Source organism: Ictidomys tridecemlineatus, chromosome 6 (genome assembly GCF_052094955.1).
Source record: "Ictidomys tridecemlineatus isolate mIctTri1 chromosome 6, mIctTri1.hap1, whole genome shotgun sequence".
Taxonomy (NCBI): Eukaryota; Metazoa; Chordata; class Mammalia; order Rodentia; family Sciuridae; genus Ictidomys; species Ictidomys tridecemlineatus.
The window spans coordinates 94,386,680-94,451,974 of record NC_135482.1 but is presented as its reverse complement, the minus strand read 5'-3'; the positions used below and the strand labels follow the sequence as shown (position 1 = coordinate 94,451,974).

Here is a 65,295-nt window from a genome sequence, read left to right as displayed (position 1 = left end):
TTTTAGAAGTGAGTGATTTTATGGTAACTCTAAGATTCATAGATTTCCAAGAAATTTGGGACTGCAAGTCTGTAAGAGAGTCTGGCTTGGGGAGTGACAGGCTTAAAAAAGCAAGTGAAACTTTAAAAAACAATTATATTCCTTATCCTTCCTTTATATCTCCTTTTTACCTATTTCTTTTATTTATTCTATTTTACCTCCGCGAAGGCTCCCCTTTTTTCCACCTCTGGTTGTTAAAATTAGGTGACAGCAAATGGAGAGTTCAGATTTGCTTTACATTCCTGAGTAGGCGAAGAACATACCCCTGCTTGAACTGGGCAGCTGTCTAAAGTGCAGGACTGATGCCCGAGAGACTTTGAAGCAATTGGGACAAGGATAAGGGATATTCTGCTCAGAACCACAGGGGATGGCAGAAAACAAAAGTCCTCTTTAGACTGATGACATGACTGTCCTACATGTGGGTTTCGTCATTCTGGGTATGTAAGCTCTCTGTACAGCTATACTTGTCTTTATTGTAAGGATTAAATGAATGAGTTAATTCATTTACTAATAGTAGACAATAAGTGCCAACTATGAAGATGAAGTAAATGATGATGATGATAATTTCTGGTTTTGGATCCTGAGATGGTTCTCAAGTGCACCTTGACATCTGCTCTTTGGACCATTCAACCCTGAAGATAAGTGCTCATAATCAGAACCAAATTTTTATTTGGTTTTATCCTACTTCTTTTCATCTGCTCATATCATTCTCCCATCTCTGTATGCTGCTTTGGTTATTAAAATAAATATGTGTAGTTACAGACCAGCGCCTGAGGAATTAATCAGATAACCCATGTTTAGATTTAGCAGCATGTTAGATGATGAGATTTCTAACGGTTTTTGTTTGAAGGAGAGTTCAGCCTTTAAAGCTAAAATTAATAAGTGCACAATCAAAGAATAATTAAAGAAAATTAAAATGAAATGTTGATTATATGGATAAATAATTAAAGAATAAATTGATAGATAATGTGGGGGCTGGGGTTGTGGCTCAGTGGTAGAGCACACTCCTTGCACGTGTGAGGCACTGGGTTCGATCCTCAGCATCACATAAAAATAAGTGAAGGTATTGTGTCCATCTACAACAAAAAAAATTTTAAAAATTGATAGATAATGTATTGCTGAAGATATAATTTTAAAATAGTAACAGCTAATATTTCTGAGCCTGTGCTGTGTATCAAATGCTTTGCTCCATGTTTTATATCCATGATTTATTGAATTTAATCTGCATAAACGTTCTCTAAAGTAACTATTGTAAATATCCCCTTTTCTGAAGAGGAAGCTGAGAGAGTTGGGAATATAGCTCAGTGGTACTTGCCTATAATATACAAGGCCCTGGGTTAAAAAAAAAAATCCAGAAGAAAGCTAAAGGAAGTTTAAACTTAAGATAGTTCTCTTGTTCAAGGTACATTGATTTATAGCTGGTAAATCAAGGAAAGAGAGACACAAGGTAATACAGAGTAAATGAGTTTGGGAAAGACAATTGTCACATCAGTCTAAATAGAACTTTACCACCATTTCTTGTCTTTTTTGTACCTAATAGGTGGAATAAACATGGTTTATTCCTTGTCATATTACCTCCTTTCAAAGACAAACCAACCACCAATTTACCACCCAGATACTTCAGTATCTTCCCATTGCTCTTTGGAGGAAAGGTTAAGACAAAATTCCTTAGTCTGGCCTAGATAACTCTGCATGTACTGGCCCCTCTAGCTCAGTCTCACCTGCCTTTCTTCCTATTTGTCTTCTTTCAAACTCTTAGCTTCTGTCTTCCACAGGACCTTTTCACATGCTGTTTTTCCTACCTCCTGTGCCCTTCTTTCCTTCTCACTTACTCAACTTCTACTCATCCTTAAGCTCCAGTATACTCTTTTCCAAGGAAACCATGCCTGACATCCCTCAGTAGGTCAGATCCTCCTATCAGAAGCTATCAGTATATCCTGCATCTCTGCTTTATCACACTTGTCACAGTATTTCATTTGTCTGGGTATTTGATTTAAATATCAATTTCTCTCACCAGATTATAAGCCCCATGAAGAATGTTTTTATTCAACTTTGTATTTTAAGCAGCAAGCAAAGTACCTAGCACAGAATAAGCACTAAAATGAAAATCAGTGCCAGGCATGGTGGTGCACATCTGTAATGCCAGCAGCTGGGGAGGCTGAGGCAGGAAGATCACAAGTTTGAGGACAGCCTGGGCAACTTAGACCCTTTCTCCAAAATAAAATAAAAGGGTTAGGGATACAGCTCAGTGTTAGATTTCCCCTGGGTTCAATCCCTAGTACTGAAAAAAAAAATTGGGAATGATTTGAAGAATAAGTAAAGACAATTCTACAGATATCAAGGACATTGTGGGACTCAAAAGATAGGGAAGGTGTAGAGTTGAAAGGAGTGTTTAGGGGAGGGAAACTAATAAGGCAACTTGCAAGTGATCTTGAAGTGTTAATGAGCTGAAAATAAACAAACAAAAACCCCAAAGTGGTGGTCCAAAGACCCACAGAATTGGTATGGATGCCTCTTGGGTTGCTGTTCCCATCCCACACTGTTGGAGTTACATTCATTGCTAAAAGCACCACATATAGAAAACTGCTCATTAAACTAGCCTTTGCTCAGGTTTGCTCAAATTGTTTTCCCCTACTTCTTCTAAAATGTATGGTCAACTCCTTAACGAAAACCTGGAGGCTAGTTTCAACATTCAAAATGTTCTGCTTCCATTTCTTCTTCTTATTTTTTTCTCCCTCTCCTCCCCCTCCTCTCTCTCCTCTTCCTCCTCTTCTTCCTCTTTCTCCTCTTCTCACTTTCTCCTCCTCCTCTCCTCTTCCTCCTCCTTCTCCTTCTTCTCCCCTCCCAATTTTGGGTATTGGGGACTGAATCTAGGGCCTCACAAATGCTAAATGTGTGATCTACCACTGAGCCATACCTCTAGCCCCAACTTAATAATACACATAGGAAATAGAAGGACAATCTAGTGTTCTGAGGAGGGTAGAATTGTGCTCCTGCTAAAGAAATATCCAAGTCCTAATGCCTTGAACCTGTGAATGTGACCTTATTTGGAAATGGGTCTCTGCAGATTTAATTATGATGGAATCTTGTTGGAGTAGGTTGGGCCTTAATCCAATGACTGCTGTTCTTAGAAAAGAGAAATTTGGACACAGAGACAGAAGACACATAGGGAGAAAGCCATGCTATGACGGGGGGAGAGAGGGATGGTGGCTATACAAGCCAGTAAGTACCTAGGCTTGTGACAAACAGAAGCTAGGAAGAGAGGAAGGAAATTACTCCATAGAGGCTTCAGAGAGACCTTAGTCCTGCTGACAACTTGATTTTTTGACTCCTAACCTGTGAAAGGAAGTTTCTGTCTTTTAAGCCATCTAAATCTATGGTAATTTATTATGGGAATCCCAAGAAATGAATAAAATGCTCTCTGAATGCAAAGCTGCCCTCAGAGCTCTGATATGAAAGATCACCTAGGATACCAATTAGGAGACCAGGACTTCATTCACCAAGTTTGCACCAGAACACAGCAAACAAACCTTTTGAAGTGCAGTAAAAAACAGAACTCTAGAAATTAGAAGACATTCTTGACATTGGAGTAAGGCACATCACTACATATAGATACTGAGAAATTTAGATTAAATAAGATATACTCAAGGACATGTAGGAGAGGTTTAGGTTGCGATTGTATCTAGCTTGATAAAGCATGTAGGTGGAATTGTAAGGATGAAACCACTTGGAATCACTGAGGAGAACCAGGAAATTCAGGCATCTGTCTTCAGACTCTAAGATTGCTGTCAGGCAGGGTGAACTTGGGTATCTAAGTCCCCACCCACTTCTGGTCAAAGACAGAACCCTGATACAAAATCTTGCCAAGAATAACCTTTGTTTTTGGAGTAGGAAGAAAAAGAGTACATGCTTATTCTTTGCTCCATATAGAATATTTTAAATCATATGTGGGCACTATGCTAGTTATCAATTTATGGCTTCTAGCTCCAAATTCATCCTTCGTTACCTGCTCTGTGATAATGGACTGGATGCAAAGCATTTCTTTTCTATGGTGAGAAAGATGTTATGCTGTGTTAGTGGAGGCCAATGGAGAGAAATTACAGGCTTCTCTTCTAGTTCTCATGCATTGTGGGTTTCCTCCCTTTTTATTACTCTTGCATAGCTGAGTAATAAAAACACAGACCACTGGGTGCGGGTCTGTGAGGATATCTAATGGTGCTCTAACCTCATTGTGTACCCCAAATTTGCAGTCTCTAAGTGACTTTGCAGCCCCTATCCAATCCTTTCCCATGTGGATGCTCTAGGTTCCAGACTTTGTACCTGCCAGAGTATCCTGACTCCTTTGCTCACCTGCCCATCAATGTCAGCTCACCTGCACCCTGGAAGGTTGTTCCCTTCAGGACCAGTTTTCTGCCATCCAGTGGATTGCAACTATACCTTCTCCATTGAAATCTGACTCCTAGGGCCTTCCAAGCTTGTTGTTCTTGGATACTCTCCCTCAGTCCTAGAGTTCTCTCTGTAGCTCACAGTGACTCACCTACTATGGCCTCATAATTCTTTGTATTAAGCTCCACTTGTTTAAATTACTATGTAGGTTCTACCTCCTGATTGTACACAGACTAATGTAGGTTTATTCCCTCTTCAACAGGAAGCAAAAATGTAGACACTTCTTTTTTCTCAAAAGTGGTCTTTGCGTAATTCTCCCGACACCTGGCTTGATCTCCCTGATGGAGATTCCTTATTCCTTTCATTCATGAATTGCAAACACTCAGCAATGGGTTTGAGGGGATCTACTTGTGTGACCCTCATTCTGCTCCAGTTCTAGACAGTTATCTTAACTGTATTTCCTCCATCAGTTTATTGAAATTTTCAAAGTTTGTTCATATATTTATCTAATGTTTGGAAGATAAACATTGTGTGGTAAGCAAGTCTTCCCTCTGGCTGTAAATCAAGACATACTTTTTTCCTTTTTGAAAAATATCATCCTTGTGTCTCTGTTTACCAAGGTTCTGAACACTAGAGAATGATTTCAGTCAGAAAGAACCATATTATGTACATAATAGGGTGATAATGAGAAGTAAAGGAGAAATTCTGGGTGAATTCTGAGCCTTGTACTGGCACAGCTTATGTGCTCAGCTATTGTAAGTTCTTCATTCATCTCAAATATCCTAAGCAGCCACTATAAACCAGGAGCTATCAACATGGGGATATGAGGATGAACAAGACTCATTTCCTGCTCTTAAACAGTGGCTAGTCCAGTGTCTTTTGTTTAGTATAAGCCAACCTTCCCCTTCATTCTCTTCCAAAGATATGGACTTTCAAATGGAATATAATTAATGACAGTCATAAAATTTATTCCACAGAGATAAGTTCACTATCTAGAGGGATATGTTTTCATTGTGTAAGTTTGATGTAAGTTTGATAGGCCCAGCTTATTGTTGGACCAGATCCTTTTTTTATAACTAGTTATAAATATGTTTATTTTAATGTTATGTGATAAACATTACAAACAATACTTCACTTAATCCTTATAACTACCCACTAAGCATTATTTTATTTTAATTTTTTTGCAATGCTGGGAATCAAACCCAAAGCTTTGGTCATATTAGGCAAGCTCTGAGTTATAACCTGTCCTAAACTAAGCATTATGGTCCTAATTATATAGATAATGAAGGTTCTGCTGTCAGATTTTGAGAAAATTTCCTCCAGTCACTTAATAAGTAAGAACAGGGATCCAAACCAGAAGCCTTTGCTTTTATTGAGGAAGCAAAGCTTTATGACAGCTCCTTTTTGCGAAGGAGCTTTCTTTGGTTGATTTTTCAGTTCAGTTATACTAAGGACTGCACTATCATTCTCTAACCCTTCCCCCACCACACTCATTCCACTGTGCTGCAGTTTTCTGTTTGCTGGACTATCTTTGACATAAGTCTTCCTTGACAGTAGGTACAGCCTACTGTTCACCACTGTATCCTCGGTTGTTCTGGTTATCCATCTTACTGCAGAGTAACCCACCCTAGAGACTAGAGATATAAAATGACCATTTATTAGGAAATATCACAGTTCTGTGGATTGAAACTGGGCTCAGTTAGCTATGTGACTCTCGTGTTCTCTCAGATGGTTCCCTCAGTCAGGTGGTGGCTGGTGCTGGTGTTACCTGAAGGTTCACCCAAGCTGGACAACCCCAGATGGCTTCTTAATCACTTATGTGGTGCTTGGCCTTGGACAGCTGGGACAGCTGAGGACTGCCTGGGCATCTCTCCAGCTCCACGTAGCTTTTCCACATGGCTAGCTTGGCTTCCTCACAGGGTGAACTACTTACACAATGTCTGATTTGCCCCAGAGTGATTATCCTGGGAGACTTGGGTGGAAGCTGCAAGACTTTTTATGACCTAGCCCCAGAAGTTACTCAGCATCATATCCACCTTACTTCACTGTGAGTCACAGGGTCAAAGGAGATGAAATATGTGAGGTCACTGCATAAGGGTATAGAGATCAACCTTACTTGTGTAGGGGGGGTGCATGTTTTGGGATTAACTGCTGTTTAGGGGAAGCAGTGGAAAGAAAGCTTCTCAGAGGAGGAGATACATACATAGGGACTACCAGATAAGGAATAGTAGTGAACCTAGCCAAAAGAAAAAAAAAAAAAAAGGTAGGGAAGAAAAAGAAGAAAAGAAAGCGTCTTTTGGCCAGAGGAAAGCCTGTACAAAGATTCAGAGAAGGAAGAGTGAGGAGTTGATAAGCATGGTGTATTCAGGTACTAGCATGTGCTTGCTGGTTGACATCAATGGTAATATACCCTTCCTGTGTCTCAGTTTTCTCATATAAAATGGAGATAATCTTAGATGCTATAGTTTGGACCTTAAGTATCCCCTAAAGGCTGTGGTGCTATTGCAAAATTGTGGAAACTTTAAGAGTAGGGCCTAGTGGGAAGTCTTGCCACCATTGAAACTGTGCCCTTGAAGGGCAAAACTGTTAACCCAAATAAACCTTATTCTTTTCATAAACTGATTATCTCAGGCATTTATGTAGCGGCAGAAAGATGATGACAGTGGTAGTTAGTATCTAATATAGTTATAAGGATTAAATTAGTTGATACATAAAGAGTTCAGGGCCTCCCAAGGGTAAGCATGCATTCTACCACTGAGCTACTTCCCCAGCCGTATTTTCTTTTCTTTTTTTAGGTACTAGAGATTGAATCCAGGGTACTCTATCACTGAGCTACATCCTCAGACCTTTTAATTTTTTTTTTAAGATAGGATCTCATTAAGTTTCCCAAGCTGGCTTCAAACTTGTTATCCTTCTGCCTCAGTCTCCTGAATTGCTGGGATTATAGGCATGCACCACTGTACCTGTCAAAAGAGTTCTTTAAACCAATGCCTGATAACATAGAAAACAACAATGCTGGTGTTGTTGCTGTTACTAGTATTATACAAAGAACCATGGGCATATGTAAATATGGCTGTTACACAGAACTCTAGGTAGGGAATGATGAGATATGAATGTGGAGGGCTGAGCAGGGGCCAGAACATGAATGACTTTGTAAGTTATCTATATCCACAGGTGTTTGAATTTTATCCTAGACTAAATGAAGAGGGGTTATGAATTTTAAGCAGGGAGCGTTTACTAGATTTGAGGTCTTAGGAGGATCTTTATACTAAAAATAAATCTAGAATGAGGGTGCTCAGAGGTGATGGGGTAGGGACGAGAGACAGATCCATTAGAAGTTGTGGTGTGGTCCAGGAGAGAGAGGTAGTGGCCTGGTATAAGGTCATGTTAAAGGGGATGGAGAGAGGTGGGCCTGCTAAAGGTCACAGTGCTGGTTAGCGACAGAGCAGAGACTGGAGCTGCTGATTAATTACACAAGAATTTCCTGCCAGGAAATTAACCTTTTTTACTTGTTTATTTAGGCATGAGTTTAATATGTGCCATTTGATAGAGAAAGATAAGTAGCTACGAGTAACTGGGCAGAGATGGTTTAGCTTGGAGGTATGGCTTTCATTTCCATTGCTTATGCCTGCAGTACTAATAATAGATGTGATTTGGGAGTCGCTGTACCTAAGGGGAAGTTGAACAAGGTGAGCCATTCTCTTCAGTTCTCCTGGTTTTTGTTTATGGGGTCACACCCCATCTTCTAACTGCCTCATCTGTTCTCCTTTGGGTCAGACTGGGAGGGTTTATTTGCTTTTTCTGGCTTAATTGGCATATAAAACACTGTAAGATGTGATTGGCTACTTTGTTGATGACAACATAGCCTTTTAAGCTGTGTTTCTCAAACAATCTCTGTGGACACAGGTTGGTCATGAAAGCCTGTGCTTAGAAGGTCCAGGCCTGGATTCAGGCTGATGGGTAGAAGCGAACTGAGAGGAGCCTGATGAAATGAGGGCACCTGGCAACAGGTGATCCCAATGGCTACTGCTTTGGGGAGGAGATTTCTGAGAAAATGTATCTGAGACAGCAAGATGGTGGCTGGGACTGTGGGCAAAGAATGAGCCCGGCAGTATTCTCCATCACTGAATTAGGTGACCCTGAAAGTCTAAGATTATATTCCCAAATGATCCCTTCCTTGACCATGGACACCTAATTCCATATGGGGATTTAGTTGACAGAATCCCACATATTCTTCAAGGTACAGCTCTGTAGGAAGCCTCCTCTCACTGATAATGGGCCTTGGAGGCCACCTCTCTACTCACCCTCTTTCATATTTAAAGAACCAGAGAAGCAGGACAGGTACCATATAACTCAACAGTTATATGCTGCCCTTAATATGGCCTAACTTTACTGGAACTCTTCTGAAGGCTTTTCATTCCTTCTGTGTCTCTGAAACACTTCTCTGAGTTTTTCAGGCAAGCTCTGTTGATTGACAGACCCAGAAGTTTAGAAGATGTATTAGCTCTCATGTTCACATTGAGAAGCTGAGAAGGAAGGCATATGTAAATATGGCCAGCCCAAGACTGTGAAGGCTGGCATTTACTCAGGAGCTAGCCAAGGACACTCTCAGAGTGAAATATTTTACATACATTTGTTGCTTAATCAAACCCTAAGAGCCAGTCATGGTGGTGCATGTCTATAATCCCAGCAACTCTAGAGGCTGAGGCAGGAGGATTTCAAATTTGAGGCTGGCTGGGGCAACTTAATGAGGCCCTATTTCAAAAATAAAAAGTGCCAAGGGTATAGCTCAGTGGTAGTATGCCCCTGGGTTCAATTCCCAGCACTAAAACCAAAACAAACGAAAAAAAACAAAAAACAAACAAAAAAAAAAACTAAAAACAAACTTAAGGTTGTACCTCTAAGAGGTCCATCCTAGTCTGATTTTATGGTTGAGAAAAACTGAAGCTTATAGTTTTAAAATGACCCCATCCCACTTATGTGTCAAACCCAGAATTAAAATCCAGATGATCTTATTCATTGCTGCTTCTTATTTTCAGCACTCCCTACATGATATTACATGTTCACTTACAAATTAGACATTAGAGGGGACATTCACATGTCCCCTCTACAAATTAGACTATTGCCTTTCCTAAAGGAAGGAGCTATGCTTCTGTTTTTATTTTCATCAGGACCTAGCACAGAGCCTCATGCATAGTTAATGTCTGATAAACTCTACTTAACCACACATTAAAATGAATGAAGAGCCAACAATAAAGCTTGCTTCTAGTCCAGGTAAGCACTGCCTCCTGTGAAGACTAGGTTGGCCTGTCCTCTTTCAGGGTGGGCTCTTGCAGAAGCCTCTTCTCCCCTCAGAGTGGCAGCAGCAGACACCATGTGTCGGGAGCAATCTCACTTGCTGGGTTCCTTTAAAAGTTACTGTGGTGAGTGAGCAGCTCCTTTGGGGACCCCTTCAGGCCTGCATGGTGGCCCCCTTTTGTTTTATCTATGTGACACAGAGATCTAGATTGAACCCACAGAAACTCTCAGAGAGAGTGACCATGAGCCTTTACCTACAGTATGGCCACAGGCTCAATCTTTTTTTTTTAAATTTTTAATTCTTTTTTTTTTTTTTTAAAGAGAGAGTAAGAGAGGAGAGAGAGAGAGGGAGAGAGAGAGAGAGAGAGAGAGAGAATTTTTTAATATTTATTTTTTATATTTTAGTTCTTGGTGGACACAACATCTTTGTTGGTATGTGGTGCTGAGGATCGAACCCGGGCCGCACGCATGCCAGGCAAGCGCGCTACTGCTTGAGCCACATCCCCAGCCCCATAATTTTTAATTCTTTAAATTTTTAATTGCTTTTATTTCTTAAATACATGACAGCAGAATGTATCACAATTCTTATTACACATATAGAACAATTTTTCATATCTCTGTTTATAAAGTATATTCACACCAATTCATGTCTTCATACATGTACTTTGGATAACAGTGTCCATCACATTCCACCATCATTGCTAACCCACTGCCCCTTCTCTTCCCCTCCCACCCCTCTGCCCTATCTAGAGTTTGTCTATTCCTCCCATGCTCCCTCTCCCTACCCCACTATGAGTCAGTCACCTTATGTCAGAGAAAACATTCGCCATTTGTTTTTTTGGGATTGGCTAACTTCACTTAGCATCATCTTCTCCAACTGCACCCATTTACCTGAAAATGCCATGATTTTATTCTCTTATTGCTGAGTAATAGTCCATTATACATATGCCACTTTTTTTTATCCATTCATCTATTGAAGGGCATCTAGGTTGGTTCCACAGTTTAGCTATTGTGAATTGTACTGCTCTAAACATTGATGTGGCTGTGTCCCTGTAGTAGGCTGTTTTTAAGACCTTTGGGTAGAGACCTAGAGAGGGATAGCTGGGTCAAATGGTGGTTCCATTCCCAATTTCCAAGGAATCTCCATACTGCTTTCCATATTGGCTGCACCAATTTGCAGTCCCATCAGCAATGTATGAGTGTACCTTTTCCCCCACATCCTCGCCAACACTTATTATTGTTTGTCTTCATAATAGCTGCACAGGCTCAATCTTTTGCCAGTGAGATGTGAGGTGGATCGATCTCTCTCTCTCTCTCTCTCTCTCTCTCTCTCTCTCTCTCTCTGGCTGGATTTGTGACTTTGGGCCATTACTTAACTTTAGTAAGCCCCAGATTCCTCCCTGTAAGGTGGGGATACAAATTATGCCTACTTCGCCTGGTTGTAGGACTGAATGAGAAAATGTGGTGTGGCCGTCATCACAGTGCACAGTGACTGGAAGCTGTGGCTAATGGCTGTTTAAAGGTCTATGACAGAAATCTAGAAGAGGAACAGTGGTACTATGAGGCACCACTATCAGTCCCTCTTCACATGCTGCATCTCAAAGCAACACTAACAGTTGGAGTTTATTTTCCAGGCTGTTCATTCTTCCTTCCTCTGCTTACCTGTGTAGTGTCCCCTGCATTCACTTATACCTGTGTGATATCTGGCTTCCCAACAGAGTGTAGGAAGCTGGACCAGGGAGGAGAGAAAGCCAGGTCAGAGTGCCCAGGCCAAGCCCCTCCGAGGACAGCTCCACTTGATTTCCTGGAGTGCGAGTTGGGGGAAGCAGAGCTATCCTCACCTGGAAACTTCCATAATTCTGTCCCTGGGCAAGCAGGTGTTCTGTTAACAACCTTGGAGGGGCAAAAATTCCAGAAACTGCTGGCTTTTCACAGATATAGGCAAAGGGGCCTCAATGGAGGGTGATATCTGGCAACTATCAGAAGAGAATTGGGTTATGATTTATGCAAAGTTGAATAACTAATAATATAATGACCAGATTAACAGGGAGTGTTAGTATTTCAAAACAAGTCTCTTATTAATACTCATGGTTGACCCTCAGGCTAAAGACTGGATTCGGGCAGGAAATTTAGGGTTTGGAGGGGCCTTGCCTACATAGCTCATGCCAAAGGTTGGCTTTTGCTACAGATGAGAGCAGGCTAATTTTTCTTATAAAGTGCTTGAATTCATGAACCCCAGTTCTTTAAGTGTCCTTCATCCCAGCCAGGATGTTTGCAAGACAAATGATCTTTCTGAATTCTGAAGAAAGGAGCAGAGGCACACCCCAGTGGTGATTTGACTATGTATTATGGCAATCACAAGGTGGAAGGCTGGGAAGTCAGTGTGGAGCTGCACAGGTGCTGGATTGGCATTTGTTGAGTCAATGCATTCAGGGATGAAGGGCAGCCCTCGTGGAGGAAAAAGCTCTAAAAATTGTCCATATTATCTCTGGCTTAATGTATTCTTCAGTTCATGGAACTCTTTCTACTGTAAAGTCTCTCCTGCCTTCTCTTTCCCTCCAGGAGCAATTGGCCCCTTTCTTTTGAATTCCCAATTGATTTACTTCTCTGCACTTAACTCACTGTATAGTAATCATGTGCTTATGTGTCTATCTCAGTAGATTGAGGGCCTTAAAGACAAGGGACACTTATGTCCTTAGTTCCAGAGCATAGATCCTGGTAGGAGAATGAATGCTGACTGAGTGCATGCATGAATGAGCCAGGTGGCTAAGCCAGATGCCTGTTATCCTAAATTACATATATGCATATATGCATGTATGTGTATGGTTAAAATTGTTTATCTTGATAATTTTCTTCACTTAAGGCAAATCCAGCCAAGGAAACAAACTACATAGTTGACTTTTAAGGAGTAACACTAAGTGAACACCAAATGGACAAGGTGAAACCAGAGATTGGTTATTTCCTGGAGCTTTTTATTTAGCCAAGTACTTAGTGCCAACCACTCCCAGGTGAATGGCCAGATGGGACCAGAGGAAAAAGTAAAGGTGATAGGGGTTTCCTTCTTTTCCAAACCAACTTGGCATGCCTCTCTGGTAGATCGTAACAGAAAGAGAGAGCTTTTTTTTTTTTTTTTGCATGCGTTTATAAATTAGGTTTTTTTTTTTGCATGCATTTATAAATTAGGTTTTTATGTTCATTTGTTTTTTCTTTTTCTTTCTTTTTTTTGTACCAGGGATTGAATCAGGGGTACTTAACCACTGAGCCATATCCCTAGTCCCTTCTATTTTTTATTTTGAGACAGGTTCTTGCTAAGTTGCTTAGGGCCTTTCTGAGTTGATGGGGCTGGCTTTGAACTTGCAATCCTCCTGCCTCAGCCTTCTGAGTTGCTGGGATTATAGGCATGTGCCATGCTGGGTTTATGTTCATTCTTTTTCTTTTTTTTTTAATTTTTTTTTTAGAGAGAGAGAGAGGAGAGAGAGAGAGAGAGAGAGAGAGAGAGAGAGAGAGAGAGAGAGAGAGAGAGAGAGAGATAATTTTTTTAATATTTATTTTTTATTTCTTGGCAGACGCAACATCTTTGTTTGTATGTGGTGCTGAGGATTGAACCCGGGCCGCACGCATGCCAGGCGAGCGCACTACCACTTGAGCCAAATCTCCAGCCTCATGTTCATTCTTTTTCAAAGTGTCTTTAACATCTGTGGACTTAAAACTTAAATTTGTAAAGTGATCATTCTGAACCTCTAGTCAGTTGAAGTAACATTGAACATCTCATATATGCAGTTTCTCTTCTGAAAAATGTCAAGACATTAACTTTGCATGGTTTTAGGAGTCCAGGAGGCTTTATGGTGCAGAGACCTTTGCATTGTCAGATTAGCACAATGCCCTGCACTCACAGTTGCTTAATACACACAACTGCATGGAACGAAACCAAATAATGAGGCTTCTGGAACAGAAGTCTTACAGGAGTAGAGCAGGTGAACACCTGACAGCATAATTCAAGGTCCCACAGGAAGACAACTTTAGTGTACCTGAACTAAGCCAAACCACACCTTTTCTTCTGCCATCTGTCTTTCTAATACTTTTATATTGACAGTGAAGTAGGTCTTCGGTTTCCATGAGAATTCCTGGGGTGAAGCTATTAAACCTTGTCTGTCTTATAAGCCTTGCCATGGCCTCTATGCTTGCCTAGCATGTGTGAAGCTCTGGGTCTAATCCCCAGTGCCTCAAAGGAAAACAAAGGAACAAACAAAAACTTCCCATGAATATGTTATCACTTTTTTCCTGCCAGGGGAAGATTTATTCAGATAATGAATCTAAAGCAAGTAACATGGCTGGGCACTGTGACACATGCCTATAATCCCAGTGACTTGGGAGGCTGAGTCAGGAAGATGGCAAGTTCGAGGTCAGCCTTGGCAATTTAGCAAGACCCTAAGCAATTTAGTGAAACCCTGTCTTGAAATAAAATACTAAAATCTCTAGGATGTAGCTACAGGGTGAAGCACCCCTGAGTTTATTCCCCAGTAGCTCTGTGCTGGGATCTGAAGATGCTCAATAGGAGTTATTAGCATGAAAAAGAAAATCACAAAGAAGCACATTATAACAGTCGTAGAGTTAGTGGACCAGGAGGTGGAGGGGGCCAGAGGTCCAGCACCCAGAGATATTCCTTCCCAGCTTGTTTTAGACTGCAGAGGTCTTGCCTGCTAGAAGCCCTTGAGAATTACATGTGAGCTGGAACCTCAGAAATGAGACCAAGTCATTCATCAATATTCAGTAAAGATGCACCATTTTTTAAAATTAGAGCTTTATGATTATACATAGTAGTAGTTGGGTTCATCCTGACAAACTCATATGCATGCAAATTGATTTAAGTTCATGATCCTCCCCTTTTTCTTCTCCTGTTTCCCCTCCCATCTTCCCTCCCCTCTACCATTCTCCTTCCTCTACTCAACTTCCTTTCATCTGTCTATTAGTATATATTTGTTTTGTTCTTTATATTATTCTATCTTTCCCGTTCCATTTCCTTTATTTCACTCTAGCTTCTGCATAGGAGAGAAAACATTTGACCTTTGAGTTTCTGAGTTTGACTTATTTCACTTAGCATAATGGTCTCCATTTTAAAAAGACTTAAAAAAAAAAGATGTGCTGTTTGATAGTTTTGTTCTGCATGCTTAGCATATGCAGAAATACAATAATAACACCAAACTCCAATGATGGAAAACAAGCCATGAGTGGAGACATTCCCTAAGAGATGCCAGTCTGGAACCAGAGAAGTCAATTTGGCAATGATTTTCACTTGAGAAAGAAAGGAAGGGAGGAGCTGCAGCCTCTGCCAAACCTAACAGTTGAAAAGCAGACTGTGTGACTAGAGAGGCCTCAAGGCAACACCAGCTGCAGATGAGCTCAGCAGGGCGAGGCCTGAAGGGAGGCTACAGAGTCCTCTGGGGAAAAGGTGGCAGAGGGCACATCCTCTAATGTCACAGCATAGTCAGCCACATGCACAACCAGAGAACCTCAAAGAGTGCCGAGGATGGATCAGGTTTGGGTCTGGAGGTAGGGGCTGTGCTGTGCTGGGCTGGGAGGATACCGCACCTCTTTCTAATGGTTATTTACCTCTTGAAGTCTCAGTTTCCTTGTCTGTAAAAATAAATTGAGTAACAACTACTTCTCTAAAGATGAAAGATAAAAAATTAAGTAAAGTGATTAAAAAGAAAATATTCCTTTTGATGATCATTCCATGCTGTATTTTAGTGTGAGAAAAAAAAACAACACCATCTAAAGGTGTAGATTTATTTTTGTTTAGTAAGCAAAGAGACTTCAAATACAATACCACAATCGAGGGCTATCTATTCCCTGGACCAACACTGTCTTTCTTAGCCCTTTATTGGTGTATGACCACCATACCCCTTTTGTTACTCGTGGGGCATCCTTTTATTTTTAGGAGCCAAGTATGACTCTTAAGGGAAACTTCAGTACACTGGCAAGTACAGATGTGAAGGGTGATAGGTTAACAGTGGTTCTAACCTTTGTTCCCTCCGTGGATTCCTTTGAGAACATGATGAAAGCTGAGGACACGTTTTCTAAAGAAAATTGCACCCACATTCCTGAAAGCAATGGAAAGGGTTTCTCAACTTGAGGCTCGTCTTTGGATTCTAGTTTTTGTGTGTGTATGTTGGGGTGGTGGACTCCAGATGTCTTAGTCTGCGGGAGCTGCAATAACAAAATACCATGAATTGAGTGAGATTTATTTTCTCACTGTTCTGAGGACTATAAGTTCTAGATCAGAGTGCCAGTGTGGTTGGGTTCTGGAGACGATGCTTCCTGGCCTGTAGACAGCTGCTGCCTTGCTGTGTATGCACAGGGCCTTTTTGTGAGAGGGAAGACAGAAGGAGCAAGTTTCCCAGGGTGTCTTCCTAAAAGGACACTAATGCCATGGTGAGGATCCTGCTGTTGTGACCTCTTCTGACCCTCATCACCTCCCAGAGGCCCCACCTTCCAATATCACCATAGGGAGACTTGGGGCTTCAACATAGGAATTTTAGTAGGGACACAGTCCAGCTCATAGCCCAGGTTAGGAGACCCTATACTACAGGGTCTCTGAGAACATCCACAAAGATTTTTCCTATTTTGGTGGACAGGAGAAAATAATACAGAATAAAATAAAAAGGAGAACAAGAGTTTGCAATGTCAAATGTGATCCTTAGATAGGTAATAAAGTGAGGATATAGGATGCTAGAATGGCTGGATGCCTGGAACAGGAATCTGGAGACCTGGGTTCTAGTCTTGGCTTCCCAGTGAAGCAGAACTGAAACCTAAGACACGTTACTTGGTCTTTCTGAACTTGAGTTCTCCCACTGGTTAGCTTATTCCTGCCTGATGCTACTGTTCATTGACATCATATAATGGGTCAGACCCTATGCTAAGTGTTCCCTTCAGCCTCTTCTCCTCAATATATTTACCAATCTGTTTAAAAAGCAAGGCAGGAATTATTGTTTCTATTTTATAGATAAAGAAATTGAGTCATAGGAGGTTAGGTAGGTGGTCTAAGGTCACCTAGCCAGCTAAAGAATGCACAGTGATTGCTGTTCATGCTTAGCCAAGTCCAGGGTTTTGCTATACACAGTTGTATTGACAATGTAGTTGTTGTAAGAATTACACAGGACAAAATGTAGAGAAGTCTTTTGAATACTATGAAGCGCGTGCGCGCGCGCACGCGCACACACACACACACACACACACACACAGTGTTATTATTTTGTGGGAAGACAGCCATCCTTCTCTGTACTGGGAAAATAAAATTCCCACAGGTCTCAATTCTGAAGTTCTTTCTCAGAGGTTGTAGGACATTCCTAAGTTATGGGAAACCAAATAATCATGCCTAGAAATACTTGGGGCCTTCATCTTTAGCAAGAGAAGGCAGCTTGGTCTCCTGCTTCCCCTCCCGATGTCTTCTTTTGTCAATACTCACCTTTGTTGGTGCCTATTTACACGGATCACTCCCAAAGCCACACCTATCGTCTTCTTGAAAAGATGTTTCCAGCAGTTGTGGTTTAGAGTAGTATAAAAGAAACAAGGAAATGACTAGCAGGTGAGTGAGAGCCCTGTAGCAGCCTTGTCTGCTGCCCACCTGCCACAGGCTGGGGGGCGGGGTTTAGGCACTGCCCCTGGGCTGGGTGTCCCTGATGTCCAGGACCTTGGACATTAGCTCACAGTCTCCATAGGAGTTTCACTTTGGTTTGGGTCTGTGTTTTCCTTGAAATTATCCAGTTAATCTGACAGTATCCAATGTCCTTTGATGCCACTGGGCCATCTCTGGGACAAGGACAGAACCAGACTCATGTGGCCTAGAGACTGAAAAACAGATTAAAGGCTCTCATCCCACACCCTGTGGGAGCCAGCACACAGTAGGGCTTCAGTTGATATTTGGTTCTCATCTCTTTATTCTTCTGGTGCCTTTTTTTTTTTAACTTCTCTTGATAACTCAAGAAATCATGATGAAGCCTATATTGAAGAACACGTTATATTTAACAACCTCAGGACAGTCTGTATTGGAGAGTCAAATATTTCAGGAGAGAATTAACTGAACTTCTTATAGCAGGAATCCTTTTCTAGGTTGTACTATAAATTTTGGACAAGTTTCTTTTCTTCCAAAGATTGGCTTCATCCTTTTAGGGATCTGGGAAGATCTGGGTGCTTGGGAAGCAGTTTTATTGGAAAGCAGTTTTAGAAGTAAAGGTGTTCCCTGACTTTTTGAGACTCTGAAGCTTGCTAGTCCTTGTAAGTAGAAATGTCCCATTCTAATCACCTTATTTTATTTGCTTGAAGGCAGGGGAAGGAATTTGTAATTCTAGATGAGGATCTAAATGGATCATTATCTGTGGAAAATTGTGGGGGAAAAACCTCTTTCTTCAAACATGTAGAAGATGGTGCTGCAGAAAATAAATATAGATAGAGAACATCATTTGTACTCTTCTGGAATATTTCCTCTTTGAATAAATGATGATTTATTCCAAAATTCTCTAGTGACTGGTATATTCATGTTACTTTTTATACCTTAGTCTGGCATGGTGGCGCACACCGTAATCCCAGCAACAGGAGGCCCAGGTAGGAGGATTGTAAGTTTGAGGCCAGGATGGGCAACTTAGAGAGACCCTCTCTCAAAATTAAAAAATAAATAAATAAAGAAAAAAGAAAAAGAAAAACAATTTCTACACCTTAATATATGATGTGCCACCAAACTCTTGCTTCACCAATAAAGGACTCCAATTTACCCGTGTAGTCATGCTGGTTCCAGTGACTTGACTGTAAATAAGAAGGAAAACCTGTGATAAAGCACTTCTATAATTCTTTTGGAAAAGTAGCAGGTGATAATATTTTATGAGATCATCCCAGGTTCAAACAGTCTCCCCACAACCAATTCCCATAGCCTTTAATATGTTCCAGAAATTTTATGTTTAGGTCTTTCTGTCTTTAAAACTGCATCTTGCACTTTGTTTTGGTGGCATCAAAGCTGGTAGTCCATCTCTCTCTTTTTTTTTAATTTAAAAAATAGATTAATTTAAAGAAGAATTTGTAGAGTTTTGACAAATGCAAACAGCTGTGTAACAGCCACCCCAATGAAGATTTAGAATACATCCATCACCTTGAGGAGGTTCCTTGTGTCTCTTTGCAGAAAGTCCTCAGCCCCCACCACTGCCCCCGCCCCACAACCACTGACCTGCTTTCTGTCATCATAGATTAGTTTTGCCTGCTCAATAACTAGAAGCCTACAGTATGTACTTTTGTATTCTGTTGTTCAGTCCTTTTTGAGAGTAATCCTTATTACTGTGTGCATCTATAGTTCATTGCTATAATACTGCTCAGTAGAATCAGTTGGCTCTTTTTTTTTTCTTTTTTGTATTGAGGATTGAACCCTCGGGCACTTAATCACGGAGCCACATCCCCAGTCCTTTAATTTATTTATTTTTTATTTTGAGACAGGGTCTTGCTAAGTTGCTGAGGTTGGCTTTGAACTTGTGATCCTTCTGCCTAAGTCTCCTGACTTGCTGGGATTATAGGTGTGTGCCACCGTGCCAGGCTGGCTCTTCTTTTAATAGAAAATAGAAAATATTCCCAGGAGGGGCAACCAGCAATTCTTTCAGTCTTTTAGTGCTTCTGGATTTAGTGTGAATGAGATGAATAGGTTTGTTTATTTATTTTTTTAGCTGAGCCACATCATGGTCTAGGGTTGTTTGGGTATAGACATGAGGGAGAGGCCTTGACAAGAGTAGGGCACTGAAAGGCAATTTTGCCAGTTCCATGGCTTGTCTTTTGCAAACAGACTCAAAAAGATACCTTCCTTAGTGAGACCCTGTCTCAAAAAAAAAAAAAAAAAGGCTGAGGATGTGGCTCAGTGGTTAAGCACCCTGGGTTCAACCCCCAGTACACACCCCACACCCCATTAAAAGCTACCTTCCTGCCTTCAGTTCCAGAAATTCAAGAATAAGCAAGTGAATATTTCTGAAGATTCCCTATGGGCTAGATATAATTGTTCTTTATGCCCCACAACCCTGTGAATTGAGTATTATGAATGCCCCCTTTTTTTTTGGATAAAGAAACAGGCCATTGACTGAGTCATTAAGTAGGATCCAGGACCGTTCTTCCTAACCCCAAGGCTCAAATTCATTTGAGAATAGGCTGGTTTGTGGGGACTGACCAGGAATGAGGCGGAGATGAAGCCGAGCACAGCCTCAGAGAGATGGAGAGAGAAGAAGTCGGGTTGATAATTGGGTGCGTTATTTTGTCTTGAGGAGTGGGAAGAGGAGAATCCTGCAGCTGCATTGGGTTTCATGTCACTGAACCTGTCTGAGCACTTTATGGGATTCTCTGACCCAGCCTTGGGCTGGCTGGAGTTCCTCTTGGAACCAAAACCATGGAGGTTTTGGTTCATCACTTTCCTTGGAATGAAGACCCTGGGAATAAAAATGTCTTAAAGTCAGTCCCAGAAAAGGCAAGAAAGTCCCAGCTGTAACCAGAGAATTTTTTTAAATAGCCTGATAAGGAAAAGGCTTGAGAGAGGCAGAGTTGGTGGCTGGCCAGGATGCTGACCGCAAGTGCTCGTTCCCTGCAGACTGCATTCCGGAGCTTCAAGTGTCATCTCTCACTCTGCGCCTATTTGTCCCCGGTATACTCCACTCCTCTCCCACCTGGCCGAAACCAAGGCCACTTGGAGATTAAACCCTGGAGACTCCTGCTCTGCTGGGTGGGTTCTTTTTAGCATTTTACATAACCTGCCAGTACATGCAATCATTGTCCACATTTTAGAAGTGCCTATGTTGGCTTCGCAGGACTATTGCAACAAAGCACCTCCCAACAAACTGAATCCTTAAGGCAACAGAAATATATTCTCTCGGTTCTTGAGGCTGGAAGTCTGCATTTAAAGTGTCTGCTTCTGGTGGTTGCCCTCAGTCCTTTGGTATTCCTTGGCTTTGGCAGTTCAACTCCAGCTTCTGCCTCTGTCTCTACAGGGTCTTCTTCTCCAGATGTGTTAGTCTCTTCTGTGCCTGTGTATCTCTGTGTCCTCTTCTTTTCAGAACTGAGGATTGAATCCAGGGATGCTCTTCCATTGAATTATATTTTCAGCCTCTCTCCCTACCCCTTTTTTCAGAATTTTGAGATAGGGCCTCGCTAAGTTGCCAAAGCTGGCTTGAACTTGCAATCTTCCTGCCTCAGCCTCCTGAGTAGATGGGATTACACGTGTGCACTACTACACCTGTGCTCTCTTTTTATAAAGGCACTCCAGTGGATTCAGGGCCACTGGAGTGGCTCATCATCTTGCACATTACATCACAATAGTCCCCTGCTTCAGGCTTTCAATGCCCATCTGCCTCTAAGATGAGTCTGGGACTACAAAGTCAACTTGGCCACTACCCACTCACTGAGCATCATCTCCTATGGTCCACACTTAGCCCTCACATTTTATCAATGGCAGAGCTATCCCCTGCTTCTGTGCCTTTGCACATTCTGCTCCCTCTGCCTTAAATACCCTTCCTGTTCCTCACCCCTCTTCCTTTCTCCATATGTAAAACTCATCCTCATCCTTTAGTCTGTCCTTCCTTTGTGGGATTTACCCTGAACTCTGCAATGAATCTTTACTGTGGTTTGGTTGGCTGAGGTCCTTATGTGTTCCTCTAACACAACAGGTTGGTTTTTCCTTGATTACTATCCTTCTGTCTGCCAGACTGAGCTCCTTAAGGCAATTTCTTTTGATATAGAAGATCATCCATAGATGTAGATGACTGAATACACATGAAAATTTATTTTAGGGAATGGAGACCAAGTAGGGTCTGTCTCATTCTTCTGTGACATTTTCTATAATGCTCGGTGCATAGTTGGCTCTCAAATACTTATGTTGTTTAGTATGGAAGAGCCATATTAGCAGGAACCTAGTGGGGGCTGTGGTTCCCTGACATTGGTAGTTCCAAAAGAGTAAAAACCTGAGGAGACAATTCCTCCGTGTTCTTCTTCTGCTGACTCAGGTGCTTCTTAAATGAGAGTTCATTGGGGTCAGGGAGGGAGATAGGTGGTACCTTCCACCTATCTCCTAGTGAAGAAGTAAAGGGAGAAAAAGGAGAGCCCAAGGCCTGAGTTCTGCGTCCCCCATCCTAGGGTAGCATGACTAAAGAGGTCAGGTGAAGATATTGGTAGAGCTGTCTGAGTTTCTGAGCTTGAGAGGGGCCGTGGTGGCCATGTTTAGTGGGTCATTGGTAAGGGAAGTGTCAGCAAGGACTGGGATCTGGTGCCCCCCGATTGGGGCAGAGCCAGGACCATCCTCATAGAACCCGAGAATCCCGAGCTGGCCTTACAGCAGAGCGAAGGGCCACTCCAGTGTCAGAGCAGCCTCTCTGTTCAGGGGAACAAGGCATCTTTGTTGTGGGCTCTCTCTTCTCCTCTCCTCGTTTGCAGTCAGGTGAGTGTCCCTTCTGCGTGGCTCAATCATGCTAACATCACCAGGTAACATTCAAAGGAGGACAGCTAGATTTGGATGAAGCATGGGTCTCCAGACTTTCTTCATAATATTTCTTCCATTGATTTCCAAGGGCCCTGAATTAGCTTTCTGTCACTCTAACCAAATACCTGATGCAGGTATTTTATATATGTGCACACATGTATGTACAATTGTATAATTATAATTATTATTTTTTATTTTGGGTACTAGGATTGAACCTAAGGGGGCTTTACCACTGAGCTATATCCCCAGCTTTTATTTATCTTTATTTTGAGACACGTTTCATCAGGTTTCCTTTCCAGGTCTCTAACTTGTGATCCTCCTGAGTAACTTGTGATCCTGAGTAACTTGTGATCCTTTCGAGTAGCTGGGATTACAGGTGTGCATCACCACTACTGGCTACAGTCTAACATTATAAAGAAAAGAAGTTTATTTAGCTCCCATTTCTGGAGGTTTAAAGTCCAAACAGCATACTGCAGACTCTGATGAGGGCCTCATGCCCTGGGCTGAATCCCCTCATGGCTAATTGTAATAGTGTGAGCACCTGTGCAGGAGCAGGAAGCAGAGAAAGGGAGGGGCCAGGCTCACTTCTTTTGTAATAACCCTTAATCCTTTCCAAGGGCAGGGTCCCCAGTGACTTCCCACTAGGCCATACCTCTTTTTTTTTTTTTTTTTTTTTGTGGTACTTGGGATTGAACCCAGGGGTATTCTGCCACACAGTCCAGCAGCCCTACCTATTAAAGGTTCCACCATCTCCTAACATGTCACACTGGAGATGAAGTTTCCAACTCAAGGACCCTTGGGGGGCACACACTCAAACCATTTGCAAACCATAGAAGACCCTCAACTTTTAGCAGACAACAGACTCAGGAAATGAACTATCCCATCTACTGATTCCTTCCCTTTCCCCCTTAGAAGCATCTCAGTATCACTCAGTTATGCCACTCTCCCTTTATCTTTCTTACCTCGCAGACATCAGGATCTATAAACTCAGGTACGGGGCTAGGACCAGGAGAGGCAGGCAAGGAATTCAGGCTTCAGAACTGAAGGAGTTACTCCTCACAGGGGTGTGAAGCATCTCTCCTAAACTCTGTGTTCTGGATGCTCACTGGCCTAACTCTCATCCAGGCTTTGAGCTGGGCTGATGCATCTGTAAAGAGAAACGAAGAAAAAAATGAAGTTCAAAGGAGGGTAGGAAAGAGAGTGCTAAAAGAACCAGGTCACAGTCAACAGCAAAGTGAAGGATGATGACAGCTGATGGTACTTAAGAACAAGAACATCTTTCTCTTGCAACCCCTAGACCAGCCAGCTAGACATCACACAGAGAATAAAGAACAGAATAAATAAAACACACTCACCACACTCTCATTAGGTTTCCCAAGATTCTTGTCCTGAGAAGGGGGTGTATGGAGGGAGAAGAAATCATGTCCCCTCTGCTTTTGCTTCCTTCTTAGATTTGATGTCTTTTGCTTGATGTCTGAACCTCACTGTGGATGTGGTGATTCAGATTCTAAAATGCCGGAGCTGGAAGAGACCCCAGAGACAACCATCTCTGTGCTGATCAGAGTTGTAGCCACTAGCTAGCCTCATATGGCTTTTAAGCCCTTAACATGTGCTGGTCCAAAGTGACAATGTGCGGTGAGTATAAAATACTCACTGGGTTCTTGAGGATGTAGTTTGACAAAAAAAAAAAAAAGTAAAATAACTCAATAATATTTAAAAAGTTGATTACATGTTGAAACAATCCTATTTGTGGTCTATTGGGTTAAATAAAATGTATAGTTAGAATTAATTCCCTTTAAAAAACTTTTTAATATGGCTGCTAAAAAAATAACATATGTGTGGCTTGGATTTGTGGCTTGAATTATAGTTCTATTGTACAATGGTGATCTAGTTCAACTTCCTTCTCTAACAGATGAGAAAGCTGAAGTCTTGAGAGAAGCCCTGACCTCATGGAGGTACACACTACAATGCACTGCCCTTTCTAGTCCCACCAACATCTCAGTGACCCCTCTGCCACTTACATCCCTGGAAGCCCTAGCAGTGGAGCTGGTGAGCTTGGAGATTCCTGGCCTGCACCCTCAAGGGAAGTGTTCCAAGACCCAAGGTATTGGTTGTGGTTCTAGGGAGTGAAATGAAATCTAACAAAGGTGGAATCATGGTCTCCAAAGACTCACATTTTTTGTTTTGTTTTGGTGCTGGAGATTGAACCCAGGATCTTGTGTACCCACTAAGCTCATAGGCACATTTTGAAAGGACTTTAGATTTAGGAAATTTAGGGAGGGGGACAGAAGGGAGAAGAAATCTGGGTGGCTCTAGGCTTTCCCCCATTAATTCCTATGCAGATTAATACAGGTTAGTTTACTAGATCTGCTGACTACCACCTTAAAAGCACAGTCTCAGGCCTCATTTCCCCAAAGCAGTGGTGTAGAACCTTGCCCAGCCCTGACACAGAGGGGCAGTTACTCCAGGATTGTTTGACAAGTCAACAAAGGCAAGTAGGATTGGCTTGATAGTAAAAGAGGAGTGGGTAGGAGAGGGAGGGGGAACCAAGCAACAAAGACAAATTCCTTTATTCCATATTTTTATCAGGTGTCTCCATTCCCATCAGCCTGCATTGTCAAGCTTTAGGGGAGGTAACAAGGAAAGTTTTAAAGAGATAATGATCTCTCAGCCCCAGGCACTAACCCATGTTATCTGACCACAGTTTATTTTCTCGTTTTTTTTTTTTTTTTTTTTTGTTTGGTACTGGGGATTGAACCCAGAGGTGATCCAACCACTGAGCCACTTTCCCGACACCTCTCACCCCTTTTAAAATTTTTTATATTTTGAGACAGGGTCTCAAAATCAAGTTGCCGGGGCTGCCCTTTTGTGATCCTCTGGCTTCAGTCTCCGGAGACGCTGGGTTTACGTGTGCGGCACAGCGTCCAGCATCTGGTCACAAGTTTTGACAAGTGTCCTTGTTGAACTGGACCCAGTGAAGAAGTCTTCCTTGACCTTTATCTCGCTTTGGCTGGAGTCCCTGGAGGGTGGTCATCTCTTTTTCCTGACTCCGCGCTGGCGGAGTGAGAGGGTGGAGAGAAAAGCTAAGCTAAGGGAAAGTGCAGAAAGACGGGCTGGTTCCATTGAAATTAACAAGGGAGCTGCTAGGATCTAGCCTGCAGGTCCTTGCCCTTGTGGGGCTGGAGTGCCAGCGGGGAAGGCGGGTGTGGTTTCTTCCAGGAGGTGACAACCTGTAGGGCCTGGTCGCTCTATCATGCGGGGCTCTGAGAGTAGCCTGAGCGCAAGTCTCGGAGGAGTCTGATGCGCTGCGCTGGGCAAGGTGGGTCCCGCCGCGTCCTCCCCCCGCCCCCCCCCCCCCCCGCCCTCCAACCATTTCAGGAGTGACTGTGCTTCTGACGTCAGGAATCCTTTGGTTCATTCCCTGGCACGGTGACTTTATTTTCATAACAGCACCAAGTGCCGTGGAACTGGAATAGGCGTGTCCTCTCCCCCTGACCCTCCCCGCCCCTGCCCTCTGCTCGCCCCCTTGCTCACCGCTCCCTCCCTCCCGCGACGGCAGCCTTTATAACTGCTCAGCTAGCCGAGGGCGGGATCACTGCCCAAAGACTCACTAGTCCAGCACCGAGGGGCCCCCGCTTGCTTCTCTCTTACGCGCGAGGAGGGCGCCAAGTTCACCGCCAAAACCTAGACCCTAAGGTAAGTGAGGCGCGTGGAGCTCAGGGAGCGCGGGACCTCCAGGTTTAAATCATGACCCGAGGGTAGGCGTTGGGAGGGGTGGCCTAGAGGAGGCCAGGAATCCTGGTGATGGACTACAGCTGACTATGAGGAAATAACTAATCCGAAAGAAAGGGGGATTCCTCTAGTTTAACTCAACTCAGAATTTGTTTTCTGGGTTTCCCATGCTAAGATAGAGGCGGAGAGCAAAAAGATCCCCAGGGTAATAGTTTCTGCTTAGACACATTCTACAAACTGCGAATAGGCTGAATTCTTGTCAGGAAAGAGGGGAGCAACCCTGGGATCAATTTGGGGGCAAGAGAAGAAAGAGAGAAAAATGTTAAAGTTAGGGAAGGGACTAGGGTGGAGAGGGTCTAGGAAAATTGGAGGAGGGTGTAGGAAGGAGGAGATGATGACAGTTACTACTTGATTGAGATACTGAAAAGTTTCCATTAATTTTATTCTTCCACTACAACGTACGTACTCTTCTATTTTTGGGAAATAGATCTAGAAGCCACCCCTTTTCTCTATATTGGATTCCACAGCATACCCTCCTTTCGGGAGGAAGCAGCTGTCACCATCTCCCTCTTCCTGCCATGCCTACCCCCCAACCCCGCCCCACCTCCTTCCTAGTCCCTCTCCATCCCTAGTCCCTGGAGTGGCTCCGGAATACCCAGCAGATGGAAATCGAAAAGGCAGTAACCACCCACCTTTCAACAACTAAGTAGCCCCTGGGAATGGCTTAAATGTGGTTCAAGATATCTCTTAAAATATCCATGGGAAGAAGGGTAACAAATAGCCAAAGTCTGCTCAGGATCAAGGAGGTTGAAGGACTTTCTTTGGATTCCTTCCTTTCCAGGCTGATTTCTCTGAAGAGGCTTTTGTAAATGATGCACCTGTTGAAGGGTTCATCGCAATCAGCCACTGCAGTGGGCTTATTCCTGAGGAGGAATTCTTTTAGCCACTTCAGACGGGATGGCCTGGGGACCATGGGAGGGACAACGAGGGTGAGGTCAGCTTTGGATGCTGGCGACTTCTAGGAGGTGTAAGAATGAAGGGGAGAGAGGGTGGAAACAGGTGCTGAGAATTTGCTCCCTCAAAAGTATGGAGAAGGCAGGGCACCAAAGGACGGATGGAATGAGCAGAACTGTGTGGTTTCCCAAGAGCTCTCAATGTGGCCTCAGGGAACTTGATTTCTTCTTTCTGCTCAGCAGGATATGTAACTGTCATCAGACAACCTCCTGGGGGTTGGAGGGGGAGGTCTCAGGGAGGCCCAAGTGCCTTTCCTGCATTAAGATTCTAGCCCCTCTGTCTGCACATGTCTTGTTTGGAATCTACTTTTTAATATTCTGTTCCTTAGTGGTAATTGAAGATAAGATTTTGAAGAAGAATTTTGACTGCAATTCTTATTCTTCTCATTCTGGGTCTACTGCTATGTAAAAATTCACAAGACTGAGCCGAGGAAATGATGTGAAGGTATAATACACAGTACACAGGACAGCAGTTGTTCTTGAGGGAGTCTTTGACTTTCAGAGTATTTCAGTGCATTTGTTTCTACTTTTAGTCCTATTTCTATGGCATTGTGGCAGAATATGTAATCTATACTTTTCTTATTTTAGAATTTCAGATTTTTCTTTTTTTTTAAATTATTTTTTAGTTGCAGTTGGACACAATACCTTTATTTTATTTATTTTTATGTGGTGCTGAGGATTGAACCCAGCACCTTGCGCTCTACCACTGAGCCACAACCCCAGCCCTCAGATTTTTTTTGTGTGTTCTAAAATATGCTTTTTTGTGTATGTTTTGGGGACTGTAATCATCCCCCCAAATGACCACTTAAGTAGAAGTGATCGTATAGAGCAGGGGTGGCAAAATATAGTCCATGGACCAAATATAGCCCACAATTTCTTTTTGTGAATAAAATTTTATAGGAAAACCTCAATGCTCATACATTTATTACTGTTTTAATGCTACAAATATATGGCTCACAAAGCCTGAACTACTTACTGGCCCTTTACAGAAAATGCTTGCTCATTACTGATATAGAGGATCTGAATTATATGATTAATAATGGAGATCTAACACACTTAGAATTGTAGCTACTTGGGAGGCTGAAGCAGGAAGATCGAAAGTTTGAGGCTAGTTGGAGCAACTTAGTGAGACCCTGAAACATAATAAAAAATAAAAAGGAGGGGTTATTGCACAGTGGTAGAAGTGGCCCCAGTTTCAGTCCCCAGTATGGGAAAAAAAAAAAAGAAAAGATCAATTTTGTGTATTTAATCCACCAAAGACTGACAAAGAAGTATTCTATAATTAAGTATTTCTTCTGGTTTCTCCTTCTATATCGGTAATCCTTGTTTTAAGTATTTTGGTGCTGTATTTGGTACATGAAAGTTTATGACAGTTTTATCTTCAATGTAGAGCATCACTAATTATTTTGAAGCAAGCTTTGGGGTACATATAATGCCTTTTTTCCCTTACCTCAACTTTGTGTGATATTAAAATCTCAACTCTTGCTTAATTCTTTTACCGTAAGCCAGCTATTTAACTATGTTTGACTCATAATACCTCTTAAATAAGCATTATCTATTAGTAATTCTTTTTCATTTCTTTTCCTTTTTTTTTTTAACTTTCAACCTTTCTCGATTCCTTTGCTTTGGGTGATGTTCTTGTAGAAATAATAGTTTAATTTAGTCTTTTCAAAATAAGTCACCATTTCATTATTGTAATAATACTTGCTTTCTGCGGTCATCTAATTTTAGGCCATGTAGTCTGTTTTTCCCCATTGTCTCCCCCATTAGACAGTATATATTGTGTTTTTAGATCGACCAGGTAACAAGTAGATGGTAGTGCCATTCAGAAGGTTTAGAAGTCAGGCTGGTAGGAAGATATGAAAAGCTTAACTTTGGACTCTTGAATCCAACATAAATATTTTGTCCTTATATATTGAAGTAAACTATTTGAAAGAAGAAATCTTTAAGAATTTTGAGATGTAAAATCAGTAGAGAACTTTATTTTATTCTCTATCTGTTTTCTGGATATTTGATTTCTCAGAATTCTGGGCCAAAGAGATTTGGAAGCTTCACTCAGTATCTTAACTGAAAAAAAAAGATTTCCGATATTTATTTTATATTCACATTAATCTAAAATTTACATGTGCTGTTTAGAGTAGGAGGAAAAGTGCAGAAATGAGTACGAACATTATTGTTACACTTGTTTTGAAATATAGTGCTGTAATGATTTTTTCTCCCAGTAACCACCTAGAAACTCAAGTCATGATGTTAGTAAGATGCTATTCATGAGACTTTGCTATGATGCTTCACTTTTATGTCATCAGAATTGAGCTGGCTACCCGTAACAGGGGAGCCTAGAGATTTTCCTATGAATACTTTCCTTTTCCTGTAATCCTGCTAAGGGCAGAGAGATTTCTTGAGGGACTCCTCCCTTAGTATAACTCAACCTGGATAAAAATATGAGGATTTGCATCAGCATGTATTCATCTTCAAAAATTTTTACTCCCTATTATTACTCACACTTGCTAATAAATAACTTGCTTTGGGTAAATATTCAGCTGTCAGTCTTAGTCCAAAATATTTTCTCAGCAACTGCCATGCAGAGTACATGGTGAGATTGATACCAACAAACAGAAGATCTGTTTGATTTCCTTATGAAGCTTGTTATCTGATAGGCTGGTCAGCACTGGTGATAATGTTAATATATACCATATATATGGAAAAACTTCAGGGCCTAAAAACACTTAGTTATAAAAACTATGACAAGACCTACAAATTTAGAATGAGATAGGATTAATATTGACAATTTTAAAACCTCATTATAGAGGTTAGATTTTGGGCCAAATTTTGAAGAAATTTGGCAAATGGACTGTGAACAAGAGGGAAAGGGTCTTTCTTGTTAAGAGAATAATTCATGGTCAGAGGCAAGAGCATAACCTTGTAGGAGAAGGCTGTAGATGATCCCAGGGAGAAAACAATCTTAGAAGATTTGCATTGTTTTAAGAACCACAGTTTTTTTTTTTTTTTTTTTTTAACCAGGGTTTAACCCAGGGGTGCTTAACCACTGAGCCGCATCCCCAGCCCTTTTTAAATATTTTATTTAGAAACAGTGTCTCGATGAGTTGCTTAGGGCCTTGCTACGTTGCTGAGGCTGGGTTTGAACTCTCAATGCCCCTGTATCAGCCTCCTGAGCCACTGGGATTACAGATGTGTGCCACCGCACCCAGCAAGAGCCACATAATCTTGTACAAGTTATTTAATTTCTTTGTGTGTCAGTTTCCTCAACTGTAAAATGGAGGCCAAATAGTAATTCAGTGAGGACTGAATGAAGCAATGAATGACTTTGAATAAATTTATTTATTAATTTAAGATTTATTATTTATTAACCTAAGATCCAGCAAAGCTAAATTTAGCAGCTGCCTAAGCCAGAAGTCTAGGAGTTATCCTGGATTCCTCCATTCCTGAAGCCCTTTCTCTTCTACCTTCATGAACACATCTGCCATTCTCTGTTCATCTCTCATGTCTTTTCTTCCAGTCTCTTTTCTCAAACTGCCTGCCACTCCCACCTTGTCCTCAATTAGGTAGAAGGGATCCCTATTTTTCATGTGTGTTCAGCATTCTCTGCATCCCATAACTCCTGAGTTGTGCACCAGTGCAACTGACTCTATTAGCTCTCCAGGGGCAGTGGCCATACTGTGTGATTTGTACACTTAGTGTGGTATCTGACGCAAATGACACACTTAAATATTTGTTGATTGAGCAGGGTGTAGTGGTATATGCATGTAATCCCAGCTACTGGGGAGGCTGAGGCAGGAGGATCACAAGTTTGCGGCTAGCTGGGCAACTTAGACGCTGCCTTAAAATAAAATTTAAAAAGGGCTGGGTATGTAGCTGAGCCAGAGGAAAATAAAACTGCCCAGGGTCATTAACAAGCAAGTCTTTATTGCAAGAGGTTTGTATACTCAGAAGATGGTGCAGATAAAGGAGAGACACCAGGAAGGTACCAGAGGAGGAGCACAGGGTACTGATCACTTCGTGCTGCCTTAAGCCCTTTTGGAATGAGTCAGGGAGTGGAAGAAAGGTTAAAAAAAAAAAAAAAAAAAACAACAACCAGTGGAAAAGGAGGAAAAAGAATAGGAGGAGGAAAAGGAGGAGGAGGAGGGAAGGAAAGGAGTCACCTATTAGGTAGAGTACCCCTGGGGTCTATCTCCAGTATCACAAAGAAAAGAAAAAGTTAATTGAGAGGAAGACTAAGTATAGAATCACTAGGTTTGGAAACTTCTCAGTAAGCCAGTGCTGAGAGAGAGGATGAGAGAGGAGAGAGGCTGAAGGAAAGAAGAAAAACTTTACAGACCATGACAGTGATTTAAAGTGAAGGACGGAGTTATGATCATGACTACTCTAAAGAATGTTCTTCTCATGTTCTTCTCATCTGACATGACTGTATCTGTCAGAGTTAAATATAAATAGATTGTGGTAATATTAAATGAGATCGTATGTGTAAAAACATGTAAATGAGAGAATACACGTTAAAACCTTCATACTCGGCATAGTGACAGGCTCATGTGGCAGCTGTTGTCATTATTTTTATTCACAATTATATTGACACTATTGTTATGATTTTTTTTAAATACTGGAGATTGAATGCAGGGGCACTCTGACACTGAGCTATATCCCCAGCCCTTTTTATTTTAGACAGGGTCCACTAAGTTGCCCAGCTGGCCTCAAACTTTCAATCCTCCCGCCTTAGCCCCAGAGTTTCGGGGAATAAAGGCGTGTGCTCCTTTCCTTATTTTACAAAGCAGTGGCAGAGGCTCTGAGAGGTTATGTGACTTGGTCCACACACACCGGAGACCCATTTTTCCTAAGAGGAAGGAATGACAGAAGGCTTTGGGATTGAGCCTAATATGTGACTCCCTTCCTTCTTTCTTCCTCCTCTTCTTCTTTTTCCTTCTGTTCCTTCTTTTTTCCCTGATTGTTTTTTAACCTTTCTTTCATGCCCTGACTCATTCTGAAAGGGCTTAGGCAGCACGAAGTGATCAGTACCCTGTGCTCCTCCTCTGGTACCTTCCTGGTGTCTCTTCCTCATCTGCACCATCCTCTGGGTACACAAACCTCTTGCAATACTGACTTGCTTGTTAATGATCCTGGACAGTTTTATTTTCCTCTGACTAAATGCAAAGTATTTATAATGCTTTCAACCTGTTGAGCAATCCCTATAAGGCTGGGGAAGGGGTGGATGAGGATTAATGGAGGTAAATTACAATGGTAATGGCAAAAAAATTAGTCACTCGGGTTAATAATATTTACTGAGACATTTTTAAGAAGACATTTGTGTGTCTGGAGGTGTGGTGGTTAATGGTAGAGCTTTGTGCCTAGCATGCATGAGGACCTGGTTTCCATCCCCAATACCAAGAAAAAAAATTTAACTGGATATTTGATATTTAAAAAATTGCTGATTTTTAAAAGTGTGGCTAAGGAGTTTTATTTTTTAGTAAGACATAATAGAGTATTTATGAATAAAATTATATGATATATGGGATTTGCTTAAAAATAATTTAGTGAGGGCTGGGGATGTGGCTCAAGTGGTAGCGTGCCCACCTGGCATGCGTGTGGCCTGGGTTTGATCCTTAGCACCACATACAAAGATGTTGTGTCTGCCGAAAACTAAAAAATAAATATTAAAATTCTCTCTCTCTCTCTCTCTCTCTCTTAAAAAAATAATTTAGTGAGTGGGATGGGGCATTAGCTGAAGCAAAATTGGTCATATACTGATAATTGTTGAAACCAAGTTTTGGACACAGGACCTCTATTATACAAAGTTCAATAATAAAAACCTTAAAAAAGGTTTTTGTTTTCTTTTTTTGTACTAGTTTGGTCCTGGGGATTGAACCCAGGGGTGTTTACCACTGGGTTGTATCTTCCATCCTTTTTATTTTATCTTTTGAGGCAGGGTCTCACTAAATTGCTGAGGCTGGCCTGGAACTTGGAATCCTCCTGCCTCCCCCTCTCCAGTGGCTGGGATTACAGGCGTGTGCCAAAGTGATTTATTTATTTATTTGTCTTTCTTAATGTTTTCCAGGCATTTTAGGACTGATTCTCTATCCTCCTTACTTGATTGAGGTGCAGATGAATTAGGAGAAATCAGTTTTCTCTTCTCTCCACACCCACTACCCATTGCTTGTTGGGCTCTGGTCTGTGGAACCTGGAGGCTCCAAGACACACCTCCCTCCTCACAGCTGAATGAGGGGCCTGTAGGTCCAGGCTGGGGCTGGGATCTCTGTCTTAAAGCTTCTTTTTTCGGCATGTTTTGTCTTCATCAGTCTCGGTCAAGTTTTAGAGTCCTGAGGTTCAAAGTCCTTAGTAATTGTCAGGTAATTATGATAACAACTACTTGTCCACAGACAGCAAATACCTTGAGGGGCCGGGAAGTGGCAATTGGCAGGGGAAGTCAGGAGGGTGAAGGAACAAAGAGAAGAGGGAAATACCTTTCCTGCTAGATTATCACCCCTAAGATGACTCTCAGAGGGTGTGGAGAGATGAAATGGGATGCCAGGGCCTGTGTTGCTTTCCTTATCCTTGCTGGCCTCAAAGGGGTCTTCCTTTCATGCATTCATAGTAGACAAGGGAGATGGTCTCTCTGCGCTTTTCCGTGGAAGGCCTCTGCAAGTCCTCTCTTCCTGGCCCTGTGCCCCTGTCCCATGAGTTCCTGCTTCTCTCCTGGTCCATTTAGAGCTTCTCACCAACGAGTGAGCAATCCCCACACTAGAAAAAGAAAAGCTAAGGGAAAAGACTTCACAAATAACATACAGCAAAATCATTCAGATAAGATTTATAGTTTATGTAGAAACTGTTGGGGTTGTAATTATGTCTAGCCATGTTGAATTAGCTGACATGGACTGAAATTTGAGAGCCACCAACTTTGAGGAAATGTGGAAAGTCCCTTCTCTTTCCAGTTCCCTAATTTAGCTTCCTAGTGTTCCCTGAATCCCTGGGATTTAGATGTCATGGGGGTCACCTGGGTGTCAAATTCACAAGGAGGTTGTGGGGCAGAGAAAAAAAGGCTTTTTCCTGAGATATTAAGGGCAGATATATGGGAAGTAAGCTGATGCATACCCAGTCAATTCCTGATTATCCCGAGTGAGTGAGCAGATTACCTGCTTGTGAATCATCTATCACTTGTGGCCTCTCAGCCTTCCTGGTCTAAGAGTGAAATCAGGGCCATAATGGGGCATCCAATGAAAGAAAGATGGGATGGGTAGGGGAGAGAAGCTCAGATTGCATTTTTTAAAAATAATTTTTTAAAGCATTTATTTTTTAGTTGTAGGTGAACACAATACCTTTATTTTATTTTTATGTGGTGCCCCACCCATGCTAGGTGAGCACTCTACCTCGGAGCCACAACCCCAGCCCTCAGATTGTATTTTAATATCCTGTAGAACTCATCAGAGAGAGAGAGAGAGAGAGCACCTATAGTCGATAAGAGCATGGATCCTAGAGCCAGGGAACTTGGATTCAAATCTATCTCTGGGGCCAAGGATATAGCTCCGTGGTAGAGTATTTGTTTAGTATGCAAAAGGTCCCGGTTTGATCTCCAGCATTGGAAAAAAAAATTATCTAATATATATATATATATATATATATATATATATATATATATATATTAGATATATATATTAGATATATATTAGATATATATTAGATATATCTGATATTCAGCAAGTAACTTGACCTCTTCCAGTTTCAGTTTCCTAATCTGTGTATGTGTGTATGTGTGTATGTGTGTATGTGTGTGTGTGTGCATGTGTGTAACTGGGGATTGAACCCAGAGATATTTTACTGCTGAGTTACATTCCCAGCCCTTTATATTTTCTTTTGAAACAGGTTCTAAGTTGCTGAGGCTGGTCTTGAATTTGATTGTCCTGCCTCAGCCTCCCAAGTTGCTGGGAGAACAGGTGTGAACCACCATGCCTGGCACTCAGTTTCCTCATCTATAAAAGAGGGCTAATAATTTGCATCTCATAGGGTTGACATGAAATTAAACTAATATTTATGTAAGGTGATCAGAAGTCAAATTCTGACTCATAGTAGAAATGAGTGTTAGGTATTAGTAATAGTTTTGTTGTTGTTGAGTTACCCCCTGTTTTTGTTTCATCCAGGACTTCCATCCTTATAGTTAGCTAGTTTAGAGCTGGTTATGGTAAGGAAGTGTCCTTCCACATTCTTTGGGAATTAGTTAAACCATCCATGTAAGTGTTAAGGCTGGGGAGAAACTCTTTCAATATGAGACAGCAGAGCCAAGGAAGAGGAATCAGGGACTCAGAAGTGAGTGTTAGCTCTCTGCAGAGAAATCTCCAGTTCTGGTAACTCCTCTGTTCCATGAGAGAATGGGTTGCTTACAAGTGATATCTGAAATAGGGCCAAAGATGGAAAAAGACTTGAGACTGTGTTCACTTTATGCTTAGATATTTCTGTGTTCATGAATTCCTAAGAAAACACTAGCCCAAAATATTAAGAACTGTGGCAGGTCATATGTGATATGGTTTTTGACCATATCACACACACACACAAAAAGAAATACCTCTTTGGCACCTTGGATCCTCAACCCTATGAGATGCAAATTATTATCCCTATTTTAAAGATGAGGAAACTAGGCTCTGAAATACCTCTTTGGAGAAAGAAAGAAAGAAAGAAAGAAAGGAAGGAAGGAAGGAAGGAAGGAAGGAAGGAAGGAAGGAAGGAAGGAAGGAAGGAAGGAAAGACAAACCGAAATATTAAGAACTCTGGCAGGTCATATGTGATATGGTTTTTGACCATATCACACACAAAAAAAGAAATACCTCTTTGGCACATTGGATCCTCTGGCTTCAAGGTAAAGGAAAAGTTGGTAGCTTTATCTAATGTAGCAAGTTCAAGGGCAAAATTGGCTGAACATGTATTTTTTCCTAATCCTTTTTCAGTCTTGTGTCTGAGTTTGTTCAAACTCACCCCCAACCCTAACTTTGTTTTTATGTAGGACCAGAATGACCACAACCCCCACCAATGGCTGCCGCTCACACCTGGACTCCAGGTACCAGAGACTTTGTGATATGTCTGAAGCATGGGGCATCGTCCTAGAAACAATAGCCGCAGCAGGGGCTGTGACCTCAGTGGCCTTCATGTTCGCTCTCCTGATCCTCATCTGTAGGGTGCAGGACTCCAACAGACGGAAAATGCTTCCGACCCAGTTTCTCTTCCTCCTGGGAGTGTTGGGGGTCTTTGGCCTCACCTTCGCCTTCATCATCAAGCTGGATGGGGGCACAGGGCCCACACGCTTCTTCCTCTTTGGTGTCCTCTTTTCTATTTGCTTCTCTTGCCTCCTGGCTCATGCTTTCAACTTGATGAAGCTAGTCCGTGGGAGGCAGCCTCTGTCCTGGATGGTGATTCTGGGCCTAGCCGTGGGCTTCAGCCTGGTACAGGATGTCATCGCCATTGAATATGTCGTCCTCACCATGAACAGGACCAATGTCGACATCTTTTCTGAGCTTTCTGTTGCTCGTCGAAACGAAGACTTTATCATGTTGCTTATCTACGTCCTTTTCCTGATGGCGCTGACCTTCCTCACATCCTTCTTCACCTTCTGTGGATCCTTCAGTGGCTGGAAGAGACATGGGGCCCACATCTGCCTCACCATGTTCTTCTCCATTGTCATCTGGGTGGCATGGATCACTTTGCTCTTGATTCCTACCCCTGGCCCCGAATGGGATGACACTATCTTGAGCACAGCCTTGGTTGCCAATGGCTGGGTTTTCCTCTTGGCTTATGTCGCCCCTGAGTTTTACCTACTTACAAAGCAACGGAACCCCATGGATTACCCGTTGGAAGATGCTTTTTGTCAACCTCAGCTCATGAAGCAGAGCTATGGTATGGAGAACAGAGCCTATTCTCAAGAGGAAATCACTCAAGGTGCGATTGAGAATCCTGGGGTGGGAGGGTGGGGGAGGGTCAGAGGATATTGTGACTATAAGGAATATGCAGGATTTTTCCAGGTTATGTCCTAATAGAATGAATAAATTCCCCAATGCTCAGATCTTGCTTAAAATCATCCAACCACTTAGAGACAAGTAGAACCAGTAGCTAGTTTCTGGAGTCTTTATCTAGTACTTTCTATGCAATACTACCAGGTAGGTGTCTCTGAATCAAAATAAGATGGGGCAAAGAAAAGGAAAAGGAATGACTGGGAGAGTTTCTAGTGGTATGTGGGTGAGATTGTGCTTTTTATAAAAGATAAGTGGAAATTCCTTCCAGCCTTTGTGGATTAGAGTGCAGGATGCCAAGCCATGATTTCCTGCATTGACATGGGGTACAGGAGGGAGCAAGTCCTTTTATTATAAACTGACAGGAATCTCCGTAAAGTTACCAAGGGTTTTTTGATTTTAGCACAAACATTTGATTGTATATCTCTGGGCCCCTGGGAGGGAAAAGATGACATATGACATAAAAAAAAAATGAGCCAATTGTGCTCCTTGGGAGGTGTGAGTAGCCAGAGGCTCTTCAGATATTCTCATAAGAGAGAGAGAGAGAGAGAGAGACCACACCGATAGCCAGAAACTGCATTGCCAGTGAGGATCTATTCATTGGTCTCTAGGTTCACATTGATCTTGGAGTCTATCACAGGGTAGAAATGGTTTCTGAACAGGAATGAGGGAACTTCAAGCCTGTGTTCTCAGCACCACTTAAAAGAGGTGTTTTTTTTTGTTTGTTTGTTTGTTTGTTTGTTTTTGCTGGGAGCGGTGGCACAGGCCTATAATCTCAGTGGCTTGGGAGGCTGAAGCAGGAGGGTCACAAGTTCAAATCCAGCCTCAGCAACTCAGTGAGGCCCTGTCTCAAAATAAAAAGGGCTGGGATTGTGGCTCAGTGGTTAAGTGCCTCTGGGTTCAATCCCTAGTACAAAAAAAAAAAAATGCCTTTTCTTTGGAAGCCTGAGGTGCTGAGCTTCCTGGGGCTCTTCACTGCAGCCTGGTCTCTCTTCTGGGCATGTGGGAGGACAGGAGCAGAATTTCTACCATCCCAACCCCTCCTTTGCATTCCCAGGGCTTCACTCTGTCACCTGCTCCTGGATTCCCTGTCATGGTTCTCTTTTGGCTTCTCCTTTATGCTTTTCGTGTGTGGGACGCTGTCAGCTTACTCTCCAGCCACCACTCTTGGCTTCTCACACTCCTCACTGCACCACCCCCCCACCATGCATCCTGTTATGTCAGATCTGTGAGGCCTCAAGCCCCTTTGAAGCCTTGCCCTCAGCCCACACAGACCAAGTCCCTGCATCTTCCTGTCACAGTGGCTGGGCTGCAGGTGCACCTGTCCTCTGCCTGATGAGGCCTTCTCCTGCTCTTCTGACCCTTTCGAAAGTCAAGCATTCCCCAGTCTCTTCAGTCATTGCTCCGCCCTTGCATCTGTAGAACTTTGAAATGCTCTTATCAGAGTCTGTCTCATTCAATAGTTATTTGTGTGTTCATCATGAGTTCCTTACTCTCCAGGGTCAGCTGCAGGACAGGAATCATTCTGGTTAATGCTTATACTCTAAATTGTATCAAATTGGGAGGTAAATTTGGTGGGAAATAATTGAATTGCTTTAATTGGCATTAATAGTGATCATGTATGTTTCCCAAGTTTTAAACTCTCTGATTTTCCCCAAAAGACCTAGAAAACAAGTGCTCACAAATCCTTCCCTTTCTTGCCTTGTCAGGCAGTTAAGGAAGTGAGTAAATCCCTAGTGAGATTCACTCTAGGGACACCTCTGGTCAGATCTATATCTGAAAAGACTTTTTAATGACTTTTCAAGGGTGCTTTTGCAGTGGAGGAGAACATTTTGGAAAGGGGATTCCTTAGGGACCATGTCATTCTTTCATCTAATCAGTGTGCTCACTGGGTGCCTGGTGCTGGTCTTTCCCTGCAAGAAACCTGAAGTTTACTGGAAAAACAAAGAGACAAGCTGTCATACATACTGTGGCAAGTGGTGCAGTGGGACAGGTGGCCCTAATGCTTCAATTTCTCCTCTCCCTGTGTTTCAGGTTTTCAAGAGTCAGGGGATACCTGCTATGCCCCTTATTCCACCCACTTGCAGCTTCAGGTAAATAATCCTTCTTCTTTATTGGTAGTGTTTGCACCCAGGGACATTTGCCCTTTGAGAATGATGTTGTCTGATGGCTCCTGGGAAGCCACCTTGAAAGGATGACGTATTTTTTTTTTCCTACAATCTGCCTCATGGGGTCAGGTGGAATGCTGGGCACAGGCAGTACCTGGGAGGAGACTTGGTAGAAAGGAAAGATTAAATCCCTGCCCAGCTTGGAAGATCTTTGAAATGTAAAAATATGATCACTTCTTTTTCAGAATCGGACTCCCCAAAAGGATTTCTCCATCCCCCGGGCCCAGGCTCGAACCAGCCCTTACAGTGACTACGAAGGAAGGAAAGAGAGCAGTTAGCTCTGTTCCAAAGAAAGGAGTGATCGCAGCCAGGCAGCAGACCCAGCCAGCAGTCCAAAGAGATGTGGGCTAAATCCTGTCTTCCAAGAGAACTGCATGAAACATTGTGGGGACAGCTGCCTGCCCTCAGCCTCAGCCACTGTGCTTGTGGGGCTTCTGAGACTCCAGTTCTTCTTAGCATTGTGGTCTTTTCCTTTGTCCCATACTTAGGGTACTTTATTGAAGTGGGAGTCCTGGGCAGCTCAGGGTGACTCTTACTATTTTCTTATGTGTGACTAAAAGTCTGGGCATCTGACCGCATGCTGGCTCATTCAACTCCTGAGGCGATTCATTAGGTAGGTTTGGTGGAAATCACTTGGCCAGAGCGGAACTGCAAATCTGAGCAAATCCAGCAAGGGTCTGTGTCTCAACCTCATCTTGTCAAAATCTACACTGGAAGCCAACCTCTGGTAATCCCTTCATTGCCTTCTTGCCTGACAGGAGAGGTCAAGGTCACCCAAATCTATGCTTCTAGATGACATTCCTTATCATAGGGCCTCTCCATCTCCCCAGCACCAATTCACAGGGCATCTTTGTTTCTTACACCATCCCCAAACTTGCTCTTGACCCCCAAACGTAATCTTTCATGTGTACTTTGCCAGGAGTTCTCCGGACCTCACTAGCATGCACAGCCCAGTTTCTCCTGGCCAGGAAAATTTATGCACTGTTCTTCTTATAAATTCTTGTCTAATCTGTTTACTTCTCAGCCTCTGTTAATATATTTACACTGTATTTATCTCCTGAGTTCTGTAAGTGGGCATTGTCTACTCTTGGGGGTATTCTGTGGTAAGTTATTCACTTGTATATGCAATAAAGATGTGGCGGTGACTTTTAAAATATTTTTTTGGGTTCTGTGGTCCCGGGGATGGAACCCAGGGCCTCATATATGCTAGACAAGCACTCTATCATTGAGCACATCCCCAGCTCTGGTGTTGACTCTTCCTCCAGTAGCAGTGATATAGGTGGTGGATATTTGACACTGAGGGAGAGATAGTGGGCTCCCCTGTTAGGTTTCCTGTTGGAGCTGAGTGCAGGCTCAGTTCTAGTGGGTTGGTACTTGACCCTTTTCCCTGTGTCTTTCCTCCTCATTACATCTGAGTTGAGTGTGTTTTTCCCAAGTTTTAAGACTTCAGATGTGAGAAAGCCAGGAAGCATCACAGGTCCTGAGGTTTTGCTCCAGGAAGGCAGAGGTAGGACTGCTTTAGAATGGAAAGACAGACAGGCCTCAAATCCAGTGTCACATTTCAGCTGAGGTTTATTGTAGGAGAGGAAAGACCTTGATCCCATATTTGACTGCATTGGTTCACAATATCTCTTGGCAAAGACATGGTACCTAAAAATTATTATTGATTCAAGAAGCAGCTCTGTGGGGCAGTGGAATAGGAAATCTCCCTTTGGTGAAGGAAATAGAAAGTCCCCATATATAGAAACTGAATGATATTTTAAAAACTCTGTATGTTACCTATAAAGGCCTGCCATTCTGCTTTGCATCCAAAGAAGAGAAAGTGGGCCAGAGGTGAGAAGAGGGAGGAGGTGAGTGACATGCTGATTTAGGGGTATTTTATACCCTACAAGATTGAGTAGTAGACTTTGTGCTAATATTTAAGCTTCATTTGGTATTGAAAAGGAAAATGACTATTAATGATATGAATCCTTCTAGACTATTCTAGTTCTGCCCAAGAGGCCATGACCCGGTGAGGTTTGTTGTGAGCAAAAAAAAAACGATAGAGTTTCACAGCTATTTGTCTGTCCTAGTGTAGGGCTGAAGAAGTGCATATTCCCTGCTGTTAGGAAAGATGAAGTTCTCCTGCTCTCACACCACAACCATCACCCCTGAAGACTTTTGTGACCCCGAAAGGTGTGGGCACTTCTCACCAACAAGCAAATGGTGCTGTTGCTGCAGTGGACCCTGCTGGGTGTGAACTCAATTCCATCCTGAATATCCTGGGGCAGCATCAGGTCCCACAGGCCAAGGGCTCCATTCCCAAGGTGATATTTTCCCTCACCTCAGGTGCAGGTTGCAAGCAAGACCCAGCTTGTTTTACCTTTGCTTGTGGCCCATCTGATTTATACTGGGGTCCCACAACCCCCTCCTCAGGTTTACTGGTTTACTATAAAAGAGACTACAAAGATACAGTTATTTTATACCCTACAAGATTGAGTAGTAGACTTTGTGAGTAGAGACGCATAGGACAAGGTATGGGGGAAGGAACCTGCAGCTTCCCTGCCCTCTCTAGATGTGCCACACTCCAGAAACTTCCACGTATTTAGCTGCCTGGAAGCTTCCTGCATCCTGACCTTTTGGGTTTCTGTGGAGGCTTCCCTGCACAGGCAGGATTGCTAGTAGACTGGGGTGGAAGGGACCTGGTAAGACCTATCTATTCAGGTTCTTCTTGACCTCTCCGTACAGCACTCTTTCTTCCAGGGTATGGGACAGGATGCCTCTGGAATAAGGATGGTTTTAGGGCCTAAAAACAGACAAGTCAGAAAATTTCTTAGGACCAGCTAATGACAGGGGAAGATTAGGTTTCTATGACCCACTTTGATAAGCCTGGAATCATGGGGAAAACCCAAATAAATATATATCATAATATGACATCATTCCTCTTCTAACCAAACAAAGGCAGATGAGTGGAGGGTTAGCTGTGCAATGCTCTAGGGAAGAGGAATTGTTGGCCCTTTGTGTCCCCATGGCTGTCTTCCTCTGGTCAACCTCCTCAAACATGAGAGGACCTGGGGATGGTTCCTGTCTCCAGCTCTGGAAATCTGTTTGTGCCCGATGAGGTAAAGTATTCCCTGAGCTGGAACCAGTAGGCCATTGCCTCACTAGATTCTTGTTCCATTTGGCAGGAGTGTGCTCCCCCTTTGAGCAGCACTTACCCCCAGGACTGTTAACTCGTTTTTAGGCCTCATGTCTTCTCTATATAAATAAGCTCCTTTGTTCAAATAGGGACATCCCAGGGGCTGGGAGTTTGGCAATGGAGAACCACTATTTTGGAGAAGAAGATTCCAAAGCTCTCTACCAGGATAGAAATGGAATATAAAGATTTAGCCCAGCCTGGTCCTTGGGTGATATCCATTGTCTGATGGCTGGGAATCAAAGTGTAATCTCCTTTGAACTAAATGGGTGACAATGCAATAAGGCTCAACAGCCTTTATCTCTCACCTTTCATTGTCAGATGATAAATAGATGGGAGACCTCTGCCTCTCTGAAAGCTAAGGCGATCCAAAGCTGCCACACCCCACAATGCCACTGGATGGCGGTAAAACCTCAGGCTTCCACCCTCTGGGACTTGGTACCTCTCAAAAGCAGACATCTAAGGCTGCTCTCTTGTGAAGGGCACAAAGCAGAGCTGCAGAAATTCAGCTGCCTTGAGACCAAACATGTCCCATTTAAAAATATGAGCTGTTTGCCACCCGCCACCCATCTTTAAAGAATTTGTTCTCAATCTCCACTGGCAGAGTTTCTTTGCCCTTTGTTTTATTTTTGTGAAACTCTCCAAGGTATTTCCAGTCCATTTGCATGCAATCTGGCATCTTTACAGATAATGGTCTCATATGCTGCTGTTATTAATGTCGACCAGTATTTATGTGGTGAGAATATTGGCTTTGAGTCAGGAAAAACGTGCCAAAACAAAGAGTACAGCCCGGCCCTGGAAACACAGCAGTAAGTCCCATTTTCTCCCATGCATCCTGAGTTTCCTTCCTCTGTTTCTCCACTTTTCATTACTGCTGAGAACTGAATCATGCCCTGCTGGTCTTTTCCTTCCGTGCCCACTTCCTTCTGTTGCTATCAGGGTTTGCAGATTTGCCAATGTCTCAGCTCGACTTAAAACCTGGGATTATTTCACAATTGGAGATGACAGTTTCAGAAAAAAAGTGTTCTCAAGTGTTGGCCACCGAGCCGGGATCTGGGAGTCCGTCTCCTGCTCTTAGGTTTCTGCCTTTGGAAACCACATGGTCTGTCCTCATGGTGGCTGTCCAGAGTTCCTTCTGTGTAGGGCAGATGCTGCTGCTTCAGATGGGTCTGCATGGCCCCTAGATTGGTGTCTGACCCTGATTTCTGCCACCTCCAGGTTTGTACAGTTTTCTCCACCCTTTGAAGTGGAACATTCCAGTGCCTAAGATTGTTGAGTTTGAGGAGGTCAGAGAGATCCTTCCATTGGTGCCACTCAGCCCCCATTTTGGAGGCTGAATGGAATTAATTCAACCTGTATCAAATTTCCAGTTTTCTGCTCTTTCTATTGTCAGTCTTAGACATGTTTCCCCAGGAGTCTTTGAGCAAATAATCCAATGAACTGACCACGGTCATCACAGATTTTAAGCATTCTCTCACTTTCCTTTGTTTCCCCAGGTGCTCTCCCTTGGTTTCTCCTCTGGTCATTGGCTCCCCCTCTCCTTATAAGCCATGGGAGAGGGACTGGGTAGGGACTGGGTGGGGACTGGGATTTCCTGGTTTACCACTCCTCCCTCCCTGGCAGTACTCAAGTCCTATGGATGTTCACTTCTTGGGAAAGTAGGTTGTCAAGGGAGGGCTTGAAAACCATTAGGCAAAGAGTTCATCTTCATTTTGCCCAGCCAAAGTGATGATCCTTCAGCTTCCCTGAGTTCCATATTAAATCAAAACCCACACCCAGTACCTCTTTTTTCCTTTATGTGAAGTTACAGGGGAACATACCCCTGTGACTCCTCACTCCCTGTGTCACTAGTGACAACAGAGGGAGTCCTTGGGAAACCCTTGCATGTAACTGTAGGGCTTGCAATAACTTTGCCTAAGGTATTGCCCTGAGCCATATACCTCCAGCACTAAAATCAGCAAGGATCTTTGAAGGGCAAGAAGATGGAACCACAGTGGAATTTGGTTATCACATGTATACCACCAAACTCCCTGGTCCCCATTGATTCTCCCTTGGTTCTTCCACATTATCAGTCTGTTGGCTTTGTTTCAACTCAATTAAAAAACCTCCAATGATGACTCCAGGCCTTGAGCTCTGGGACACAATGGTGGGGCCTAGCACCATATCCTGTGGTTTTGTAAAGTCAACTATCTTTCTCTAAGAAAAAAATAATTCCAGATCAACTTTTTTTTTTTACTCAAAAGGAATTAAAATAGAAAATATTGATTTGACTCTGATATCTTTATTAACAAGAGGGAAGAAGGCAGGGATAATAATCATTTAGAGTTAGATGGAGTCAGAAGTCAAACATTCAAAGAGATCCTTTATTGGGTAGAGATTTCTAGTGGCATGCCATGGGGCTTTATATTTGGGTATGTTTGGTAACAACACAGTTATCAATCACTTGGATAAAAATAAAGCATATTTGTCACATTTGGACATGATGCAAAATTAGGAAAGGCTGACTAATAAAAACCAGAACACAATGTGTTTCTATAGGTTAGAATGAAGATTACCAAACCAAGAATCTAGTTTAATAGATGTAAATGTATTCATACTCTCCAAATAGTTACATAAATATAGGTTGGAAAGGCTTCGTTTGACAGCAGCTTTTATGCAAAGACCTGGCAGTTTCAGATGCCTGTAAGACTGATGACAACCCACCTTGAGGCTCGGCAGCAGAAAAGTCAAGGCTTTATCAGCAGCACTGAGATGTTTGTGAAGCTGAGGTCAAGGCAGGTGTGGTTCCCACTGAATTGGGGGCACACATGTTACACATCAGAATATTGAATCCATTTCTCTGCCTCCACTTTCTTGGAAGAGCATCTAGCAGAGGGGCTATTTTTAGAACTTTGCAATGTACAGAATGGCTGCTGGGGTTGGAGATGGTTAATCACACACTGTGTGCTTGCTCTGTGCAGGCAGTTTTAAGTGCTTTAGCCGTTTGATATAATTTGAATGTAGAAAAACCTTATGAGTTATCGCTATCATCCCCCTCTTATTTAACACCTGCCGACACCGAAGCACCTAGAGGCCAAGTATGCTCAAGGTGGCGGATCGCCAGGTGGTAGGGCTGGGGGTCAAAGCCGGGAGGGCTGCCTCCTGACCTCTTAGTCACAACTCACTGCCTCCCAGCAGTCTCTAATTACCACAGCATAGCAGGTGGCTTGGTGGCCAGACATTTTAGGAAGGCAGATTCAAGAAGAGCTTCCTGTGGAGTAATGGTTCTCTCGTGCTAGAGAATTCAGGCTCAGGGATGCTGTGCTGGGGAAGATGTGGAAAATTCTGTTTGGAGCAAGGCTGGGCTAGATAAGTTTTAAGAGTTCTCATAACTCTGAGGATTCAGGACTTTTAACATCTGAGTCATTATTTCTTATTAGTATTTGAGTCTAAGAGATGTGTGTTACTGAACCATATTCCTTTTGTCTGCGTGTAGTATGCAGATCACTGAACCCGCGAGTTTTGCAAGTTTATTCACGGGGTGGTGAAGCCTGATGGGAGAGCAGGACTCAAACCTGCCTCCCAAGAGTAGGCTTTGAGGGCATTTATGGGATTAAAAAAAGCATGGTGGTATGAGGTGAAGGGATCAGTGGTCTGCACCCATGTATCAGTCTTCACAGCTCTTCATGGACCCGGGTTCAGAAAATAAGGTGTTAGTGTGAGCCTAGGGTAGAGTTTTTGGCCCCTTGATGTCACCCAACTGGATACCTGCAGAGGCCCACATGAAGGGTGGGTGGTTTCAACAAAAGTGGCCTTCAAACCCCTGAAAAGCAACCGAGGCAACTGCTAACCTCATGACCCATGAATCTGGGGGTTATCTAGAGCAAAGCTAGCCAGAGACCCAGAAGTATATTGTTCAGCCATGTGAGTTCTAAAATCAGTGAGTTTTAAAGACAACTAAGAGCAAGAGACTAAAAGCAAGTGCTTGGAATTCTCCTGGGATTTGCATGGAGGGATTATGGGTTTTATGGCATTGTTTTCTTCCCCTATACCTCCAACCCAAACACTTCCTTTGCCCCTTGGGTGTGAAGGAAGATGTTCCTTACTGTTTGGAAGCGTCCTCATCTGTTAGTAAGTGCCATTATTGGATGCCATGAATCCTCTAACTGGCAGCCGTGTTTTACAGAACAATTCTCTTCTTCCCAACCCTGCTTTACAAAGAACAGAAGGCGCCATGTGAATAAGGTATATGTCATATTTAATATTATGTCATTATTGGCACAATGATAATGTGCAGAGTCCTTCAAAAAGCTACTTTGATTTTATAGAAATCAGTGTGCTCACCTTCAGGTACATAATCAATGCCTAAAATATTGCTTGATTTAGTTCTTTAGGCAAAAGCTACTACACACACACACACACACAAAAATATATATATATATATATATATATATATATATATATTTAAAGATAACAACAACAAAATTAGTCCATGTTGTTCTTTGAGGATAATTAATTACAACAAGAAAGAACCCTATGATTTGTGTTACTCAGCAAAATCAAAAAGGTTTGTAGTTGAACTTGTATAGCACGAGTTATAGTCATCTGAGTCATAAACCCATGAACTCTGCATATTTGGGAACTGGAATGAGGGTCAAGGAACATGGACTGCACTTACCCAGCGAGGTGGGGAGGGGACCCAGGCCCTGCCTGAGGAGACAGCGTGGGAGTGGGGTGGGGGTAGGAGAGAGCCCCTAAGTAGGAGGAAAAATTGTAAAACCAGAGAGCCGGCAAAATAACCAAGAGAAAAGTATGTTAAGAGGAATTAAAGATTTACAAAGCTCAGGAAAATATTAAGTTACAATTCTCTGAGTGCGATGACCTGTCTGAAAGGGGGCGGGTGGATTTGACCTCATCGTGGAAGCTTTTTCCAGTTAGAGAATCTGTTTTTTTATTTAAGTTCCCAGAAGGCCCATGCTTCCTGAAAGAGAGAGGACAGCATGATAGGAAGAAGCCTCCAGAAGACACAGACCCTAGCACGACAGCGGGAGGGTCTTTTGAGTGTGTTGATCACCTCTGGCCCCCCAAAGCACTAGCCTGCCTGTGTGTGCACCACACCCCTATTACTGGGGAAACAGAAAGGCAGGCTAGTGCTTTTCTGAGGAACCTGGTGGCTGTGTGAGATGCTCCAAATAGGCATCTGTATATTTACAGATGCACACACACACACACACACACACACACACACACATGCGCATGTGTAGTTTGCATTTAATTTTAAGAGAAAATTAAAGAACATAAAGAAAAACGGTTATCAATTTTACATAAAGAGCAATGGAGAACTTTTAATGCTCTGGAGAAATCCTTTCCAGGGGTCTGGGAGAATCTCAGCAATTCCTGGCATGGGCGTGGGCTGTCTGCTGATGGCTGTGTGGGCACCACGCCCCCATACACACAGATGGATGTAATTGTCATGTACAGTCCTTTCTACAAGTAGGGAAACCAGTTCTTTTGCAGTATATTCATTGAATGTGAACATACATATTATCATGCTAAATAAAAAGCATTTCTATTCAGATTAGAAGCAACACAGTACTGTCAATTGTGTAGCTGAAAAGGAATGCAAGTCGCCAACTATCCCTGACTTAGAGTGAATGCCCTGTCCCAGGGACTGTGGTTCTGGTGATCTTCCTCATGTACTCTGCGAGCTATATCATTGTCAAAAGGCATTAGCTCACTTTTCACAGTTTCCAACACACACACCCCCCCCCCCCCCACCAACTTTTTCTCAAGTTGTTTCCTTCAGCCAAGAATGTAGTGCAGTGTAGGACATCTTCCTGTATACAGTGAGGATTTTGTGTGGGGGACGGGGGAGAAGAGGTTACATAAAGAGCAATGGAGAACTTTTCATCCTCTTTCTATTGGTCTGTGAGAATCTCAGCAATTCCTGGCATGGGTGTGGCTGTTTGCTGATGGCTGTGTGTGCACCACACCCCCATTACTGGGGAAACTCTGAAATGCTCTACTATGGAGCTACACCCCCAACCCTTTTTATTTTGAGACAGGCTGGCCTCCAACCTGTGATTCTCCTGCTCTGCTTCCTGAATGGCTGGGACTATTGACCTGTGCCACTATGCCTGGCTACAGTGAGGCAATTTGATGTCACAACATATTTATACTATTTGGAGTTACTCCCAAGTAGATTTTTCCCAACACTTAGTTTGGTCGGGGCCTAAAGGTTTAAGCAGGGCCTCCCAGTGATTTTCATTTTATGGGACACTTAGAAAATAATGCAAATGTTTTAAGGCACATGGGGCAAATGGATGATCTTATTCATGGCCAGACATGACCACTTCCAACCCTGCCCAGCCACTCTAGGAACAAGGCAACCATCATCCTGCCTCCATAGTAACCCATGTGAGGAGCTCATTGCTTCTCTCCTCTCTGTTTGTCAGTCCTTCTTGGTTTTGATCCTTCAATTTAGATTTGTTAATGACCTCTGCTTTCAGTTATCGGCCTCAGAGCCAAGTTGACCCATAAGCCCTTTTCTAGAAGGGCCTCAGCTCTGACCACTTCCCCCTGGAATCTTCCCTATGCTTCTTCGGACCTCAGCTCACATGTTGCTCACTCAGTGAGGCCTACAGCAAGTGAATTTTGTGCTAGTGTTACGGTTAGATCTTAAAATGTATCCACAGGACCATATACTGAGGGCTTGCTGTCCAGCCTGTAGTGCTATTGGGAGGTGGTTGAACCTTTAGGAGGCATGGCCTAATGGAGGCGAGTGAGGTCGCTGGGGGCATGTCCTTGAAGGGGGTACGGGGACACTGGTCACTTCCTCTTTCTCCCTTTGCCTCACATCTGCCATGAGGTGAGCAGACCTCCTCCACCACATGCTCCCTGCCGTGATGTGCTGCCTTTCCACAGGCCCAAGGCAACAGGGCCAGTGAGCATGCACCGAAACCTTCAAAATCATGAGCCTTTCCTCCCTGTGAGTTGATTTTCTCAGTTGTCAAGCAACGGGAAGCTAACACAGCTGGGCTCCTGTAGTAGATCTTTAGACCACTAAAAATATGTGTGTTTTGTTGGTTTACTTGTTTTTCTCCTACTATTCTGTAGGTCCCAGGAAGATGGGAAATTGTTCCTCCCCCTCCGTATTCCCTGGGCCTAGTTAAGTGCCCGCACACATAAGTTGAATGTGAAATTTTGGGGTCTATGGCCATACCACTTTGAATGTGCCTGATCTTGTCTGAATGTGAACTTTTGGGGAAGTTATTTATTTATTTATTTATTTGGCACAGGCTAATTAGATTTATGGCTCCCACTCAGAGAACATCATGCTCAGATTTCCCTCTTGTCTGCCCTGGTGTCTCCAGTGTCATTTGTTCTCAAATAATTTTGATGAATTTCAGCTGATCAGCCATCAGATTTTGTTTTGTTTTGTTGTTTTGTCCTAAACAAGAACGCTTACATCCAGTGTGATAAAAGCAACTCACAAGCCTGAGGCTTGGAGCAAAGAAAGAAAATTCTTTATTTCTTGGGCTGAGTACATTCCATCATGTCCCAGTTTATTTCCCTAAGGCTTTTCTTTGTCAAGCTTGGGAAAGTGCTGTTTCCTAGGAGAGCTGCAGAAGAACAAACTTCAAATAGGAAAAGAAGGAAAAGTATCCCCTGAAGCAAAACAAAAAAATAAGAGAAGCATTTAGATTGATCCCTCCAAAGATCAATTGCCTTTTTTCCCAAGCACATTAATTTTCTAAACTGACTTGAACCAAAATGGGTGAACAACAACTCTTTCGATTCTATAAACCAACTGGAAACAGAGGAAAGTCCCACCACATAGGCTTAGAGAGGACTTATCTTACTGATTTTTCAAGGCATATGCTGCTGACATTTCCCCTTTCCAACGCAGGGCAAGTGTGTTCTGGAAGGTGATTGGGTAGGAGCACAGGGTCAGAGCAGGTAGTAATGGGGTAGGGTGGGCTGAACACTAAACCTATGGGGGAGAAGAAGATGCAAATTAAGAGCTGAATATCTCCAGGGACAAGAGTGATTCATAAACACTTTCCATGGATTATGCCATATCAGGCCTATCATTTCCCACCTTCCCAGGGACAAATGGGAAAAGCTTGGATGGACACTTTTTGCTATAAATCAGACCAGAAGCCTTTCCTTGTCAACAGAGAGTGTTTCTTGAACCTACATGCTCTTAAAAATGCAGAGTCTCGGGCTGGGGATGTGGCTCAAGCGGTAGCGCGCTCGTCTGGCATGCGTGCAGCCCGGGTTCGATCCTCAGCACCACATACCAACAAAGATGTTGTGTCTGCCGAGAACTAAAAAAATAAATAAATATTTCTTAAAAAATGCAGAGTCTCAGGGCCTTCTCCTGGAAGTTCTGATTTGGGAGTCTGGGTCAGGGTATGAGAATTTGTAACAAGTATTACAGAAGATGCTTCAGATTAGGCAGGCTGAGGAAAGGCATGAGTCAATTAGCCACATCCGTTTTAGGTGGAGCGGAAGCTGAGCATGAGACCACATCTTGTGCTTGTCTATTTAACCTCATCTGACCCTTGTCTTCCACAAAATCAGGTGAGGTAGTTTTTCTTTCATTGGTGTGAATTTGGTGATCGGCAAGGGTCTTGGGGCAGCTATCCCCACTAGCCAGTGCGTTGTGTACTGGGTTAGAAACTGCATGGTGGGCTACTGAATCAATTACAAGAGCAGTACAGGAAATAAAGATCTTTACTCTTAAATCTGCAGAACTGAGAAGCATCTTGTGACTGGGTGATTAGGGTCAGGTGTGTGTCACTTGGCCACCAACCTCCACTGGTGAGAAGGTTTCCACCAGTCTGCCATCACCCATCTCCTATATAAAAGAGCCCTAAGTTTATACAGGAGAAGACAGCCCTTTAAGATGAAAGGTTCCTCCGTCTTCCCATCACTGATTCATCATAATAAAGTTCTTTTTCTGCCATCACCTTGCCTTATCTCTCTAGTGATTGGCTTCCATTTTGTCAGGGGCAGACTGAACCTGTTTGCATGGTAACAGACCCATCAATCTTCTTGGCAAGCCCCAGGAGCCAACCTTTGAACCAAATCCTTAGGTATGTTCTCTTGGCTAACTCATTCAGAATTAGTGTGTGGCTCTGGAAACGGTATTCAGGCTCCCTGTCTCTGGGGGTCCTGTTGATGATCCCCTGGGTCCTGGAGGCAGAGGTGGAGGCAGGGGCATGAGGAGGAAGCCTCTGCGATGTGGCAGCTGCTGCACCACGTAGGCGTCTTTGGGTCTCCCTCTGCTCCCTCTATAATTTTACCTTCCTCTGCAAACTCCACCTGGACCTCTCTAATCGCTGATCTGTCTCTCCTGGAACTCCACAGTCTCAGAGTCATCTGTGTATGTGCATTTTCTCTCCAAACAGCCTGTTCAAAACTACCCTCATTTGCTGTCGTCTCCAGGACCTGTTTCTCCTCCTGACCCTCTTCTTCAGTTCCTTCTTTTAGAAAGTGCACTTAGGTAAGCAAGCTGAGAGGATGACATATCCATTTTCCTCGTTCTTTACATCAAATCCTAAATATGTCTTTAAGGCAGTGATTTCAAACCCTAGCTGCAAAACAGAATCACCTGAAAAGATTTTTAAACATATCCATGCCTAGGCTCCACTCCCAGAAATTCTGATTTAACTGGTCTCTGATGAGGCCTTGCCAGGGACAGCATTTAGAACTTTCAAGTGATTCTAACGTGTGGCCAAGGCGTCCTCAGCGTTCCCAGTTAATATCCTTTCCCACGAGGCAAATCTGATCAGTGGGGCTGGAACCAGGGGAAGGCATTACCTTGGGCACAGAATTCAAGGGAGTGTCAGAAAATCAGTTCGTCAAGAGACATGATATATTAAAAAGTCAAAATTAATGCCAAAAAGGTTTATGAATAATGTCAACATTTCATGGAAACAGGCCATTGTGGTTTGTCTGCTGTAAGACCTTGTGTTATTGTGTAAGAGGAATAATTGATTCCAACCAGGCTGCGGTTCCCAGGCTTGTGTGGCTGTCACCTCCCTCCCCCGGGTATGAGGGTCGACACTGGTGTGCAAAGTGATTGCACAATGAAGGACTTTTTATTTTTCGATTGGAGACTTCATTAACTGTACTTTCCAAACTGGGGAGGGTATTTTGGTGAGTGGACAGAGGGATCACATTTTCCTCTGCCTCGGGCTCCCTAGGGCTCAGAGCAGCGCTGACCACTGATGATGTGCTTCCTCCTTCCAGGGCTCTTTACTCACATGCCATGTCTCAGGGCCTCCTCTTGGGACGAAGCCCACACTCAGCCAAGCTCTCCAGCCCTTTCTCCTATTGCTTCACCCTTTGTGCATTCCTGCGCCAGCATAACAAAAGCCCCACAGTTCTCTGAATGTATCTAGGTTTTATTGGGGCCATTGCAGACAGTAGACTAGCTTTTTTTTTTTTTTTTTAAATAAACAAAGATACCCATCTGAGATGGTGAGGAGGGGTTGGAATCAAGCCTCATTCTACTTGGCAAGCCCTGGGCCCTGGCCTGAGGTTGCATGCTTCTGGGGCTGGGGGCAAAATTTCAAATTCATCCAGAGAGCCACATTTTACTAAGCCACACAAAGACTTCTGTTGATGGCTGCTCATTCCCTACATTATCTGCCCAGTGAATGCCTATCCACCCTAGAAGACAGAGCTCTCTAGTTTTTGTCCTCCTCTCTGAAGTCTTTCTTGCCTTGGGTCTCCCACACAGAGCTGCTCTTTGTTCTAAGTTACCACCTCACCTTCTAAATGCTTTTATGGTGGTGGCTCTCGCAGTGAATTGTAATTATGTGGACAACCATGGAGCCACATGGCTGGCAGATAGGTCTGGCATGTATCAGTCAAGGACAGAGTGGTTCTTCTTTAAGAACGACTTTGAAGAACACTGCAATAACAGGTGGCAAAGTAAAATATTCAGGCAAGCAACTCCTTGGTTTACTTCAGGATACCAAACAACCGGTTCAGTGGCTATGCCAGTCAGGATAGGCAGGTTAACTGAGGTAACAAGCAGCCCCATGTCTCAGTGGTTAGAACAACCAAGCTTTATTTTTTTGCTCACACTGCATGTTCAACATAGAATTCAGATGGATAGAGCAGCCACCATTTGGAATATTGCTTACTACCGTGGCAGGAAGAAAGAAGCTCACAAGGATCTTGTATCAACAATCAATTGCTTTGGCTTGTATGGGATTTAGAAGTGACATCACTTTTGCTCACAGGCTATTGGCCAGAATTAGTGTCATGGTCCTACCCAACCACAAAATGGACAAAAACTGTAATTCTACCATGTGTCAGAAGGAGGTTTGGAAATATTAGGAGGAGAGCATTTAAGCCTACCACAATGATACTTTCCACAAAATTGACTTATTTTTCCTAATTTTGAAAATAATCACTTCTATCAGTTGTTTTGGTGTTTAGAAAAATCAGTTGTCCACAGCAGGACACAGCAATAATAACTATAGCTTAAATCCAAGAACACCACTTAAAAAAAAAAATCTTACAGTGACATCTCTGCCCATAAATAAATAAGGATTCTTATGGAGGTCTATGTCTATTTTACTTTAGAGGTAGATCAGATCATGGAAACAAAACAAAAACCAAAAAAACAGGGAGGGGCGGAGGCCCTGCCCTGTGCCAGCTGCCCCTGAGGCGCAGGGGCCCTGTGGCTCCATGAAGTTGGAGGCCGGGGTCCGAGTGGGGCTTAACTTCGGAGGGGAGCACGGCTTGGAGGCACGGGAGACTTCCCTGGAGGACCAGGGACTCGCATCTCCAGGCCACAGGGGACCTGCCACTTGGGGTGGTTTGACACGCTCCCCTCCCTCGGCACTGCTTTCTGGAGTGACTTAGGGGCTGCAGAACTCTTTCCACACTTGGTTTTGGTGAACTTGGGGTCGGATGGACATCTATACAGAAGACTTTGAAGAAACCTGAAGGAGTCAAGACTGAGAACAAAGATCATATTAACTTGAAGGTGGCGGGGCAGGATGGTTCTGGGGTGCAGTTTAAGATTACCGCTTAGTAAACTCATGAAAGCATATTGTGAACGACAGGGTTTATCGATGAGGTAGATCAGATTCCGATTTGACGGGCAGCCAATTAATGAAACAGACACACCTGCACAGTTGGAAATGGAGGATGAAGATACAATTGATGTGTTCCAGCAGCAGACAGGAGGTGTCTACTAAAAAGGGAACCTGCTACTTTACTCCAGAACTCTGTTCTTACAGACCAAGAATACATTCTCGATTAGAAAACTGCAATTTGGTTCCACCACATCCTGACTATATAGTATAGTTTTCTTTATTCTTTCATCTTCCTCTTCCCCATTCCTTTACTGTACATAAAGTAACTGGTGTATGTGCACAAGCATATTGCATTTTTTTTAACTAAATGGCCAATGATATGTTTTGATTGACATCAAATGGAGATGGGATGGGGAAAAATACTGGTTCTGTCCCAGAAGTATCTTTCTCCATTAGTGGCATGTTCATTCAGCTCTTAACGTTATATTCCAGTAAGTTATTTTGCTCTCACTGTTTTAACAAAAAACAAAAAACCAAAAACCAAAACAAAACCTGAACAACATAAAAATCCTTGCATACCTTGTTCGATCGGAGAATTTTAATGTTCTTCATTTATCATTGTAAAACCAAGGACAATTTTATAACTTTTTTGTACATAGCTGTTACATGTAGGGCAATCTGTCTTTAAGTAGGGGTAAATTACTCTTAAAAAAGATTCCTAGATAGTTTTCCCTTCAAGTCAAGCGTCTTGTTGTTTAAATAAACTTCTTGTTTAAAATGAAAAAAACAAAACAACAACAACAACAAAAAAAACCCCAAACCAGCAGCATAATAATGACCCAAATGCAGTTTGTTAAGCGAGATTCTTCATATTTTAGTAAGATATATACATGTTTTATAATTGAGAAGCATTGGCATGGCAGGGTGCAGTGGGCCTGTAATCCCAATGACTCCAGAGGCCGAGGCAAGAGGATCGAAAGTTCTAGGTCGGCCTGTGAAACTTCATGAGACCCTATCTCAAAATGAAAAATAAAGAGGGGGCTGGGGATGTGGCTCAAGTGGTAGCGCGCTTGCCTGGCATGCGTGCGGCCCAGGTTAGATCCTCAGCACCACATATAAAGATGTTGTGTCCGCCGAAAAACTAAAAAATAAATATTAAAATTCTCTCTCTCTCTCTTTAAAAAAAAAAAAAGAAAAGAAAAATAAAGAGGACTGCAGATGTAGCTCATTGGCCGAGAATTCCTGGGTTCAATCCCCAATACTGAATGGAAAAAGAAAAGCATTGGCTTTTCCACCCAGTGAATCCCATGAGATGATGAACATGAAAATCATTTGTAAGTTGTAAAGTGCAATAAACTGCAAAATGTTATTTAAAAAAATTATTGTTAGCCTAAAGGACTGGGCATTTTGAAGATCCTTATGATCTAAGATTTTATTTTGCTACAGGTACATACTAATTTCTTTTCATTTGCTTTTAAACAAAACCCTAATAATAACAGATACAGCAAACATTTCTTTTTTTTAAATCTGAACCAGCCACATATTCAAGACTAAAATTGAGAAACTGAATTTTTCTAGAAACAAATTGCCCTAGGCATATTGCTGCTGAATTAAACATTGAGGAATTTAACAATTCATTGCAGATGAAGTCTACACAAATTCTCCTACATACAAATAAATCCAGGTGGGAGCAACAACAAAACATTCTATTTATAGCATATAATTTAAAAAGTCCAGCCCCCTCAAGATATGCAGGTGGGTCCTGTTTAGAAAGATGTAAAATCTTCAAACTCTTAAAGCAGAATAATTAAGGGATGCATTACATATTTAAAAGGAATTTTCAAGGCACAATGTGCTGCTTAGAAATTTATATCATGTAAAGAAAATGTTAGTAAGTTAAAAATTGTCAGTTTTATGAATTGAAATCTACATTTAACACTATAGTTCATATATTTTCTTGCTTTATACCTCTTTCATGGACAGCTTCCTCTGAATTTGCAGTATATATACCATCATCTTACAATTAGTGGGCAGTAACAGATGCAACTGGAATTCCTACTGGCTTAGTTTATCTTGAATCCTATGGAGACACATTTCAAGACCCACACCACTTGCAAACTTGGACTTGTTTTAACCAGACACTAAATATGTTTCTAATATTTTCACCGTTTTAAGAAAAATCCAGAAAGATATTCAAAGGGATTTCCAAAGTGCACTTGGAAGATATTTGAGGGGTGAATCAGACCAGCGTCAGAAATTCATACCTGTGCTCACTTCTCTGATCTGACATTTGAAAGGCGTTGGCACAGCAAGGTGCAGTGGTGCGGGCCATGGTAGTAAGCCCATCACACCTGTTCCTTGAGACATTCTGGAAGGCAGTTGGGGGAAGGGTACTCTAATACTTGTTTCAGAACTAGTACATGTTTTAAGCAATGTAGAATATCTTTGTGCCCCCGAAGAAAACTATCTTGAATAAGTATATACAAGATATATGCTAAAACACAAATTCAATTTAAAACACGGTTTGAATAGTGGCAAACACAAGTCTCACAAGAGACCAGGGCTTAAAATTGACCTGGCCCATTATGACATTTTGAACAGACCCAGGAAAAAGTCTTTATTCGGGTGTTAGATGCATCTTCTTATAAGTTCAGTTCTGTGCGATTACTGTTGGTTTGGAAGCATCTCCCCCAGGTGCAAAATATAGAGGCTTTTGTGTCAAGGAAGCAAAAGGAGACTTTCTAGTTTAGTTTTATTAATTGTGTTCTTTTAAAGTAGATGATTAGGCTTATTCTGAGGAGAATGTCCCAGAAGTATCTTGCCTCCTTCATTCTTCCAGAACTGAAGTGCAATTTGGTATGTGCTAACCCCATCTCCCCACATCAGCAGAGAAAGTTTCTAGGAAAAGGTGGATTCCAAATTGATTATGGAAGGACAAGATGGCATAGATTTGGCCAATATAAAATAGGTATTACTCAGCCGAGTGTGGTGGTGCATGCCTGTAATCCTAGTGGCTGGGAGATTGAGGCAGGAGGATCATGAAATCACAGCCAGTCTCCACAATTTAGCAAGGCCCTAAGCAACTTAGTGAGATGCTATCTCTAAATAAAATACAAGAACGAGCTGGGCATGTGGCTCAGTGGTTAAGTGCCCTGGGTTCAATTCCTGGTACAAAAAAAAAAAAAAAGTGATTATGTATTACTCTAGCAAAAGGGAAATTTTAGCAAGACAAAAGGAATAATGAATAGACAGAATGAAAAAATTTTAGCTTGACCCAAACATAGGTTGAAATGAAGCATAATTAGAAAGTCCTATAAGCTTAAGGGGAGATCATGAAATTTAATGTGGAGGGAAAAAACAAATCTTGATGTTTAAAATCAGGAAAAAAAAAAGAGTGAAGGAAATATTAACTATACCTGGGCAGTTATTTTATTAGAACCAAATTCTAACTACCTGAGCTAATTGGCTGTGTTATATATACAGGCTGATATTTAAAAATGAAGTTTCTCATTGAAACCTTTTTTTTATATAAAATAAGTAAAATCAGAAGGGAGCTATTTAATATGTATAAGAGAATAAACACCTTTTGAATTATGTAACTCATTACATGTAAGAAATGACTTTAGTTTTTCAAATAATATTTATTGAATTTGGTACAAATGTTATTCATAAATAGTTTTATCTATTTTTTCTAAAGCAAATTCCTCATAGATCTCCATTTAAAAGAACTGCAAGGGGCTGGAATTGTGGATCAATAGCAGTGAACTTGCCTGGCATGTGTGAGGCCCTGGGTTTGATGCTCTGCACTGCATAAAAATAAATAAAATAAAAGATCCATTGACAGCTTAAAAAATACTTAAAGGAACTGAGACTCATAGCTTGATGTGAATTGCTACTAAAATTCAAAAGAAATCAAATAGTGTTTTCATTAAAATATTCTATAATTTCATAAAATCATATTTTTCCTGGATCAGTCTCTCCTTGTTTTGGTCAAAGTGCATGCTGTGCTTTTCCCCACTGCCCAAAGGACATTTGACTGCCCAGCGCTTCCCACAGAAAGCAGATATACATGACCAAGTCTGTAGGTTCACACGGCCCAGCCAGGCACAGATGAAGGTACTGACGGTGGGTGCCACATCAGGCAGTCCACAGGCTGGTTGTCAGTTAGATGGGATGATGCACAGGAGGTCCCAATCAGGGACAGTGATCAGCTAGACCCATCCAAGTCCCTCTCAGGAATCTGACATCTAGGGAGAGAATCAGTCTGTGGGTAGTGAGTGAAAACGCCCACAAAGGAAAGCAGAGACAGTAAGGAGCATGTCAAAGTGGCTGAAGGGGCCTGTGGGGCAGGGGAGGGGGACAGCAAGTTCCTCCAAGTGCCCCACAGTATTCATCTCTGCTAGGCCAGGTGAGTGGTGGTACTGAATGCCCTAAGAGTTTTTCTCCTCCCTGTAGGTAACCTTACAATAAAGCTCCATTTGTGAAACAGTCTGAATGAAACACTTGCAAACTACCATCTCCCAAATCTAATAAATACATCGTCAAAAATTAGGTAAAATTGTGCTGTAAACTTCAGAGGCGATTTGGTTCAATTTTAGCTTCACTAATCTGGAAAAACATTTTGAGAGATGATACTAGGCCATTGGATATGCTTCAGTAGGTTTTAAAATTTTGTCAGCCAACTGTACAGAAACATCTCCTGCTTGAAAACCAAAATTTGCTGAAGGAATCATTGTCATAATTATTGGAATAAAACTTGAGAAGATCAATGATACTGGTTTTATCTAAGAGCAGACATAAGGTTGTATGGTTTGTTTCTAAATTAGCTGATTAATACCACTTAATTTATATAGGTCAGGGTTTTACTTAACCCATGAAACCCCTGGTTTTCAGTTCTGTTAATATTCCAATAAAATCGACACAGGTGTATTCAAATAGAAATTATAACCTAGAGCTTATATAATTTATTATCACTAATATTAATGATATTAATGAATATTGCTACTAGGCATTACTTTTCTTAAAAGACTAGAACTCTAAAAACATTTATCTCAAAATTACCGTCAATGATATATGCATTGCTTAATGTAAGTTTTCAGATGTTCCATAAATGGGATGATGGAACATAATGGATTAATGCTGAAAATTTTCTTTCAATTTTTCATTACCTATAAAGGCTAGGTCCTGGGATTGTGCTGGTAACCTTACTTAGGGCACATTTTTTTTTTTAAGAGCAGCTAATGTTAATGTAGCAGAAAAATATATGTCAATGTTGTTCTGTTGTGTAGAGGATGAGCATTTGAATAGAATTGAGAATGTGGATTCTGGCTTTGTTTGGCGACTAAGAAGACTTATTATCCCTTTTCTGCATCTGTAAGACAAGGAAGCTGTTCCTGAAAGTGTCTCCATTGTGTTCTCTCTGCCACAGACACAAGAGCTTGGCCAAGGCAGTGCTGTCTGCCTTGTCTAGGGATGAGTCCTACATGACTCCTGGAACCTTGCCCATGCTCAGGAAATATTTGTTGCTATTGAATAATCCATGCCGTCGACTGTTCTTTAAAAAGGCTGTTACACATATGGAGCCTTAGTTATTTTTCACAATGCCTTCACGTAGCAGGCACTCAACAATCACTATCTCTTTTGGTTCACAAGGGGGCATACCTAAATTGCTAATACAGAAATGTAGGAGCAGAGAAGCCTCACAGAGGGAGATGAAGACTGGCCTGGGGGGTCAGAAAACTTGGCCCACCACTAACTGCTGTGTGGCTTTGGTAAGTTATTCCATTTTTCCAAGGTTCTCTCTTCTCTGCAAAGTAAGAAGGCAAAATTGGACCCCCAAGAACCTTTCTGGAGGTGCACCTCTGACTTTGGTCCCGATATAAATAACATATGAGTCCTTGAGGACAGATGAAACCTGGGAAGGATGTGGGGCTGTGTGAGGAATGAAGGCTGGACGATTAGCACAGAGGCACCAGCTCATTAGAAACATCAAGACGGGCAGACTTTGCTTTTTATGTTCACCACTTAACATTGTTTACGAGCATCACATGGAGTGGCTTTACCTTTGCTATTACTGGTTCATCAAAGCAGGCCACTGTCTGCTGCCATATTAGCTGTCTCAGGGTGGTAGCACCATGGGAGAAGCCTATCAGCCGACTGTCCATGGGAATGTCCATGTTATTCACATTGTCCAGGTGTGGTGATCCTGAGGATTCTGCTATCACTTTTTTAGAAAATTCCAAGTCAATCATATTTTGTGTTTCTCTTTATTTTTGGTAGTGCTAGAGTTCCAACTCAGGGCCTAATGCATGCTAGACTAGTGGTCTACCACTGAGCTATACCCCTCAACCCTTTGGGGTTTCTTTATGAAAAATGACTAAATGCCTCAAACTCATTAGGATGGCCACTACAGAAACAGAAACGAAAACACCCAGGAAATAAAGAATGTAGGTGAGGATATGGAGAGAGTAGAACTCTGTTCACTATTGGTCGGAATATACAATGGTGTAGTCACAAAGATAAACAGTTTGAAGATTCCTCAAAAAATTAAAAATAAAATTACCATATGATGTGGCAATCCCATTTCTGTGTGTGTGTGTATATATATATATATATATATATATATATATATATATATATATATATATATATATATTTGAACACTCATGTTCACTGCAACATTATTCAAAGTAGCCATGAGGGTGGAAGCAACTCAATATCCGTCAACATAACAATAAAGAAAATGTGGTATACACATATAGTGTAATACTATGTAACCTTAAAAAAGAAGGAAATCCTGTTACATACTATGTCATTGATGAACTTTAAGGAAATCATGGTAAGTGAAATAAACCAGTCACAAAAGGACAAATACTGATCTTCCCTGTGAACTCTTTCCCCCTCTCTCTCTGCTTCCTGGCTGCCATGTTCTGAGATGCTTTCTTTCTTTTCTTTTCTTTTTTAAAAATATCTTTATTTATTTATTTTTATGTGGTGCTGAGGATCAAACCCAGTACCTCACACATTCAAGGCAAGTGCTCTACCACTGAGCTACAGTCCCAGCCCCTGAGCTGCTTTGTTCTGCCACAATCTTTTGTCATGATGCTGTGCCTCACTTCCAGGCCCAGAGTAAAGAAGCTGGTCGACCGTGAGTTGAAACCTCAGAAACTGTGGGAAAATGAGACAGCAAGGAAATTAGTTGCTTGCCCAAGGTGAAGTCAGGATTTGGAACCAACCAATCTGATTTCACTGCCTGAATTCTTTAAGAGCAATGCTAATTTCTGAGTTGAATAATTTTTAGATTAGAGTAGTAGAATAATCATCAGTTGTTAGTAAGAAACTCTTACAAATGTCAATATTTACTTCTGACAAAGAGGAGTATGAAATGCATTTTTTAACTTACCTGTATTTTCTAAATTTTCTATAAGAAATACATAAACTTTCGTAAAGAGAAAGCAGAAAAAATTTTTAAAAAGCAAATACTAGATGATTCTATTATGTGAGATATCTAAATCAAACTCATAGAAACAGAAAGCAGATGGTGGTGGCTAGGGCCTGGGGCTATAGGATTTCAATTTTGCTAAATGAAAAAAATTCTAGAGACCTTTTATTTGACAATGTGAATGTAGTTAATGCTACTAAACTGAACACCTAAATGTGGTTAAGATGGTAAATTTTGTCATGTGTTTCTTAGCATGATTAAAAATTATTAACTAGAGGACTGATCCAGCAGTTGGTTGCCATTAACACCTATACTTTGTTGCATTAGAATGGCCCTAATTTCTTTAGACCATTAACAAGGCACCACTTCTTTCCAGCATTGCTAAGAAATGGATGTTTTCAGTTTCACGAATGAAGAAAGAGACACACAGCTGAGATACAGTGGCCAGCAAGATTGTAATTTCGCTTGAAAGGGCGGTCTTCCGATGAAGGGTCCCGATGGATGTAAAGGTCAAGGAAACAGAGAAGGAAGGACAGGCCTCGGTGGGCAGCACGACTCATTGATCTCTCCAGTGCGCTGCCAGGGTTACGTTAACCAGGACCGCCACCTGGGTTTTCACTGCTCATGTTTCCTGTAGACTTTATAATCCTGCATCTTGCTGGGGGCTTAGAGTAGCCCGTGGGATTAAATACTCCTGTGTGAGATCAACAGTCTGGAAAGGAAGAAATGCCATCGTCAACTTTCTGAGCCAAATAGGGGATGAAAATGTGAATGATGTCTGAAATATTATCATCTCACCATCACTTAATTCTTTGTTAATAAAAAAGAGGGAGAAATAAATACTGAGCCTACTTGTATCAGGCTACCCTCGTAGCCATTAATAAGAATCTTTTTGTGAGATTCTTGAATAGCTGATTGCTGGAAATTGAAACTCATCCAAGAAACTCTTACAGGGGATAATAAAGATTTTCTCATTGTGTAAATGCCCTCCTGAGGGTTAATTACAGCAAATGATAGATAGCTGTGTCCTGCTCCACGCGTCCTTGCAGGAAACGGCAAAGCCTCAGAAAACAGACCAGAGGGATTAGCTTAGCTGGTTGCCTGGTCAAGTTCAATGAACAAGCATGACTTTCACTCTTGGATTTCTGTTGCCTCTGATCCCCATAATGCAAGAATTGTGTGCCAGTGCAGTATTTTTGGCTGTCTGCCTTTGAATGTCTTCGAGCGATCACAGCACAAATCTGAGTTACATCCAATCCCCTCAGCAATGCTCCCTCTGTTTTCGCCTGAAAGGATTAAAATTGGTTCATCCATCTGGCCATCCAGATGATGGTGACAGACCTAGCCCAGTTCTTGGGGGGCAGCCTGGGCTGCCAGAGCTAGACGGTGATTCAGAGAGGCAGTTGGTGGGACTCAGGGGATAGATTTAGACAACTGATACTAAAAACGGACCCGACACTCATGCATATTTACAATCCTCTACTGACCCCAACATCAAACTCAGTCAACCTGCTCCTCTTCATCCTCATACAAGCCCTTTAAGTCCCCTGTTCTTTCCAGGGACATCTCCCTGCCTCAGAATATACCATGTCTCTTGATGGCTATGGTGGAGGCTTGCAGAGGCTTAGGAATGGGTTAAAAGGGTACCTTGCCTCTCTTGTGCCACCCTTGAATCCAGATGGCTCTAGCTCCATGTACCTTTGGGGATGATCCTGCCCTGCCTTTCCTCTCTCAGGGCACAGCCACTGGGGGTGAAGCCTGAAGGCTCTCCTAAGGAAAGAGTGCCTATTGTGTCCCTCTAGGTGAGTGAGACGAGCACATTTACCTGCCTCGGGATGGGAGTACCACATGAAGTTAATGCTATATCCTCCTCAGCTCCGTCACTGTCTCGGGCTGAAAGCCAAACGAGGGAAGGGCTGGGTTAGTGTCAGGGATTCGTGTGGAAATAGCACGTGAGCTGTGAGAAGCCCTGCAAAGGAGCTCCTGACCCTTTAAAAGGAATACTCCACTGAGGCTGATATTGGAAAAAATGGATGATTTAAAAGGATGCTTTTGAAGTTTATGAGGAAGGCTGTATACGGATAGCGAGCGTACATGTGTTCAGGAGAAGCACATCAGAGTTTAGAAACTGAAGGGCTGAAGAATTCTCTCACTTTCTAGAGAAAGCACTAGCCCTGGGTGAGAGTGCTTGCTCTCTTAGCATTAGCTGCATAACTATGGGCATCTCTTTCAATAGTATCTTTAGGCTTTATTCACTTGCAGCTTAGATTCATGTCTCAAAGCTGGACATCATAAAAAAAATCCCTAAAGACAATTCTATACCGTCACAGAATGACTACACGCACACACTTATTTGCTTAATGTCAGTCTCAACCAGACTGTAAGCTCTGTGAAGATAAAGCTGTGTTTCTCCAAGCCAGGAACTTGCTCCACACACATTTTTGTTTTTTGTTTTTCCTTTAAAATTGTTTTCTTGTAGTTTTAGATGGACAGCATGTCCTTATTTTATTATTTTATTTTTTATGTGGTGCTAAGGCTTGAACCCAGTGCCTCACACATGCTGGGCAAGCACTCTGTCACTGAGCTACAGCCCCAGCTCCACATTTGTGCCTTGATGGTCACACATGTGACTTGTGTCATTGTGACCACACTCAGGAGCTGTCATGCTGAGTAGATGGACTCTGGAGCAGGACTGCTTCAGTCCCTCACCTCTGTCACCTAGGGACAAGTTCCTTTAACCTTTCGCTGGACAAAATGATAATCATAATGGTAAATCATAGGGTTGTTTTGAGGATTCCACCAATTAATATATATATATAAAACCCTTGGATCAGAGCATGATACAAAGAAATCCCTGTCTGAGCCGTCCTTTGGATATTACTGGTGCTGCTGCTGTAGTTATGGCTGATGCTCTGATGACCTTCTTCTATTGACATATTTTTTGGAGGACTGGGTGCTGTGAAGGATGAAATACTCATGTTTCCTCCAATGCAGAACAAACTGGATCCTTGGTTTAACTTTGTTCCTTGTGGCATAATAATACTCCTTCAAACTCACTCCCTTGGTAACCAAATTTAACCCAACATTCTCATCAGACCAGACAATAAATTAGAAAAGCCTAATTTTTTCAGCCAGTTATTGTTCATGAATTCACCGAAAGGCTGAGTATTTATATCAAACCTACAACTTCCTCATGGTGGCAAACATGAGTTCAGTTAAGACCTGACATTTACATGTGAGGGAGGCAGGAAGGGACATTATAACTATCCCTTAAAACAAAATACAAACAAACAAACAACAACAACAACAACAACAACAAAAAACAAAACAGAGCCTGGGTCTCCTAGAGGCTAAGGACCTTGTATGATCTCCAAGGTGGTAAGGGGCAGAGCTGAGTCTGGAAGCCAGGGTGTGTGAGGTCTGATTCTGAGCTCTTTCTGCTGCCCTCTGCTGCTCAGGTATTAGGAATGTCATCATCCTCACCTTACCTGCCCATGACCCACTGTCTTCTTCC

At 42.4% G+C, this 65,295-nt stretch overlaps 2 protein-coding genes and 1 pseudogene across 5 annotated transcripts in view; 2 read left to right on the top strand and 1 right to left on the bottom strand.

The window, feature by feature from the left end:
• Window positions 1-22,928: 22,928 nt before the first annotated feature.
• Window positions 22,929-40,275, top strand: Gprc5a (G protein-coupled receptor class C group 5 member A). 4 transcript variants are annotated; one of them, XM_021730765.3, is made up of 5 exons: window positions 22,929-23,845; window positions 24,123-24,314; window positions 35,954-36,882; window positions 38,988-39,046; window positions 39,307-40,275. In XM_021730765.3, the coding sequence occupies exons 3-5, from the start codon at window positions 35,961-35,963 to the stop codon at window positions 39,397-39,399; spliced, it is 1,074 nt and encodes a 357-aa protein (XP_021586440.1). In that variant the 5' UTR covers window positions 22,929-23,845; window positions 24,123-24,314; window positions 35,954-35,960; the 3' UTR covers window positions 39,400-40,275. The 4 variants fall into 4 exon arrangements, with proteins under 4 accessions (XP_021586440.1, XP_077871345.1, XP_077871344.1 ...); XM_078015218.1 differs by lacking the exons at window positions 22,929-23,845; window positions 24,123-24,314 and adding exons at window positions 25,229-25,529; window positions 25,770-25,906; XM_078015219.1 differs by lacking the exons at window positions 22,929-23,845; window positions 24,123-24,314 and adding an exon at window positions 25,226-25,529.
• A 13,712-nt stretch (window positions 40,276-53,987) lies between these two features.
• On the top strand, window positions 53,988-54,571 carry LOC106145093 (small ubiquitin-related modifier 2 pseudogene; annotated as a pseudogene).
• Window positions 54,572-62,229: 7,658 nt separating this feature from the next.
• Window positions 62,230-65,295, bottom strand: part of Gprc5d (G protein-coupled receptor class C group 5 member D) — an 8,502-nt gene continuing 5,436 nt past the window's right edge. The window contains exons 2-3 of the mRNA XM_005331900.5: window positions 63,607-63,674; window positions 62,230-62,493 (exon numbers count right to left, since the gene is read on the bottom strand). Coding sequence (XP_005331957.1) covers window positions 62,422-62,493; window positions 63,607-63,674 — 140 coding nt within the window. The 3' untranslated portion in view covers window positions 62,230-62,421. The remainder of the gene's footprint in view (window positions 62,494-63,606; window positions 63,675-65,295) is intronic.

What these genes read in the sequence shown, in the direction of transcription:
- Gprc5a (XM_021730765.3), top strand. Translation starts at nt 35,961, where the DNA reads ATGACCACAACCCCCACCAATGGCTGCCGCTCACACCTGGACTCCAGG. An exon ending in TCAAGAGGAAATCACTCAAG is followed by an intron (nt 36,883 to 38,987) that starts GTGCGATTGAGA and finishes CCTGTGTTTCAG; the next exon opens with GTTTTCAAGAGTCAGGGGAT. An exon ending in CCACCCACTTGCAGCTTCAG is followed by an intron (nt 39,047 to 39,306) that starts GTAAATAATCCT and finishes CTTCTTTTTCAG; the next exon opens with AATCGGACTCCCCAAAAGGA.